The following is a 72,089-nucleotide window of genomic DNA, read 5'->3' as shown; positions in this document are numbered from 1 at the left end:
GGTCGCTGTGTGCGTCGAGGAACATAGAACCGTTGCTACAGCTGGCTTCGTGAACAGTCGCGGTCTGTGCAGGTGAGAGCGGTGGGGCTTTCGGCTGACAACCACAAGGGAAAATGAATTATTTATTTAATTTTCCCTCTTGGTCATCAGTCAAAATCCCACCCCACCCGGCCCCGCCGCCTAACCGCTCTTACCTGCTCTGGCCACGGCTGCTCTTGAAGGAAGCTTGCCTCCTGCTGCTCATGGCATGGGTGAAGGAAGCTTGCCTTCTGCGGCTCATGGTATGGGTGAAGGAAGCTTGCCTTCTGCGGCTCATGGCATGGGTGAAGGAAGCTTGCCTTCTGCGGCTCATGGTATGGGTGAAGGAAGGTATCCATTCTGTTGCTCATGGTATGGGTGAAGGAAGCTTGCCTTCTGCGGCTCATGGTATGGGTGAAGGAAGGTATCCATTCTGCTGCTCATGGTATGGGTGAAGGAAGCTTGCCTTCTGCTGCTCATGGCATGGGTGAAGGAAGCTTGCCTTCTGCGGCTCATGGTATGGGTGAAGGAAGCTTGCCTTCTGCTGCTCATGGCATGGGTGAAGGAAGCTTGCCTTCTGCGGCTCATGGTATGGGTGAAGGAAGCTTGCCGTCAGCTGCTCATGGTATGGGTGAAGGAAGCTTGCCGTCTGCTGCTCATGGTATGGGTGAAGGAAGCTTGCCTTCTGCGGCTCATGGTATGGGTGAAAGAAGCTTGCCGTCAGCTGCTCATGGTATGGGTGAAGGAAGCTTGCCGTTTGCTGCTCATGGTATGGATGAAGGAAGCTTGCCGTCTGCTGCTCATGGTATGGGTGAAGGAAGCTTGCCTCCTGCTGCTCATGGCATGGGTGAAGGAAGCTTGCCTTCTGCGGCTCATGGTATGGGTGAAGGAAGCTTGCCGTCAGCTGCTCATGGTATGGGTGAAGGAAGCTTGCCGTCTGCTGCTCATGGTATGGGTGAAGGAAGCTTGCCGTCTGCTGCTCATGGTATGGGTGAAGGAAGCTTGCCTTCTGCGGCTCATGGTATGGGTGAAGGAAGCTTGCCTCCTGCTGCTCATGGCATGGGTGAAGGAAGCTTGCCTTCTGCGGCTCATGGTATGGGTGAAGGAAGCTTGCCGTCAGCTGCTCATGGTATGGGTGAAGGAAGCTTGCCGTCTGCTGCTCATGGTATGGGTGAAGGAAGCTTGCCTTCTGCGGCTCATGGTGTGGGTGAAGGAAGCTTGCCTTCTGCGGCTCATGGTATGGGTGAAGGAAGCTTGCCGTCAGCTGCTCATGGTATGGGTGAAGGAAGCTTGCCGTCTGCTGCTCATGGTATGGGTGAAGGAAGCTTGCCGTCTGCTGCTCATGGTATGGGTGAAGGAAGCTTGCCTTCTGCGGCTCATGGTATGGGTGAAGGAAGCTTGCCTCCTGCTGCTCATGGCATGGGTGAAGGAAGCTTGCCTTCTGCGGCTCATGGTATGGGTGAAGGAAGCTTGCCGTCAGCTGCTCATGGTATGGGTGAAGGAAGCTTGCCGTCTGCTGCTCATGGTATGGGTGAAGGAAGCTTGCCATCTGCTGCTCATGGTATGGGTGAAGGAAACTTGCCTTCTGCGGCTCATGGTATGGGTGAAGGAAGGTATCCATTCTGTTGCTCATGGTATGGGTGAAGGAAGCTTGCCTTCTGCAGCTCATGGTATGGGTGAAGGAAGGTATCCATTCTGCTGCTCATGTTATGGGTGAAGGAAGCTTGCCTTCTGCGGCTCATGGTATGGGTGAAGGAAGGTATCCATTCTGTTGCTCATGGTATGGGTGAAGGAAGCTTGCCTTCTGCGGCTCATGGTATGGGTGAAGGAAGCTTGCCTTCTGCGGCTCATGGTATGGGTGAAGGAAGCTTGCCTCCTGCTGCTCATGGCATGGGTGAAGGAAGCTTGCCTTCTGCGGCTCATGGTATGGGTGAAGGAAGCTTGCCGTCAGCTGCTCATGGTATGGGTGAAGGAAGCTTGCCGTCAGCTGCTCATGGTATGGGTGAAGGAAGCTTGCCGTCTGCGGCTCATGGTATGGGTGAAGGAAGCTTGCCGTCTGCTGCTCATGGTATGGGTGAAGGAAGGTATCCATTCTGCTGCTCATGGTATGGGTGAAGTGATCTATTCATGCTGCTACCCTTGCTGTGAAGTTAGCTTACATTTGAGGATGGGCTGATTATGCTATATGAGGAGGAGCCTGACCTGCTGCACAGATATTTTGCAAAGGCCGACCTGAAAATATCTGGTAGGGAGCTACCTCTCGCTGTCTACACCACTGACAGCAATACGCTTTTTTCATGTTTTTTTTTTCATACAAAGGGGCTTATTTACAAGCCCCTTGCGCCACTTTTACGTCATTTTTAACATGGGAACAGTGACAAAAAAGTGGCGCAAGGGTCTTGTAAATCTGTTCCAAAGTATCTAGTTGCCTTGTTTTTCAACTGTTCAAAAGTAAACAAACGAACCAATGCCCTTAGTTCATTAACCCTCTTATGGACAAAGCATGGTGGATGGAAACAAGTTGTTTGTCAGTTAAATATATAAACACGTGTGTTTAAAATGCGCGCCGTGTGTTTTATTTTCTTAAACATGCTGCTTGAGAGTTACTTTGTAACCTGTTGATCAGCAAAGGTAGCATTACGCTGGGAGGCCCCGTTTATGGAATAGTTTCACTCGCCTTCAGTGTTAACTTATTCCGTCCCTTCCACACTGCTTCCTTCTCTGTGTCTGCTCACTTATGGAAAGCCTACTAGCTGTTGTATCAGGGGCTGCAGTCGATTGCCGAGATAGAAACGTTTGGAATGTGTTCCTTTTCCAGGTCTTATCGAATTGCATGATGGACTTTGAAGTTCCAGGCACATGAGAAAATGTTCCGTAACCAAAAAATGCATGTTTTATCATTTGTCAAGTTCTGTCATTTCTTTTAACCCTCTCGTGACTGTATTAAATTTCATGATGAGGTAGGCCTCCTTTCTCATTAATAAGATTTCCGGGTCCCCACCTCTGGGGTTTGGTGTGATGGCACAAAGGACGTTCCACTGAAAGTCTTTCTCCGTGTGGTTGTTCTTCACAAAGTAGTTTACCATAGGTGCTGTGAGAATTGTATTTTTAAGTATTGAACGGTGTTGCACTCTGTTTGAATCCCTGGTTTGTTTTCCCAATGTCATTTTTCTGGCACGGGCATATTATGGTGTACACCACGTTTTTTTGTTTTACAGTTTGTAAAGCCGTTTTGTTTTTCCGCCATCTGTCTGGTCCTGTACTAATTTTGGAGTTGATTTAAGATTCTAGGAGTTTTGGGGACTGGAGTCAAGGTGGCTCATAGGGACCGTGTAATGGTCCCCATTGGACGGTGTCTGGTTGGACCCTATCATGAATCCACGCAGTGCTGTCTGTGTGTGGAAGGCGGTGCCAAAGAACAAGGGTGGATGTTGAGTTAGGGGGCATCAGTGTCCAATAAATAGATTTTGATGCACCGCTGTGCGCATCTGGCATATTAAAATTAACTTTTTCTAAATGCTTCTGATGTGTTAGCTGATGAGAGGACAAGTAAGTGCTGTTGAGGTGCGGTGTGCAAATGCCTCGTGTTTTGTTGATGTAGAGTGAGGTGTAATGGTATGTTGGTGGCTGTGCTCTCCACGCGCCTATGGTTGACAACTCGATGGTCTTGGCACCTGTTGTTTGCATGATGGAGAGCGTCTCCAATAGAGGGTAGTTGCCCTTAGAGCTTGCAGGTGAGTTACAGGTGACCCTCGAGGATACAGCTCACTTGGCTGTTGATAATGGACTAATGATGAAAGTGTAGAATGTAAAGTAGACAGCGAAAGAGTTCTTTTAAACCAACCGAAGCACCCAACATGTGTAAAAACCGGATAGTGTTTAGAGACATTTACTTACATACAAGAATAGGTCTGATTTGAAATTGGCCCTTCTTTCTCTTTCTCCTCGTTCTTCCTTTTCTAGCCCTCCCTGGCTCTTCTTTTCAGAATCCTCTTATATCTTCACCTGATCCTCTCACTGCCCCTTTGTCCTTTATCTCTTCACTTCCTTCCTGCCTTTTTCTCTCAATATCATTCCCTTTTGCCAGCCCTCCATCTTTTGTTTCCCTCTTCCTGTAGCGCTGCTTTCTTTCATTCTTTCTCATATATTTCTTCCTCTCCTTTCTGTTTTTACCCTCATATTCCCCTCGCTTTTTCATTTTTCTTTACTCTGCTTTCTTTCTGTCCTTCCCCCTTTCTCCTACTTTCCCTCCCACTCTAATGTCCCCCCTTCACTCTTTCCATAATTTTTACCCGTAGGTCTTTCATTTTCTTTCCTCTCCTCCTTGCCTCACTGACATTTTCTTCTTTTTTCGCTTCTTCCTTTCCTTTCCCTCTCTACCCCTCTCTTTATTACCTCTAGCTTTTTCTCTCTTGCTCCTCTATGCTCACTTTCCTTCAACAGTATACTCCCACTTCCAGTATTTTACTTTCTGTTTCCTTCTGTCTCTCTCTCCCTCTCTCTCTCTAATTTTCTCTTCTTCCTCTACCGCTCATTTGCTCACACCCCTCTCTTATATTTAGGTCGCCCTCCCTTATAATTAGGTCCCCCCTTGTTCTTTCTCCCGTCACCGTTTTCTGCATTTCAATCTTTCTCTCCCACACTGCCTTCTTTCTCTCTCTGTCTGGATCTTTTTCTTTCTTTTCCTTCACCTTTATTTCTACCCCCCCCTCCCCCCGCCTCCATTCCTCGTCTCTCTGCCTCTTTTCATGTAATCTACCATTTCCCGGTTTCTGCCGAGGCTAGTCTGCACCAGCATGACCCTATGCAACGTGCACTAGCCCTCATCAGGAGCAGCGCATGCGGACGTTGTTGCAAAGTGAACGTCGCCACATTATAGTACAGAAAGTGGCAAATTCAGGGCAACTGGGCTGGTATTTTGCAAGCACTGGCCATTTCTTTACTGAGAAAAAAAACTCTTACCAAGTTTCTACCATGCACCATCAACCTCCAGTGGGGTAACTTCTTTATGCAACTCAGTAATATTCTTTATATACTTTTGTATATTCTGACTTTTATCAGGAATGTAAGTGCAACAATGTTGTACCTTCAGCATTCCACAGACTCCTCCCTCTTTTGCCAAAAGAATATTAAGGGCAAGTTGATTTTGCATAACCATAGCTCTCATGGCAACCATCTCGGTATTTACCATCAAAAACCCTCCAGCAGTATTCGTTGATAAACGATCTACTATTGTTGACAATTTCCGAATCTGATATGCATTAAAAGATATACCCACTGCTGGTATCAATGCTCCAACAATGTCACCTATTATCTCAGAGAAACTTTCCCTTCTTCTACGTGTTAGTGGTTTACCTATTTCGTGAGTTCCTTTAGTTCCCCTATCTACATGAAATATCTTTGTAAAGACCAGGCCTAGATAACATGTTCCGTACCAATTGTCCGGTAACCTATAATAAGCTTTGTTCCCACAAATAAAATAGATCCCTGGGAATACTGGATCTTTCCCTCCTTTGAATCCCCATCCTCCTATAATTCAGTATGTATCCCGGCATTCACTAGCACCCACGAAATAGTTATCATACATAGTGTTATCTCTACGAATGCACAATTTCCCTTGTTGAGGCAGATCTAATCCTATTGCTACATTAGTTTCACTCTTATCATAACTTCCTTCCTCAAAACCCCAAAGTGTTTTTTTTCATCTTTTCTCCTGTTACTTTTCTTTGAAACTTAACTCTTCTATCCTCTACCATGTCTAAAAAATCTTTGTCTTCTTTCCTTAATCTACAAGTAAGGTTGTATCTAAATGTGAATTCTAATGTTAATTCTTTTGTTTCTAAGAAAAATTCTCCAAAAACTTTACCAGGCTTCACCTTGTTTAGTTCAGAAACTACAGAAACTTTAGCAAAAACATCATCCATATCAGTATAGTAATATTGTAGTGTGCCTGTCTTATAAAATAAACTAGCCAACACACTGCAAGTTTCCATACGTCAAAGGAAGGTGATGATATGTTACACCCTCTGACACAGACGCAGGTAACTGCATACAGACATAACAATCCCTAACATCCATTATCGCTACATATTCATATAAAACCTTTGTAAAAACATTCTTAGAAAATCATTTATTGACCTGTCTCTCTGAAACTCAGTATTATCTATCAGTGTTGCAGTATCCTTTGTGTTATGTGTCTTCTCACTATTTGTTTTATTGTTCATCCCAGCGCTCTGTTTGGTCCTTCAAATTTTCTTTAAGTTCATCAGTTTGTCTTTATTCTGGTTTCTTCAGTCTCTTCAGGATGGGCACAGTTCACTTTCACCCTCCTGTTTACAATTTTCCTTTGAATTCTCTTGACTGGTAATCACCTCTTCAATGTCAGGCAGTGCTATGTAAGTCCATTCAGGTGATTTGCATTTCAAATTAGGTATTTTTACTCTTTCGGTCTCTGCAATTGTCCTTTATTCAAATGTATTTGATTCCTTTGACTTGGTATTTTATTCACTTGTTCTTCTTTGTCTTTGTTCAAATTGATTATTTTATATCTCAGTCTTTTACATTTGTTGGGCCAATTGTCTCCTTTTCTTGGCCTTTGTAGTCCAGTCTCTGTTTCTTCTCGTTCCACTTTCTTGGTCCTCTCCTTTGTCTTAATTCTTCTTCACTTTCTTCCGATTCTGTTTCAGATCTCACTTCACTTTCTTTAACTTTGAACTTTATGATCTCTGATTCTTCATCTGATTTTAGATATTCTTCTGTTGTTTCAATTACTTCCAAAGGAATTTCCGCAGAACTTGGTTGTTCACATTACTGTGAATTATTTCTGTCTCTCCTGTTTCAATATCAATTGCCTGATTTTCAAAGTCCTTTGTTTGCTTTTCAATGTCTTCAGTTTGGTTTTCACCAGATTCAGATTGTTCTGCTTCAGATGACGAACTAGTATCTAATATTTCCAGATGTTGACTTACAGGTCGATCTTCAGGATCTGGAACTCTGACTGCTTCAGTTTCTGTCTCGGATGCTGAACTGGTGTCTGATATTTCCAGATGTCGACTTACAGGTCGATCTTCAGGATCTGGAACTTTGATTGTATGACCTGCATGAATCCAATTTTTCACACCTGCACACTTAACTGCTATGGTAGTCACTAAGATCACTTGCCGTGGTCTGTCCCAGCGAGGAACCAGGCAATTTCTTCTTCGGTAGACTTTTATGCGAACCCAGTCTCCCGGACTCAGATCATAAGCTGGGTTTCTTTCAAGAGTGATCACATCCAGTCCAACCTGATGAAACACAGAATGCACCACATCAACCAATCCTTTGCAATAGTCCAGAATAAGATCATCAGTTATAGTCAGCAGTTTGTTGACAGGTACGAATGCTTGTCTTATTACTCGTCCCATTATTATTTCATGCGGACTCAAACCAGTTTTTCTGTCTGGTACGCTCCTCATGCTCATGAGCACAAGAGGTAGGGCATCTGGCCATTTGAGTTCTGTGGCTAGACACATTTCCCTAGCCTATTCTTGACGGTGACATTTACTTGCTCAACAACCCCAGAAGCCTCTGGTCTGTAGGCACAATACAGTTTTTGTTGAATGTCTAATGCTTCACATATCAGCTGGATAACTTGATTTTGGAAATTACTTTCCCTATCTGTTTCTATTGTGACTGGAAAACCATATCTAATGAATTCACTGAGCAGGAGTTTGGCTACAGTAGCTCCATCATTCAAACAAACAGACAACCACCAAGACATACCTCAGTCTGTTACTCGGGGGCATTTCAATGAAATCTAGTTGCATTCTGATAAAAGAACCTCATTCTCATCCTATTGTTCCCAGACTCACTACTGTTTTCCTTCCTGGATTCAATTGTTGACATTTAAGACATCTTTGACAAAGGCTTTCAGCTTTAACCCTAAATTTTGGGGTGTCCCAAGTCTGTTTAAAAAGTCTGATCATTGCATCTCTACCTATGTGTGCCTGTCCATGGTATATCCGTGCCATGTTAGAGATCATGCTATCAGGCATAACTGGTCTTTCATCCCTGTAAACCCAAACTCCATCTTCCTCCCTTTGTCTGCAGCCTGATTTTATCCATATCTCTTTTTCCTCATCACTTGCTTCTTCCTGCAATTGTCTCACTTCTTCCTACGTTTCATCTGTGTTAGTAAACATCAAAGGACATGAAACATGTTCTTTTTCCCTCCTCCGATTCATTGAGGTCATATGTCTGGCACAATATTGAGCTATTTCGTCAGCAAACCTATTGCCCTCTGTAATGTAGTCATCAGCATTCTTGTGTGCAGCGCATTTCACCACTGCAATCTGTTTAGGCAGCTGTATCGCCTCAAGCAACATTTTCACAAACTCACCATTCCTAATTAGAGATCCTGAAGAAGTCATAGAATCCCCTCTGGGACCAGATCTGTCCAAAATCATGTACCACTCCAAAGACATATTGGCTATCCGTGATCACAATGATTTGGAAATTTCTTCCCAGTTTACAAGCTCAAATCAGAGCAATCAGCTCAGCAACTTGGGCTGAACGTATTCCTCTCAAACAAGATGCTTCCATTATGTCTGCCACCATACATACAGCATATGCAGCACTTAAAATTCCTTCTTTCGTTCTCAAGCATGATCCATCCACAAACATCACATAATCTGATTCTTCTAGAGGATCATCCCTGATGTCAGCGCAGGGCTTTGTGCAGAATTCAAGTACATCCAAGCAATTGTGATCAACGTCATCTTTGACCTCTGCATTTACTGCATCAGGCAATAAAGTGGAAGGATTCACACTTCTGCATCTCACAATCGTTACATTGTCTGCACCCAGACTCACCTCTTCATATCTGGTTAATCGACTATGTGTCATGAATTGGGTCTTTGTTCTGGTCAGAAGGATTTCAACTGAATTTGGGACATATACCTTGAACGGATATCCCATCACAATGCCTTCACTCTGTTCCAGACTCACACAGGTAGCTGCTACCGCTTTTAGACATCCAGGCAATGCTTTTGCTACTGGGTCCAAAACAGCACATCCGTCTCTTTCACTACAGTACAACTCAAATTCTTTCTCATAATCTGGCATTCCCAACGCTGGGACTTCACACAACCTGTTTCTCAGTTGCTCGAAAGCTTCCATCTCTTGTTCATTCAACACAATTGGATCTTTTACATCACTTTTTGTCAATCGTTGTAAAGGTTTTGCAATCAATGAAAATCCATTTATCCACTGTCGGCAATAACCAACCATTTCAAGAAACATTCTCACCTCTCTCTGTGTCATTGGGGCTCTCATTCCTTTGATAATCCTGATTCTTTCTGTTGTCACTTTTCTCATTCTTTTTTCAATCTTATGACCTAAATATTGTACTTCTTGTTGACAGAATTGCAGTTTAGATGGGGACACCTCATGTCCTCCTTCTGCCAAATGATTTAATAATTCAATCGTGTCAATAATACATGCCTCTTTAGTCCTTGATGCCACCAATAGGTCATCAATATACTGGACCATAACAGATTTCTCAGGCATTTTCAAACTTTCTAGAGATTTCTTCAGAATCTGATTAAAAATGGAAGGACTTTCAGTAAAGCCTTGAGGAATTCGGCACCATGCCAAAATACGCTCGCAAAACCGCAAGACAAATAATGGCTGGCTATCAGGGTATAATGGAATCGAAAAGAATGCATGGCACAAATCAATAACAGTGTACCATTCTGCATCATGTGGAAATTGATACAGTATTACAGCAGGGTTTGGTACAATTGGACAACAGGGAACAACAATTTTATTTACCTTTCTCAGGTCCTGCACTATCCTATACGTTCCATTCGGCTTTTTCAATCCCATTATAGGTAAATTACATGGGCTACTCATTATTTCTCTCAGAATCCCTTGTTCAATCATCTTATCAATCACTGGTGTTATTCCTTCAATAATTTCTGGCGTTAATCTGTACTGTGAAGTATTCGGGAAAATTGTTTCTTCTTTTACAGTAATTTTTACAGGGTAAATTCCTTTCATTAGACCTATATCTTCATCCGTAAAATCCCATACATCAGTCTTCACTGTTCCTTTCAATTCAGTAGGGATTTTCTCTGCAGCAAACACAGGAAAAGTATCACAATTTTCTGGTTCAAGTGCTGTCATAGTCATTTTAAACAGAACATCATCATCTGATGTCTGGAAAGCAATACCATCTGGGGTACAGTAGATGGTGCAGTTCATTTTACAAAGGATATCGCGTCCAAGTAAATTTACGGGACTGCAATCACACACTACAAAACGGTGTATGTCTTTAAAGGGACCAATTTCCACCTCTGCTAGTTTAGTAAGAGGGGCTTTAATTTGTCTGTTGGAGACACCTACGACTTGGATGAATTCACCTGAGAGAGGAAGGTTTGGAATTTCAACTGATCTTACAGTAGAACGGGTAGCACCAGTGTCCACAAGGAAAGTAAAATTTACACCATTCACCTTTCCATCCACAAATGGACCTGACTGATCTGCCTCTAGAGTTGAGCCAAGCACGTGCTCCTCTTCCTCTCCTAGGCACCGTCATAAGCTTTTATCCGATTCATTTCCATCCGGTCGTAGCCAATACTGTGAAACAGCAGCTGCGCGCGGCAATTTCGTTACCTGCTCTCCACCGTAGAATCCTGTCTCTGCACTGTATCTTTAAAGATTTACACTCTTTGGGAGAGGTGGCTGCGGCACCTGACTTTGTTGAGTAACTACCTGTTGCTGTGAAGGTTGTTGATAATCCACCTCATTCTGCACCTGTGGATTTAATGATTTATTTTAGGTATTAACTTTTGGAGGTAATTTACACTCGTTTTTCAAATGCCCTAATTTTCCTTAATTATGACACGGCCATTTCTTTTTAGCTTCTTCTATATTGATCTGATATTTTCCTTTATCAATGTTTGGTTTAATTTTTGTCTGCCCTGCTTCATTATTCTGGATAATTATCTGAGTTTCTTGCTGTTCAGCAACCTTCACCTGTGCCCACATTGCCTTTTCTTTGAGCTTACGTTGTCTGGGCCTCAATGTCATCACTACAATATTTTGCGTACCTTAGAACCTCATACACTGTACTAGACTGCCAAGTCTCAAACCATACACAAGTGATATACAAAGTGACTCATGTCTTTTTCACTCAAACTCTCATATCCACTGTACTGTTTAAAAACTAGAAGCAACCTTTCATAATAAGCATGCACAGACTCCTTTGCTTCCTGAGTTGTTCTATCGATCTTCGCCCAATCTGTTTCTCTTGGAGGAATCTTATTTTTCAGAAATGTGATTACTTGCTCATATTTTTTCATTACTTCTGGACCTGGCGCTCCTGTTTTGGCATCTCTAGGATATTCTTCCTTTGGCCAATCAATAGTGATTTTACATTCTGTCCATAAATCGGCAGGTACAATAATCTCAAACAATCCATCCAAATCTTCCATCAATACCTTTGAAACTTTTACAAACCTTTCCACTTGTCTGTACCATTCTACAGGTTTTTCTCTCAATCTTGGAAAATCATTTGTAAATGACAATATATCCTGTCTGGACCATGGGACATGTACATAACCTCCTCCTGGAATTTCTCTCATTGGACATTCTACTACTATTGGTTCCTTTTCTTTTACTGGGAAAGCTAAAGTTGCTTTATCAGCTGTATCTTCTTTTCTCTTTGTCCATCTACTTCTCCATCTGTCTACATCTCCCCAATTTCACAGTAACACAATTAGTTCTTTTATCTGAGTTAACCGTCTTGAAGTGTTCAAATTCTCTATATCTTTCTCACTAAAATCTACTCTGTAAGGTTTCTGTAATCCTCTAACTTTTGCAAAATCTACTCCCAATCCAATTTCTGTTTCTTCCAATTTTTCATGCAAATTCTTAGCTCTCTAAGTAATACTTTTACACATAAACATCAATTCACCATCCTGATATGTTTTTAACCGATCTGTACGAATAGTTCCTAGAATCAGTTCTTCCATGTCTATTTTAATCTAACTACATCCAAAGGTTGTGGTTCTGTATCTTTCTTCTGCAAACTCTTGACCCATTAATTTAATTCTTCCACCGTTGGACCCACAGGGGTCGTATTTAAATCTACTCTATTCACACTTTTCTCTGGTGTTTCAGTTGCTGACTTAGCTCTGATAGGTATTTTATTTATTGAACTCTGATTTATTGTCAAATCCATAGGTGAAGTTAATCTGACCAAATCTTTTGTCTTCCTAATTTCAGAATAAATCTTTTCTCGTACTTTTTGCATGCTAGAATTTAAGGGAATCGTTAAGGAATGTTTATCTATCTTTTGATTTTCAAATACGGGTACCACTGGACCTATAGTTACTGGTACAGTTACAGCTTCTACATTCTTTGTCAATTCTTTTATCTTTTCAGCCAATTCTTTTGTTCTTGCTAGTTCAGATGCATTATGATTATCAGGTTCTACAGTCTGTGGTAATTTCTGTCTATTAAATGGACCATTTATTTCAGAAGATCGTTCCAGGTTTTGATTCATTACAGTTTCCATTGGCGGTGCATTTGGTGTCACCACCGCAGAAACCTGTTGATACGGAGGGGGTCTTTTATTTAATATGTCTTCCAGCAACTCATCATCAGTATCACTGACTCCATATCCACACCTTTCTGGTACTGTATGCTTCTTTTTCTCTATACACTTTTTCCCTGTTCCCTCCTCAACTGTTCTAGCAGAAAACATACCATCCGTCATATTAGAGTACCTCCATCGTCTCATCCTGTCTTCATGACTCCAACCCCAAACTCTTCCAGAAACAAAACCATCATCCCTTGCACCTCTATGCCTCTCTCTTTCATACATATCATCTTCCCATTCGCCTAGGGCTTCAAACTGTGTCGGTCTAGGTCTCGGTACCAGTTTCATCATTTTATTTCTCAAATTTCGTAGTATAGCTGTACTAAAGGAACCAGTTTCTGGAAACACCAATACTCCATGATTTTGAGTATATTTTGCTCAATTTTCCAACCAAATACAAGTATGATAACCATATTTCGTCATCATGTAAGATGCTGGTGTTTTCGGTGGAGGAAGCACTTCTCCCTCTCCCCTTACAATCTTTTTATCTTTCTTAAAAAGGTTCTTGAATTTTGTTAACCATGAAGGTTTCTCTATCTCTCGTCCATCATAATAAGCCATATTTCACAATTATTTGCCGAAGCAAATTCACACAACTCTCTTTTGATCTGCTTGACTATTTTGTCCTATCCCAGCACGAGTCACACTAACACACCAATCAGAAAGCTTTACGTCACTCTCACACTGACCTATTCCAGTGCAAATCACACTAGCGCACCAATCAGAAAGCTCCTCGTACTTCCGCAACTGACCAATCTCAGTGCGTCTCACACCAACGTACCAATCAGAAAGCTCTTCGTATTTCCGCAACTGACCAGTCCCAGCGCGGTTCTTGTTGACGTCAGCTCTACTCCTGCTTCTGCTGACCCCTCCTTTACAAAAATTATCGCCACTGTTTTATAACTCGTTGATTTGACAAAATAGGTTAATTCCAACATAAAACACATTACCATTGTCCGTTTCGCTAAACAAAAGAGATAGTTTATTCAAACATTGAAGAATACTGTTTCGTTCGATAAGTGTACCCTTTTCTCAAGCAAGAGATAAACCCGTTTCTCTGGGGCTAAAACACATGTGGAGACTATACTGCTCCTGAGAATTAAGGCCAGAGTTTCACAAGAAAACCTGTTGCTATTCCACTCAACACAATTCACACATGAATTTCCCTAACATAAGACAGTCCTGTGTTATCACCAAATTGAAATCAGACAATGCACAATTCCATGTGACTTCTCTTGTCACACACATCCACTTCCTACTTCCCGGAAGCTTCAAAAATTCCGACTACGTATAACGTGACAAAAACTCAACATGGATTGTTAGACATAAAACTAATAATCAATAATCAATAATCCCTTAAACTGACCTATAGAAACCATAACTCTGCTACCATGAAAACTGATGCAGCTATAACAAAACCTTTACAAATGACACAATCCAGAAAAACCCTTACACCACTTGTTCATCGGTGAGGCCCATAACACCGAAACAAACATTCACTCAGTTTTCTGGATCAGTGATAAACTGACGAGCTGCAAGACAGATGGGGTACCTTGTTACTATTTTTACCTAAATAATAACTATATGCATTATATACATTTGACTCTGGAATTGTTGGTTCTAAACATCAAGGTACTCCGCTATTTGGGTCGATAGCCCAGCTAGTAGGAATCAATTGATGGTGATTAAGTCCAGCTCAATCACAATTAAAACCTTTAACATTTATAGATCATAACCTTAATTCTAATAACCACAGACTCAGTTTGAGTTTGCATGAAATTGTATCTAGATTCATTGAATAAATTGAATAAGTAAAGGTTTATTAGACAACATTCTAATCATTAATTTCATAAGCATTCAAGTAAAGATTGGAATAGAAATGGAAAATACTCATTACCCTTAGCCTTGGGGCGATGACGAGAATGGTTCACCAGAACATGAACCGCAGGTCACAGGATAGGTTCCCAAACTGACCGACTGTCCCTCTAACCTCCTCAGACGTATTCCCTCCCAGGATAGAATCCGGCGACGGTCTTGTTCCTTTTCCCCATCAATGTTCGAAGTTCAAAATGGTCAAAGTCTTTTCAGCATCAGGAAGAAAAATCGTCTCAAAAGACAGAGCGTTGTGTTGAATAGATCGATGTAGAATAAGCAAATGCGACCACGTCATTTTAAGCACAACTCTTTTATACCCTTTCACTAACTAGCTATACCCAAGAATAGAAACCTTTTTTAGGGGCTACATTCATTCTGATTGGTCCATTGGAGGGGTGGTGATGGTAACCTCATTGTCCTCCTTGCCTAAACCGGTTCTGTAAATAATACATTCATGCACAGCTCTCGTGACTTATCAAGTCCCAATATTTTACCTTTGTTAATGTATTTGCAACAATTTCCATCAGTTATGAATTGGATCATCTTCGGCAGTTCGAGTCTCTCATCCGTTCCCAAGCATTCATGCAGGGATTTTTGGCACAACCCTTGTCTTAGGTCACTCTGTCCTTGACATCTCTCACTCCGGGCATGGACCACGCACTCGTGACTGGAACTTCCATTCTGCTCATGCGCGGGGGCCAGCTTTATTGCACATAATCACATCTCTCTGCAGCGGCCATTTTCCCAGCGAGGCCTAGCAGGCCTGAACGGAACTAATATGAAAACAACATAGCAGAAATTAGACATAGAAAATAACCCATTCTGTTTACCACCCACCAATCTAATGGCCCGTGTTAGGTGTTACCTAGCATAAGCGACATTTAAAGCCATATTACTTACCATCTGCATTCTTTGCCACAATATATTTTACTACAAATAAAATACATGCAATTTACTTCTATATTCTACACAAATCATAAACCTATGTTAATTTAATTTCACTTTTGTAAATAAATTAGATTTTAGCAAATTCCAGTTAGTTTCCCGCGTGTAGTGTCTAATTAAAGGGGCATTTATTGATTACTTCATGCATTCAAACAGTTAGGGGTCTATTATGATGTAGGGTGTATCGCCACCGCCATGCAGGCGGTGGCGATCCACCCTACATCATTCCCCGCCCGCCACCCATTTCCCCCCCGGCATATTAGTATGGCGGGGGGACCCCGGCCGACGGAAAGACCGTCCGCCGGTTTTCCGCCGGTCACACAGGTGACCGGGCGGAAAAGGGGGCTAGACACCGCCATTCACATTAGGATGGCAGCGGGAAGCAGCATTCCTAGGCATGCGGTTGCCTTCGTTGGGTACCTGTTGCGGGCCCCCAGGATGTTGGGTGGATGAGGGGCACATGGGGGGTACCTATGGTACCCCCCAGCATTTGCATGGACGACGTGGCAGCCACCGTGCGGTGCCTGCCATGTTGTGCATGCAAATTAACCCTGGGCGTAGTTTGCGAAGTAGCACTTTGCGAAGCTACGCAAAGTGCACTTCGCACTACGCGAGCTATGCGTAGCACTTCGCGAACTGCGTAGTACCGTGTTCGCACTGTGCCAGATGTCGTTTTCAATGATTGCACAGTGCGGACAAGCAACCGGCACTGTGCAATCATTGAAAATGGCATCTTGCACAGTGCGAGCTGTAGTTTTCTGCTGCTCGAGTAGATTTTTACTCGAGCGGCAGCTTTCTCAACGCGAACTGGTAGTTTCTCATCGCGAGCGGTCGCTAGCATACGCGACCACTCGCAATGAGAAACCTGACCTCCTCGCGTTGGGAATCTCGCCGGGAGGTTTATTTTCCATGCTCGCGATCGCCAACTTGATGTTGCTGATCACGAACAAGGAAAAAGTCTCGCCGGGATGTCATTTTGCTTGCTCGCGGTCGCCAACTTGACGTTGAGGACCGCGAGCAAGCTAAAACTTACCGCAGCACTACGCAACACTACGCTACGCGTGTTCGCACTGTGCTACGTGCAAATCGCATAGTGCGAAGTAGCGCGAACTTCGCAAACTATGCAAGCGTAGCGTAGTGCTTTGCCCAGGCTTAATGCAAATGCACAAAAGCCTTTTGTGTATTGTGGCGGGAGCTGCTGACAGCACTGCCCGCCGCAATACAAAAAATGTGGGACGCGCCCGACAGTGTGGCAGACCTATCCTAATTGCCCATGCGGGACGGCCGCATCATTAGCGGGCGGTCCCATTTCCAAGGGCGATGACGGACGGACAAAGTCCACCTGCCATAATAAAAGACCCCTTAGTATTTTAAGGTTATGAGGTCATTAAAAGCCTGACGCTGATCCCTCCTCCCCCTCCAACTACCGTCCCATTTCCCTACTGCCTTATCTAGCAAAAATTTTGGAAACTCACGTCACAACCACCTTAAGTACTCATGTTGAAACCAATCACTGTCTTTCCCCCCGTCAAGCAGGCTTTCGCCCATTGCACTCCACTGAGAAAGTGGTGATCTCGGTTATGGACGTGCTACGTGAAGGCATTGACACCAACCTTCCGCAAGCCTTGATTTTATTAGATCTGTCCGCCGCCTTTGACACGGTGGATCATTCCATTCTTCTTAGCCGTGTCAGGGCGGCGGGCATAGAAGGCTCTGCCTTCTCGTGGATTGAGTCCTTCCTCACAGGGAGGGCCCAAGCCGTCCATTTGGCCAACTTCACTGCTGACCCTCGCAAAGTGGAGTGCGGAGTTCCCCAAGGCTCATCACTTTCCCCACTTTTATTTAATTTGTACATTTACCCCCTCATTTTTTCGTTACAGCAGATGGAGGTCACGGTGTTTAACTACGCTGATGATCTCCAGCTAATCTTTAATCTCTCCAACTCCCCCTCATCTGCCTCCAATGTTCAGACCGTAATGACCTTCATTCAAGACTGGATGAACTGCAACCACCTCAAACTCAATCCGGACAAGACTGAGTTAGTCCTGACCGGAGGTGGTTGCAGTCCATGGACCTCTGCTCACTGGCCCTTGTCACTTGGTGCTCCCCCTCTTCCTGTCTCTAAGGTCAAAACTCTTGGGATTTTTCTTAACACACAACTTTCTATTCACTCACAGGTGGGTTCAGTGGTCTCTGCTTGTTTCTTTTCTTTAAGATTAATTAGGAAAGTATCCCGTTTTTTCTCCCTTCCTGCTTTAAAAATCATTGTGCTGGCCATGGTACTGTCGAGAGTTGACTATGGTAACCTCATTTACAATGGAGCTCCAGCATATGCGGTCCATCGTTTGCAGCTCATTCAGAATCAAGCGGCTCGCTTGATTTATGGCCTACCCAAATACCATTGTGCCACTCCCCTGCTTAAAGCTTTGCATTGGCTCCCGGTGAGGGAGCGTGCCCTTTTTAAGCTGGGTTGCCTTACCTTTCAGGCTAGAGCAGGTACAGCCCCTGAATTCATTTGCGCCGCCATAAAACCGTACCTCCCAGGCCGTGAACTTCGCTCTGCCCATAGGGCCTTTCTCAACATTCCTCGCTTTAAGAAAAAGAAATCTGGTGGAGCGAAATTTGCTGTTCTGGCTCCGTTTTTTTGGAATTCTCTCCCTCCTGCTCTCCGATCTTCTCCGTCATACACACAGTTTCGGAAAGACCTTAAAACCCTGTTATTTGAGCAAGCTTACACTGTTTAGCCCTTCCGCCGACCGCTACTGCATCACTTAAAGCGCCATGAAACCGCATGGTAAACGTGCGCTCAATAAATGTTTTTAAATTCAAAAATTTTAAATTCAAATTTAACTTCGAAGAGGGTACAAACAATTTTGTATTTCCCCTGCTCCATCATATGCAATTATTTTTTATGAGCATAAATGATTGATCAATAGAACCCAATGTCAGAAGGGAACATTTCTGTTCAATTTACATTTACATAGTGCCTTATGTGTTTTATGTTATAAATGGCTAAATGTTCTAAGAAAGTAAAGCAAACCAATTCTAAAATGAACTTTCTAATTTGATGCTCGTTACTTTTTTTAACTTTTAATTTGGAGGGACCAATCCTCTTCAGATTGTTTCTGCCACATCCCTCTCTCTGAATTACAACTGCTGATGGACATTGTATTGTCTGTCTTTTGTCAAGAGATACCCTGATATTTGTCTGTGGATACCGGTGGGGTGAGACAGCAGCAGCCTTTATCCCTTCTGCTCTCTCCCCAGACTCTTTAAGTAGCCCATTTAATTGCCACCCTTTTTGCAGTTGAAACAGCGAGTGCAACAATTAGGACCACTGCCTGCTCTTAAAAAATGTTGGCGCCCACATCCACAGATGGGGGACCCCTTCCCATTTGCAAATGGGTTACAAAATGTGAATGTTTTGCAACCACATTCCCTGTCGCCAACCATTCATACATACCAGTGCTATTCGGTATTAGTAAGAGACGCTCTAAACACACCCCTTCCTAATACCGTATCGTAAAAGCAAAATGCAATTCAGTAACAAGTTACATAGTCACATTTTGCCTTCTGTACATGGCAAAAGGCATTTTGGTAAAATACTTCGTACAGCTGGCCCCATGAGCAGCAAAGATGTGCATTAGCATAGTCAACATTTTTTTTTTCTGACTGAAAATAATTTTCCTATTGACAAACATCTTCCTCCATACACCCATGAAAAGTGAGAGTGATGTATACTCCTTTATACTCTAAAAAACTACTTTTAATTATATGTGTTTTTATGGAGTAGTGTTCGCCATACAAGATGTTTGTGAGTCTTACTAAGGGACTGATTTAGATCTCAGCGGACGGTTTACTCCATAATAACGGTGACGCATAACGCATCCACCACAATATGAATCACATTATATTCTATGGGATTTATATTTCGTCGGACAAGATATCCATCACCTTTGTGACGGAGTTACCCGTCTGCCAAGATCTAAATCAGGCCCTAAGGTCTGGCTTTACAGATGTTCCCGATATTTGCACTGACTTGCCCCATTGTCTTCCCACCCTTATCCGTCAGCATACAGCAGCACAAAAAACACCATGTTTACTCAGGTTCCGAAGCCAGAATTGGGATGAAGTAGTGAAAAACTGGAGCAAAGTACGAGATCCATCCCCAGATGTATCTGGAATCTGGAAGTGGAAAGTTCAACAAATTCAGATCCTCTGAAGCACGATTTGAGCTTTGCATCACAATTTCAACTATATGTCCATCTAAAACAAAAGAGGAGGACAACACTTGCTTTTTAGCCATGTTCGCCTAACCCTGGTGCCAAAGGTGCGTGTAACATGTTCTTTTGATTTAGAGTGATGTATAATATAATATTCAATGTGAGTGTGCTGTTGGAGTAGAAATGCTTAACCAGCTACATGTGATTGGGACTGTGCTGTTTTCAAAAGTGTGTGGCAGAAAATAGAACTTGAACAAGGAGTTGATGGTTGCCTTCGGGGATATTTTCCAAAAAAGAGTGCAAAATAGTATACACAGAATTGAAAGCAAAGTTGGATAGAGTCAATGAGTTAATAACCATAAGAAACAATTTTATTTATTTATTAATTATGTAAAGACTAGCTTGTAACAAATTGCCACTTGATAGCGCTGAGAAAAGATCGAGCAGCCCTCCTTTCGGAGTGTTAAATGTTTAGTCTTGATCTTTGGAGTACTGAAACTGGAGGTGAGTCCTCTGCTAAGATGGAGGAGCATTGCCCCACTGCTATTTGAGCAGTGCAAAAATAAAAATAAAATGAAACCAACAAGACATTATTATCATTTTATTTTTCTGTGCGGAACTGTAGCCATTGTGGGACGGGGCGAGGCTGAGCAAAGTGAGGAGTGGCTTGCACTCCTTAAGTGCATATGATTGTTTGGCCGACCCGAACATTCATGCGCACTTGCCATGTTCCCCACCTGGTTGGTGTGCACAGCCTGATGGAGAACATGCCGAGGCTCCCAGGCACTGTCTCAGCGGCCAAACAGGCCACTCAGACAAATCACGATGTGTCATGATTTGCTAGGAGTGTCTGCTTCCTGTGCTGCCAGTGCAGACAATAAGGACGAAGGAGAGGTGTGCAGCGGCAGCTGCGGGATGAAAAGGTAAGTTTTTTTTTTTAATCTAGTCCCCCTTTTCCCCACTACTTCTGTTTCGAGGCAGCCTCTAACGGTTAAACTAGAGGTGGGTGAGCCAACAGATTTACAGGGAGCGCCGAGCCAGAGCCGAGCCGAGGGTCTGGCTAGGATCTTAGAGCTCGTGCTCAAGACGAGCCCTCGAAATGTTTGCTATGTAAATCACACTACAAACATCACATAAAATATGACAGAGCTACTACAGAACTAAAGAAAGTGTATTACCTTAACATGTGAAGCATAGACATTAATAAATCACATTGTAGCACTTCACTGACAAGTTCTTATTAAAAGTGATAGTTTTAAAATATGAACCATTAGTGCACTGTTTGGCACATGCATCAATATTGGCTGTTGCGATTCCTTAATTGCTTTTTTAAGGAATCGCAATTAAGGAATCGCAAATGCCTATGCATGTAGAAATTGCTTGAAAAATAGCGATTTCTAAACATTCCTTAATTGCGACTCACAAATTGCGAGTCGCAATTCAGGAATACCTCCCCATTCATTCCTATGGGCCAAGAGGCCCATAGGAATCAATGGGAAGACATTCTCAATTTGCGATTCTCAATTAGAGAATCGCAAACTGAGAATGCAATTTCAAGGGTGCAAGGGTGTCAAAACGACACCCCGTTGCACCCCTGAAATCGATCTGTGCACAAATGTTGCGCACACACATGTCCAAAGGACATGTGTGTGTGTAACCTACGACTTTGAAAAATACACTTTAGTGCATTTTTCAAAGTTTTCGCTATTTACCATGTGGTATGATTCCACGGTAAATAACGGGCCCAAATAGTGAAATCGCTATTTTTAAAGGCATCTTGCATTGCAGTTAAAGAATCACAATTTTCGATTCCTTAAATGCAATCGCAATTTAAGAAATCACAAAATTTACGATTTCTTAAATTGCGAGTGGCAAGTTGTTTCATGCATCGCAAAAGCTATTTTTGCAATCGCAAACGGCCGAATTTTGCGAATCGCACCGTTTGCGATCGCAAAAAGCTTTGATGCATGTGCCTGTAAGAGGCAAGACAGTTGTCATGTTAACAGTTTACGTGACCCAGATTATTATAGAGCAACATCACAGTCTATTAAATACAGCACAATAGGTTTTTGTACAAATATGCTGAACTCACATAGTTGAAAGGGCAGGTATGTATAATGATGAAGAAAAAAGAGTTTTCATGAAATAAAATCTTTGGCTAAAATCACACAATGTGAGCATGGGACTCGCCTTTTATCCAGGTTTTCTGGTTTCACTATGTACAAATCAGCCAGGCTTTACTTTTACCTCTTTGTGCATTTTTCTGCAGTTTTTATATAGCAAGAACTCGACCCAAAGGTATTGAAGAGCTTTACTTGAGCATTAGTTACAGTACGCAAGGACACATTCATTGTTTATAGGCAGGGGGGATTAAGTGATTTGGCCAGAAACACAGGAAGCAAGTTGAGCCGACACCAAGACTCGAACGTGGTCGTCAGCTCTGGTTATAATGGCGCATCCTGGGTAGAGGGAGGCAGGCAGAAACCACATGAAAGCTCTGCTAGTTATGGGCTCGAGATTCCGACAGTACCTAGAGTTGAACCAGAGTCAGGCTTCAAGCTCGAGCCTGGCTTGAGTTTTCAGTGTCTTATCCACCTCTAAGTTAAACTGTGAACTGGGAAGCGGTGTTGTCTGCTCATCAAGGGGGTTGTCCTTCACAGTTAATGGGAGCTCTTCTTTCCAGATATTCATTGAATGCTGAGATTTGAGGTCAAGGTGTTTCAGAACTGAGCTCCTCCATCATGGATTGATTGCCCGCCTTGAGACATTTGGTAGCATCTAGCCTGGACAAGTAGATTTTCATTGCTGGACCTCAGGTAGAGGAGAGTGTAGCTTGATAACAATAATTTAAGATATTTAAGCCTGTTTTCCCCTGAGCTTGAGGACATTGCACAGAATTTGGAATGTTATTCTCTCTGTGACTGGCAGCCAGTGCAGTTCTTTGAGGGTCATTGTAAAGAGAGTTGATTCATTTAGATTCATCTTCATCTGCTTGGTTTTGCATCCTATGCGGTTTCAATCTTTCTTTTGCTGATCCTCTTCCATAAGCCACAATCAAGTACATCGGTCCATAAACCTTGCTTTTTAACTATTTTCAGACAAGAGTCAGCATAGCTCCAAACTCCTCTGGCCCAGCGAAGGGCAGGTTTTCAGGAGAGGTATCTCCTGGCTCTGAAGATTTATGTTTTTCACCAGTTCATTCAGAGATAGCTCTGGTTCATCCACTGGGAAATGTTTTTTCAGGCCGGTAGTAATGCAACTGCAAAGTTTATTGTGACGGCCCCCCAGGATGTGTAGGTTGAGGTTGTAGTGTACATTTGGAACTGTTGATAATACTGTGAGATCAAGAGGGTCAACATTCTCATACATATATTGAATAGCACTTAAATGAAGGGGATCCTTTTGGAACCCCAAATATGATGAGGTTCACCATGTGTGATGAGGAGCCAAGTCTGACATGTTGGCTGTGGTTGGAGAGGAAGGAGTGGCACCACGAGATAGCTGTTCCAGGAACCACAGTCCATTCCTCGAAGCCCTCCAATAAGGTTTTGTGGTCCATGGCATCTTAGGTCATGGACAGGTCAATATGCATTAACGATTCGGATGAGCCCAAGTCCAAAGATGATAGCAGATTTTCCCCATTGTCAGCAGTCTTAGTTTCTGTCTATCTCCTCAGTCTGTTATGTTATGTTAGGAGCTTTTATATGGCGCACAGCTGCCCCAGCTAAGGGGCGTCCTGGCGCATGACCGGTAAAACACAACTAACACTGAAATTGGAAGTAAAAGAGGGGTCCGCAAAAAAGAGGGAACAAAGTTTAAAACAAGAGGGTTTTTATAGCTTTCCGAAACAGAAGAAGGTCTTCTATCGCGCGAATCTCAAACGGAAGCGAGTTCCAGAGCACTGCTGCTTTTACCCGAAAAGCTCGACCGCCAACTCGACTGAGCTTAAACCTCGGAACTACAGCAAGCGCTTGGCCCATTGATCTTAAAGAACGGGTCGGAATGTAGCAGGTCAAAAGACTCGAAAGGATCTGGGGAGCTAATCCCCTCATAATCTTGAAAGCCAGGCATAAGACTTTAAAATGAATTCTAGCCTTAACCGGCAGCCAGTGTAACGATCGGAGAGTACTTGAAACAGAGCAAGACCTAGGCAAACCAACTACGGCTCTAGCTGCAGCATTTTGAACACGCTGAAGGCAGATGATTTCTGCCTGGTTTGTCCCTATCAGGAGCACGCTGGCATAGTCCAGACGAGATATGACTGTTGCCTGAACCACCAGCTGCCTGGTAGGGGGGTCAAAAAACTTCAGGATAGGTCTTAGGCCCCGAAGGACCCCAAAACAGCAAGCTGCAGTTTTCTTGGTGTGCCCAACAAAGCTCAGAGAGGAGTCCATCCACACTCCCAAATTTCTCAACTCCGTAACCGGAGTTGGAGACGGGCCAAGTTCCGGAGGCCACCATCTATCCCCCCAGAGTTCCTTACCCCTCCCCACCACCATAACCTCAGTCTTCTTAGCGTTGAGCTGGAGAGAGTTGGCATTCAACCAGCTTGCCACCGCTCTCAGGCCATTCTGGAACCTAGGGGCATCCAATTCAGCATCCCCGCTGATAGTAACCGCCAGCTGAGTGTCGTCCGCATATGAGACCATATACATGCCCCACTGCTTGGCGACATCAGCCAGCGGTCTCACGTAGAGATTGAATAACGTGGGACTCAGTGAGGAACCCTGCGGCACCCCCAGGTCCAGGGGATGGAATTTGGACTGATACGGTGGTATAGCAACGCAGAAGGACCGGTCTTCAAGAAAGGAACGGAACCACTGTAGGGCTAACCCACCAATGCCAATCTCCTCCAGGCGATGTAGAAGGATGCGGTGAGAAACAGTATCGAAGGCGGCGCTCAGATCTAATAATACTAGCGCCGCCGTCTGTCCCCCATCCAGCACCGAGCGCAAATGTTCAACCATGGCGAGGAGGGCTGTCTCCGTGCTGTGCCCAGCCCGGAACCCATTCTGGGTAGCATCCAGAATGTTAGCACGGGTGAGATGGTCGGCGAGAGCCTGGTTGACGTGAGCCTCCACCAATTTTGCCGGCCAAGGAAGCAGAGAGATGGGCCGGTAGCTCTCCAACCTTAAAGGATCCAAAGATGGTTTCTTCAGGATAGGAGAGACTACTGCACGCTTCCATTTAGCTGGAACGATGCCCGTAGCCAGCGAGATGTTGATCAAAGAACAAATCGTGGAGTGACCCACAAAAGACTGATCCCTAAAAAGGGCAGATCTTACCGGGTCCAAAGGAGATCCAGATTTGACCTTCTGGGCCAGTTTATCAAAAACCTCAGGGAGGAGCAGAGAAAAACAATCCATAGTATGGGGAGCGGGAATAATATCCAAAGCCTCCGAGGGTGACCCCGTGCAACGAAAGGCCCGATAAATGCCCTGCACTTTCTCCAAGAAGAAAGATGCTAAAGCCTCACAATGAGAGATAGAAGCCATAGCCGGAGAGGAAATTCTTTTTGACAGAAGATCTTTAAGGGCCTTGAATATGGTTTTAGATGGGTTCTTGCTGTTGCGGAATTCCAGAGAGTAGAACGCCGCACGAGCTCTGCAGATGGCACGGTGATAAATCTTAATGGAGGCCAGATACACCGCTTTCTTAGCCGTATCATAAGACCTCCGCCATTCTCTCTCGGCCCGCCTACAATTCCCTTTCAAAGCACGTAAAGCGCTGTCGTACCAGGGATTCGACCTTCTGGGGCTCAATTTACTTATAGTAATTGGAATCAAAGAGTCAAGCGCCCTGGTAATCCACTGACAGAACCGGTCATAACCCGTTTCAGCGTCATCCAGGGGTCCTAGCGGATCGATAGCCAGAAGATGATGCAGGTCCTCTAACCTAAGTTTACTCCAATGCCTTCTAGGGACTGATCTGACCAGAGGAGTAGGAGGAATATCAGGCAAGGAGGCCCGAATATCCACTAGGAAATGATCAGTCCATCCTACGGGTGAGATGGAAGAGACTGTGGCTTCAGTTAGATTCGTAAAGAAGGGGTCCAGTATATGCCCCCCTATATGGGTGGATTGTGCTACTTTTTGAACCAACTGAAGGGCCTCGAGATCTGCTAGGAAAGTCAAGACAGCCGGGGAGCTCTGATTATCAAAGTGGAGATTAAGATCTCCCAGAATAGAAAAATTGGCACAACCAAATGCCAGGGAATTTACGGCGTCAGGGAAAGCTTCTCTAAACATAACATCGTTGCCTGGAGGTCGATATACCACCATCCCTGAAATCGAAAATTGTGGGCTGATCCTGATCTTAAAGGAGGCGCTTTCGCACCCAGCGATACTTAAGACATTCCAGCTGCAGGGGAAACTAGATTTAACAGCAAGGGCAATACCCCCTCCTCTAGTAGGTCGATTGAGAGTGAAGATTGAATATTCAGGGGGGAAGGCCAGATTAATAATAGCTGCATCGTCCTCCTGCAGCCAGGTTTCCGTGATGGCGAATACATCAGGGGTCTCATCCTGCAAGAGGTCCAAGATGTCTTGGTGGTGTTGCACCAAGGACCTCATATTCAGGCTGAATAATCGAAGAGCACGCACCGAACCTTTACTTCTGGCAATGAAAGATGAAGGCTTCTGACGGGTATGAGCCGGAGAGGCAAGAGCCCATCTTTTGCAGGCACACCAATATGGGCCGCTTAGAGGGTGGATATTTACCTGATCACATTTAGGAATGGCCAGTCCAATGGTCCGCAACGTCTCGTTGGTATATGCGATCATCGCGGCACAGGAACTGAAAGTGCAAATAGAGCAACCCGCTGCGCCCCGTGCGTCCTAAGCGCGGACGGGCGCAGACGGGCAGGACTCTGGCACGACTCCGGCTAAGCGACGGCGTCCCACTGCGCGATCCCGCTGCGCGGGAGAAAGCGACTTTAAGTAGGCGTCCCGCGAGGCTAACCGAGCGTAATCACGCTCAAAATGGCGCCCGACGGAGGAAGCAGTGCCCAAGCCAAGATGGCGCCCAACCCGAACAACCCCCGAGACCCGGACCCACCAAAACGGCGGTGAATTTGCTCAATTATATGCGGTGAGAGGGAGGGAGAATGCCTAACCGGATCCCAGTTAAAACCATGGAAAAATAAATAAAAACAAAAGAAAATACAGAACAGGAATATATTAAAATATTAAAGCGCTAGCAGCAACGCAAGCGTAGGTAAGCTGTGCAGGTACCTTGTCTGGCAGTCGGCGATAGAGAAATCGCCTTAAGTAGGCGTCCCGCGAGGCTAACCGAGCGTAATCACGCTCAAAATGGCGCCCGCCGGAGGAAGCAGTGCCCAAGCCAAGATGGCGCCCAACCCGAACAACCCCCGAGACCCGGACCCACCAAAACGGCGGTGAATTTGCTCAATTATATGCGGTGAGAGGGAGGGAGAATGCCTAACCGGATCCCAGTTAAAACCAGGGAAAAATAAATAGAAACAAAAGAAAATACAGAACAGGAATATATTAAACTATTAAAGCGCTAGCAGCAACGCAAGCGTAGGTAAGCTGTGCAGGTACATCGTCTGAAACCAGAATATCTTTTGGGCAGAATCAAGTTCAGATCTTAGAACCCTTGTAGTTGTCATTCACCTACCCTTCCATAATCCTGAAATTTAGAAGAGATTGCTGATGTGTCGGTTGTTTCAGGTGAATCTGGGTTGGTCGATGGTTTTGTCATCCACATAGTCTGCTGTACCCTGGACGGGCGATTCCTTCTAGAAGGGAGGCTTTTAACCTTATTTTTTAAATCTTATGCAGGCACAGATAAATGACAGTGAAGGTCTTGGATTGATTGAGGTGCCTTAAATTATTAGAAGCAAGTAGTCTTTATATTGTATCTGTAGCATTTTGTACAGAAACAAACTCACTTCAAGGAGATGCTGAACACACAATAGGAGCATTTTTCAGTAGCAGAGCATCTAGAACAAGTGTTGCTGCAGAATGCAACCGAGGCCAGACTACAGAAACCAGGAAGTGATGAGAAGAAATAGGGACATGCAATTGGGTGAGTAGTAGGGAGCACAGCACACTTGGTATATCAATGTTTTGTTATTTCAATACTCACACATACATTTACAAACACAAAGACATTTCAAAATTGAATGCTCTGCTATGGACGTACTACTGAATATCAATGCCAACAATATTGTGGTACAAGAATATCAAGGACAGAATATCGAGAGCCAAAATATCAAAAGCTACGTGGATATAGGAAAATCTAGATTTACTATTCCTAACTTCACATCTATGTACCTTGAAGACATATGTACCACGGAGGTATGAATATGTGGAGTTAGGTATAGAAAATCTAGATTTACCTACCTGTTGATATTTTATTTTGATTTTTTGTCCCTGATATTCTGTCTCTCTGATATTGTAGGTTTGATATTCAGGGTGCACATTGCTACTATCAATCCTTGTTCGCCCTGGGCACAAATAGTGTTCTTAGACAGGTTACATAGCTATGCTGAGCCTCTCATCTGATTCCGTAATGGAACTCGGGAACTCTGGCATTGGCTATGTTCACCATCACACAATATGCTGTTTTTCACAATAACCTTTTCTTTTTCTCCATGACCCTACTAGCTTTAGGAAACTTGTTGTTTATTGTTGGTTGTATGCTTTGTGCTGTACAGCGCTCTTATACCCTCGAACCATGATCGTGCTTTATAAAACTACATGACAGGCGATGTGACACCGTGTGGAGTTGGCGCTCACTCTTTACGGATGTGTCAAAACCAAGTCTATCTGGGCATGGTGCACCAAGGGAGGGGGAACTACCTGATTCCCTTCAAAACGATCCAAAGAGATCTGTCAAAATCAACAAGTTGCCCGAGCACACACAAAAGAAAGTATAACAGCCCATTGCAATCATATCATGGCACACAAATCCAAATCCATTTATATTCTACGCCTTTATTTTCTTCTGTTTGGTTGTCCAGCCAACACGTGTTTCGTCGTCTGGGCCAATCACCCACAACTTCCTCAGGGCTGTATTGCTATGTCAAAAAGTTCTGAACCTCTGTACCGGTTGTACTTCCGTCCCGGCCAGTAAAGTAGTAGAAATCAGAATACAAGTTCTACGAAAGTTTCCGATGCTGCCAAACAATTTTGTCTCCACATAGCAATAGGCCCCAAATGCGGTAAATCTCAAAACATGAACCTAGCACTGTGTATCTATAAATACTCACGATCTGAAACAGAGACCGATCTGCGTCTCGTATTCAGTAATAAGCAAAGAAAGGGCACTGAGTATCGCCCAAACAATGTAACCCTCTTATACGGACGCCTGTCCGCGTCCCGTCGGCTCAGTATCTCACACGGTGGGAGATCAAATTAGAATCAATATATATGTTTACAAAAATATTTTCTAATGGCAAGACTTCATATTTACCTGGATTCAGTTTATAACCTGAAACAGTAGCGAATGAGTTAACTTCAGTGAGAAAAGTGGGGAGGGAGGATTCAGGGTTTGAAATAAGCAAAAGAAAATCATCAGCGTAAAATGACAGTTTTAGTTGTATATCTCCATAAGGAAATCCTTGTATTTCTATATTTTGGTGGATTTTTGTGAAAAAAGGTTCAAGGGCTAGGATAAGTAAAAGACGAGAAATTGACATCCTTGTCTAACACCTCTGTGTAATTGAATGGAAGCCAATGAAGATTTGTTAATAAAGGAGATGCTTTGGGAGCTGAGTATAACAATCATATTAATTGTACACTCTAAGGGCCAAATCCAACCCATTTAGGAGAAGCAAACATAAAATTCCTGGTTCAGTATATCAAATGCTTTTTCAACATTAAGGGGCTGATTACGATGCTGTCCGGAGAAGCTCCGAACGGGATTCGGATTCGGCGAATCCAATTCGGAACCTATGTTTCCGATTGAATCGGACACATTTCCCAGCAACTGATTACAATACAAGGAAACCGTTCGGGTTGTTCGAATCGGTTCCGAACGTCATTTGGACATCCTGAGTCATTCGGAGCCGAATCATACAGCTCTTCCGAACGAGCGATTACAAAGACCAATTCGGGCAGCCGTTCCGATTCGGTCTACCTGACACAAAACGGCTATCATAATCTGATTTCACCCTGAAGTCTCCAGTTTGAGCCTGTGGGTGTACCCTAGGGACCACCCTGTTAAAGCATGCATTGTGTGGCAGGCACCATGGGGTGCCCGCCACAGGGTGCAAGCTTTTCCCCAACCACTCTTTTTTTCAATGGGAGCCTGTGTATTCTCGTTCAGAACAAAGGCTCCCTTTTAAGTCAATGCAAGTCTGACTGAACAATGTTGGGAAGCATCATAATCGATCCGTCGGACTCACAGAACCCGATTCGGTCGGAAATGATTCAGAAACCGATTCGGTCTGAAGAGTTTCCAAATAACATTGTTATCGGCCCCTAAGTGTATTAGCAGCTAAAGGGAGCTTAAAAACATATGTGTTGCTCAAAACATTAAAAAATAATCTGGTCTTATCTGAAGACAAATGTCCTTTGACAGAACCAGATTGCTCTTAACCACTTAGTTTCAATAGGAGGAGCTCTAATCCTAGAGCAATAATTTTTGCAAAAATCTTATAATCAGTGTTCACTAAGGAAATAGGTCGGCAATTTTTACAGTGTCTTTCGATTTTGACCATCTTTAGAAATGAAACAGATAAGACTATCCTTGAGAGTGCCTTTAGAAGCTTAGCAATTAGAAAAGTAGGTAAAATGTTCCAAATATTTTGCCAATAAAAGAGTTGAAAATTATACATAAAATTGTGCTTTATCTTTTTTAATCAAGTGAAGTGTCCTTTGGATTTCGTCTAATTAAATTTCTTTTTCTACGTATTGGAAATCCATATGCGGGAATTCTTTTGTAATTGAAGAGAGGTATTTGGAATTGCTTTCACATTTCTAACAAACAACAGTAGTTTCAGTTAGTTCTGAATCAATGCACATTATTGGAGGTGTAAAGGCTTTCATTTTTTATATGTCCTTGTTTTCATTTTCAAATAAGCAGCTAATAGCTTACCAGTTCTGTTTTAACTTCCGTAATAATGAGCACTAGATTTAAGTAGATATGAAGCGGCATTTTCAGTGGAAAGTTTATTTAATTTGAATTTGGCATTTGTTTTTTCTTCTTGACCTGTAGATTTTGAAGTAAAGGAAATACGAGATAAAAAATTCTTCAATGTTGTTTCAATGTATTTTTTTTGTTTTTTTATGAAAGCCAAATTGAATAATAAAATCTCTGCATGCTGCTTACAAAGAATCCCAAATTGTGTAAAATGTATCAGGCGTTGTATTTAAAGTTTTAAAAAAAATCGACAAAAGACTGGAAAAGATTGTGTAAAAGATTGATCAGAAAGAAGGGCATTTTTAAATCTCCATATTCAAAGAAGTGCAAGATCTAAATCAATACAAACAAGAGCTTGATCTGAAAAAAAAATTCCTCCAATATCACAATATGTTAGTTGTTGCAATAGTGTTCTACTCAGATTTATTTTATCAATTCTAGCCTGGGATCCATGAACTGGAGAATTAACGGTATATTCTCTTTTATTAAAATTAATAATTCTCCAGGCATCAGTAAAGGGTTGTTGAGTAATAGGAATATTATCAATTTTCAATTTAACAATTATCCATCTACCTTCAGTATCAATGTCTTGAGCTAATAAAAAAACATGTAATGTTTTTAAACAAAAAATGGCTACAGCGTTTTTCTTCTTAGAGATAGGTGAAGAGAACGCATCTCAAACCCAGCGTTCTTCATTTCATGTTCATTTAAATGGGTTTCTTGTAGAAGTGCAATATCAATTTTAAGTTTAGACAAGTGATCTCGTACTCTTTGTCTCTTAATGTGAGAGCCAAGCTACTTGATATTCCAAGAGATATTTTAAGTACCATGTACACTATGAATATGAAAACATAGGTAAATATTATGTACAAAACATTCTGAATCATGAGAACAGATAGATAATAGTTTCGGCAAAAGCCAAGTGAAAGAATAGAAAAACTATATAAGATAAGAGTGAGCAGAAGAGAGACAAAATATTAATGTCAAAATGAGAGAAAGGGGGAGGAGGAAGGGAAAAGAAAGAACAGACAACATTGACCAAGTAGGAATAAACCAAACAATATACCTATCGGGTTGGGGGATGCACAAATCGAAGACGGTGCAACTTTACTTCATGGCTGGGGGGTCCGGGAGAGGCAGAGATAAAAGACATAGAGGGGACCATATGTAGTAGGGTAGGTACCTGAAGGGAGAAGAAACAAACAATCAACATCATGAAGACAAGAAATAAAATCCCTTTGACAGCGTTGAAGGATAAATGGGAACTGGACATCGGGAAGCCCATCCCGGACCTGACGTGGCCCAGGTTGCAGAGGAGGGCCTGGAAAAGTACACGTAATGCCAGGTTTCAATTGGTGCAGTATTTCATCTTGCATAGGGCATATCTGACGCCAGCTAAATTATATCAATATTTTGGGGGTCCCACCCCGCAGTGCCCTAGATGTGGGGAGGAAGGAGCTGACTTTAAGCATATGTTTTGGTCCTGTGGTGTTCTAAGCGACTACTGGGGGGAGGTCATCGCTTGCTTGACCCAAGTGACGGGGCGGGAATTGGGGGTAGAAATGGGAGTTTGTCTTCTGCTGTGGTTTCCCCACACGCCGCGTGCGAAAGTTACGAGCAAGTTTTGTGACTTAGGCCTTGTGGTGGCTAAAAGAGAAATTACCTTGCACTGGAAATCGAGATCTGGCCCCAGCGCTGCGAGGTGGAGAACTACCTTCACCAAATGGGCGGGTAGTGAGAGTGCGCTCCGGCTACAGATAGCATTGCGGGGAAATTATGAAAAAGCATTAGCCATGGCACATGCATGGGAAGCGCTAGTGGCTGACCTCCGGGGGTGGGGTGCAGAAGCGGAGGAGGACACTGACGCGCTGGAGCGGCCTGCAGCCGTATAGCTGTGGAGAGGCGGTTGATGGGTCACGTATGAGGGCGGGAGGGCTTCCCTTCCCCTTTTTGCTCGGCGCCTGCCCGTGGGGGTGAGGAGTAGCCTGCGGCCGATTACACGGCTACTTACGAGACAGAATTATCCCGGCACCTGAGGGTCTGGCACACTGACATGTGGGTGGGGGGAGGGAGATTTGGCAGGGGGGGTGTTTGGGGTCACGGCTTTGGTAACCGGAACTGGCTTACAAGATACTACGTGCTGGTGTTGATGTTTGAGAGAAGGCCAATGATGTTTTGGTTCTTGCAGATGCCAGTTGTCTTTGAGATATGCAATAAAAGTTGTTTTTGCAACAAAAAAAAAAAATGAAGACAAGAAATAAAAAATTAAAAGAAAACTTTTCATTTTGTTTTTTAAATATATCCCGTTTTACTTTAAGGATAACTAGCTGCATTTGAAGAAAGAATTTGCTTTATTTAAAAAGCAAACACAGACATGGTGGTCTGCTGTCCCCAGCAGGCCATCATCTCTGTGACTCTGCAATCGGCCACAACTTGTGACTTGCCTCATGCATATTTATGAGGCAATTCATTTGCGACCTCATTGGGAATCGCTTAATGTGTCTGACACACATTAGTACATTCCGGTTGCGAGTCACAAATTGCAAGTTGCAAAAAATCGCAGTTTGCAACCTGCAAAATGTAATGTTCATACATCTGGCCATAAATTTCCTCAAGTAACTGATCAAAGGAAACAGAGGGGAAACATTTAATGGGAGAAGGAGGATCTTTCTTAGGTCTTTTTGTTATATTAGCATTTGAGGGCAAATCAGATTTAATAGACGAGGATGGTCTAGGAATACATAAGTGGAAGAATCATATTTAAGAGTTGAAGGGTCATCTATGATATCAAAAGCAGATGCAGATTGTATAGTTGTATTATCCTGAGGAGTAGAGAAAACAGACATAGAGGAGTTTTAGTCTCCTGGCTTTTCCCATATGAAAGACAAATACAAAGAGCAGAAACCAGATTTGTGCAAACAACTGAGCTGGGATGTTTGATTCAATAAAGTCAATGCCTATCTGCTCCACCTTAAGGACAGGGTGTGGTCTTTAGGAATTTGCTTATGGGAGCAAAATACAGTATAATAGAAAACGGACTGCTATCACTTTAAATTAAATATTATATAATAACCTCGCATGTAAAAAAAGAAATACGCAGGAATGTAAACTAAATCTTTTGAAAAGTGTTTCCCAGAAGACAATATTGCAGTGAAGGAAGTAGTGGAAAGGAGCTCTAAAATAAACACAAGCCAGTTAAAACAATTGCTTTCTTAGAACAAATGAGCCATATACATGGAGAAAAATTATTTTCAAAGCAAGACCTGTGAATTGAAGACAAACACCATATCACGATGTTTCAAATGTCAATGCTTCCAGGAAACAATATATTTCAGAAAATAAGTTAAGGTAAAAAGGTGTCAGCATAGTCATAAATAATGTTCAGAAGAAATTCTTGACATTGGATTAATTAATTTCAGACCAGTAGCTGTTTCTTTTAGGTGAATGCAAGCTTAAAAAGAATTAATCTCTTTAGAAAATACTTGAATGTCAGAAAGTGTTAGCATAGCCATAAATATTGTGTAGAAGAAACTTGTCTACATTGAATTAATTAAATTCAGACTGTGAGCTATTGCTGTATTTCTGTGGAGAACATGAAGCTCTCAGAGCAAAAAATGGTGCCCCTTCTTTGCTCTTCTGTGATTAAATGTTCCTTGCTTAAAATATAACTTGGGTGTTGCTTTTAAAATTGAAAGGCTTGCATAATTAGGGTGAGAATAGTCAGTGACCTTTAGCCATCTATTTTCATTTGTTCAGTCCAGACAGAAAAGATACCCAGACCCTGATGGAGAGTAAGGAAAGGAAGCCTTCTTCTTTGGTGCCTAGCCAAGGGCCTGCTCCATGGGTGCCATCTCTAAGGCAAAGAATTGTCTCTGGTATGACAGCATCCGCTTTTTGCCATAGGTGTCTCTTTATGTCAAGTATTTTTCTCAGCATTTCAGGGTCTTCATTTTGTCTTGGATGTCCTCCCTTATGCCAAGAACTACGTCCATAGTACGTGCGTAAGCATTTTTGCATGGTAGCCCCCATGCAGAATTTCCTCCACTATGTAAGTGCCAGCATTTTACCACAGGGTGCATGCCAAGAGTTACTTCTAGTATGTCAGTGCCTGCATTTTGCCATGGTTGCTCTTTCGTATGGAAAGAATTATCTCCAATATGTTAGCAGCAGCATGTTACCTTGTGTGATGCCATAAGCCCAGGATTATATTGAGTATGTCATGGCCAGTGGCAGATTCGCAATCATAAACACACAAACAAACACATTCTTACTCACTCACACTCACTCATACTCACTCCTTATCGCAATCACTCTCTTCCCCCTCTCACACTGTAAAGCATATTCTCTCAGTCATACTCACTCCCACTTATAGTTACTCAAACACAAATGTACTCATACACACAGGGTCTCACTCTCACTTACAAACACACAAACTCACCCGTTCACTCTCAATGACTCTGGGCCCTGGTGCACCTGAAACTACTGCACCAGTTACAGCTACACACCAAATGCCCTTCCACCCCCTCGCAATCTCCAATCACTTACTCCTTATGATGCACTTACACTTCTTCACCCATCCCTCGTATAAACTTACACCTATTTATACATACTCTCAAACTTGGATTCCCACTTACGTTCCTTCTCATTGAAACTCTCACACATTCACACACACTAACTCAATCTCAGTCACTGTCAATCACTCAGAAACACACTCACACATGCACATAGAAACATTTATTTCTTACTTATGTTGCTTCCTTAGATGGCTACTCAGAGTCTCCATGCCAGCAGAAGTGCAGGAACCAGGGACTGGGCATTTCTACCAGCAAGCCATAATTCCCAAAGAGGAGCCAGATGGAGCAGCAAGAGCAGGATTGGAAAGGAAAGACCCACCTGAATTCCTCTTCTGGGTTTTTGATAGGAGTGGAAACACAGCCTTATGAGACTCTCGGACAGACCTGGGTGTCCTACCTCTGCTGCACTGGGTGACTTTTCATTGACATCAAGGATGCACTGATGTGCTCCACGAAAACTACATTTTTGCAGATGATAGAGCGCTTACAGCACTCCAAATTATATGGGTGCACTATACCCTTGGTTCAAACGCACTCACATGTATGTTCATCGTTTACAGTGTTTTATGATTATTAAGATGCATTTAATCAATGTTATCTTCACATTGAAATGTAGGGTGCATATTCAAGTAGGATTTTACATGTATTAGAAACATTCATAATTCCTGTATATGTAATGTGCAGGATGAAATTATATTCGTGCAATGTAACCATGTTTAGTTTAAGTTGCCTAATTTGTAGGCCCAATTTGTAAAATTGTTGACAGTTTCAATTCTCCTTGGCCGCTCAAAACGTTAATTAAATGAATCTCTTTTGTTCTCGAAAATAGCGTGTTCTCATCCTTCTGCAGGTGCACAAATTCAGCCTTGTTATTCTTAGAGTTAAGGAATGACTTTGAAGAAGACTGGAAGGCGAGAAGGGAGGACTCCTTTCGTGCCTTGCCTGTCTAGGGAACCAAGGCCACTGGAAGACGAAGAAGAATTAATTAAAGCTACTGGAAAGTTACTGAAATGATACAATAGAGAAGTTTACCACATGATTCATTGGGGGCTGAACTTTGTCTGTTTTTGATATGATGCGCAGGGACAGAGACTAGAGACTTCTGCTGATTCTCGGAGGAGAAGCAGCATCTTAGAGCGAGCTCCATAGCCTTAATCTAGGAAACCCATCTGACATGAATACTTCTTAGGAAGTCAACACGTGCTGACACCTTTGGGAAATGATATAAGAGAAATAGGTAGGACCCTCATTTAGAGCAGTGTAGGGAAAGATAGTTTTCTTTGTTTTGTTTTCCTCCCAGATGAAACGAGAACTCGACTCAGCCTCTATTCTTTGCTGTGTATTGATTTTGGAGTTCATCATATTATGCCTTTTATGCCGGATGAACTATATTTGAAGAATTGGCTCTGTATTGATTTTCATGTATCTTTATACTCTTATACTCAGGTGTGTTTATATTCAATTATTTTTGGCTTTATAATAAATCCACAAAATTGGAATTCGGAGTCTGTGGTCCTTTAGAGTATGACTAAATTTAAAAGTATAACCATGACTTGTTTTACTCCCCTCTACCACTTTTAGCAAGCTAATAAAAGACCATCAGTCGTAACTTAGTAGAATAATTAGGGAAGACCAATTTGGCGTAATCACAGATATACTTACTATCGGAGGCAAGCGCAATATGTCAACTAAATAAAATGGATTGTGGCTGTGAGAGGGGACCGTAGTTGAACTTATCCCATCAGGCGTGCAATCCAGACATCCACCTACAGAACCCTCTGTAGCTGGATCATTTCTCGGTCCTCTTAGCCACTCCTAGGGACATCTTAAAGATTCTAGGGGCCCTGGAGGAAACGTATTTTGGGACCCCTGTTCAAAACAGCTTTGAATTTATGATGCAATTACAGCTCTTTCATGCATTCTGTGGTAAGGTCTCTGACAGTGTACAGGCACACTGGTCCAAATTCTAAAGGCCCGATTACGATGTCGGACGGACATGAGTCCGTCCGACATCATTTGGGAACGGGTACCGAACAACCTCCTGTCGTCGATCCCAACCCAGCAATTAGGATGCGACCGAACACTGTTCGGTCGCTTTCCTATTCTTTACAATGGGAGCATGCATTACGACCGGAATGCATGCTCTCATTGTAAACAGCTGAGGTGCAGTTCAACCCTGCACCCGGTGGCAGACACCTTGAACGGATGCAGGGATCACCAGGGGGGCACCATATGTGCCCCTAGGTCACCATACTGAAGCCTTGCACCCATGGGGGCCCTCCTGGGGGCCACCAAAGTCGGATTCCCACAGCCTTTCTCTGTCAGAAAGGCCGGCACAGAAAGGCTGTTGGAGTCTGCCATCGTAACCCCTCAGGCGGAAAGAGCCGCCTGAGAGATTACTGGAGGCTTTGTGAATGGCAGACGGGCTCTTCGGAGGCCATTCAGAAATCCAGTTTGGATTCCATTCCGACCGACCCCATCAAAATGGGTCGGTCGGAAGGGAATCCGAACAGCCGATCACAATGCCGTAGGAACGGCTCGACCGAGGGTCGGAGCCGTGTCCTACGGCATCGTAATCAGGCCCGAATGTGTTTCCATCTAATTTTCAGGGATGTAACATGCATTTTCAATAGTGTAACAGAGCAGCAGCTCACTAATATTATTACAAATAATCTCTGTGACCCCCGTACCATTTCTCATATGTTAGGTCCTCTTCATATCTGGTAGAAGCTTTATTTATGGATGTTGTATGGTGTGGCAAAACATAAATACAACATTCTTTAGCAAAATATCTGAAATAAACTCCAAAACGTTGTCCATATTATAAATACAATAAAGGAAAACGATATTTAACATAACCTATGATTAAGAATCATTCACGGGCATCAGCACAGGGCTGTCTGCAGTGATTGGGGAGGAGCTATCAGAACACGTGATAGTTTGCACCAGGGATTTATAGGTGGGTGGGACACGTTACCTTAAACTGAGCAGGATTAAGCTGGTTGGTGAAACGGAAGTTTGACACAGAGAGGAAGATTGTTATGCAGCAGATTAACATCGGTTATGAAAGTAAGCTAGATAATGTCAAATAACGATCAAATAGGGGTGTTAAAAATGATGTTTGTAACCAAAAGAGTGCGTTATGTGTTGAGGTAGAAGAATTAGAAAATTAGGTACGTTACGAGACTAGGGAGGATTAAAAATGACATTACGCAGCTTTACGGTTTAAGGTGCACAAAAATATGTTCAAAAAATACGTTTGATGGTAAATCTCTGTGATAGATTTTTTGGGGTTAATATATTAGAACACAATGAGTATAGGTGCTTCTTGGAGGGATAACAGGTTCTTTGTTGCTTGGAAGTTCTTTTAGATTAAAAGTGGGTTGTTAGTTTGAATCATGTCTAGTGCTAATTAATGTAATAAGTGACTTCCACATGAATATTTTTATATCTTAGATACCCCTGACGAAGGTTGTTACCGAAATGCATTGGGTGTGATGTTGTATGCATAATTTGGAGGACCCGAGATTCGTACAACGCTCATGTTTAGGCCTGGATTGGCAATCATGTAGCAATTAAATGCACAAGTACAAAGGAATGTTGCTGCTTTGGCGTGACAAAGAAACTTGGTTAAAACATGGAATAAAACGGAAAAACATTTGGAGTAATCTGGTTTAATGTGTATTATTGAAACACTTATGTTCATGCGGCAGTGCAACTCGTTTGATGACCTGCAAAGTGCGGGCCATCTCTCTTCATGCATTCCTACTGCCACTATGCCCATGCCTTAAAACGTCTCTGCCCCCTCCTCCTGTCATCAGGCTGACTTGGGCTCTGGCAGTGTTCATGCAAACATGAACTCATGAACACTTCTCAGTCAAATATTTAGCAGCAGAGGCAGGGGACAGAGAGTGGTGCCTCGCAGGAGGTAGAGCTGCTGTCACTACACGCCTTCTGCGTTAGGCCAGCTGTGCTCCATCCCCTGGATGTATAGGATTGCGTTGTTTTACTTATATAGTGCTAAAGCTTGACGACATCTAGGTCCAGATGTACAAAGTGTTTTTGTGATTGTTTGCGAACACAAAAAGGCCTTTTGAAATGTACAAAACCCTATTTGCGGTTTGGTAACCTATTACCAAATCGCAAATTGGGTGAGTGATTCGGAATTAGGAAGGGGCGTGTTTAGGGTTCCCCATCCTAATGCCAAATGGCAGTGGTATGTGTGAATGTTTTGCTACCTAAATGTATTCTCAAAACATTCTCATTTTGCTGCTACTTCAAGTAGGTGGTAACCCATTCGCAAATGGGAAGGGGTCCCAAATGTGCTCCTCTCCCCCCTGTGACTGTTTGTTAAAACAATTTTTAAGAACAAGCAAAGGTCCCACAGACCACTGCCTACTCTTAAAAAAATGAAAAGAAAACTTTCATTTTCTTTTTTTTTTAAGCACATTCCGTTTTGCCTTAAGTAAAACGAGCTGCATTTTTTGAATGTGCTTTTTTTTAAAAGCAATCACAGGCACGGTGGTCTGCTGATCCCAGCAGGCCACCATCTCTGTAATTTTTGTGATTCCCCATAGGTCACAAATTGAGACCTATCTAATAATATTCTGGAGGAAGGTCTATTTGCGACACAGTGGGAACCGCAAATGTGTAAGAGACACATTTGCACATTACTGTTTGCGATTACCAAATAGCGAATTGCAAAAATGTGTTATTTGGTAATCGCAAACACTGTCCTTCCTACAACTTGCCCCTAATCACTTTCTTGAAAATATGTAGAGTTCTATCGTCGGGGTCCATTTGCCTCATTGTCTTACTTTGTATGTAATGATTCATCCGCTCGTCATGTGCAGGATATGTACTGATAAAGCAGCAGATGCCAGCGCATGTCTGCAAAAACATATGGCGGACAGTCAGAAAGATTTGCACAAACGTCATGCAGGGCTCCCTGGGGTGTGACGGTAAAATATGAGGGCTCTCTGGGGCCTGTTTATGAAATAAAAAAAGACATAAGTTGTGCTTTTATACAGTAGTAACACCCTGAGCATCTCAGCGCCGTCATAACCATGCAACAATTACAAACTCAACTTACTCATTTCATCGTCTTCAGAAGGATAAAAGGCGGAGTCCCTACTGCTTTGCAACCTTCAGGTTTCGAGCGGAAGTTAAGCATTAACAGATGCTGGAGGGCAAGAAAGTGGGCGCATCACTTTTACCATCTTGGTTCATCCTGTTGTGAGTGGCGCTCAGGGTGAGGAGAGTCTACATGAATGCAGGGTGAGCGGCGTGCCTCTCTCGGTGCAGGGTGCAGCACATTAAACCCAGACCGATTGGTATTGCCAATGCTTGTTTTAATATGCATTAACCTGCGTGTCAGCGCCTTTATCACTGGCTCTGTTATTTGTTTGGTCCGTGTTATTGTTTAGTAATAAATAGATCACCACCTGAAAAATATACCACTGACAATATTTTAATAATTACTACACAAGACGTCACTTTGCCAATCACACACCAGGATCTTTAGTGACCGGCTGTCCTGGGCTCCAGGGCGGGTCTCATTGGAGACATCCTCGATCCCAATCAGCCCCGCCTCCTCCCAGAGAGGGCCTGAAGGGGCTCGTAGCAGAGGGAGATGCAATCTTCAGCACAACACATGTTCTTTATTATAAAGTCATCTACGAGGGGATGTGTTTTTTATCTCAATAGACTGTGACATCCAGAGCCCGGAGGAATTATGTCATTTGGGATAGAAATCGCTTGGACCTCAAGGTGCCATGAACAGCTTTTACTCGACTGCTCCTAATACACAACTTTCATGTTTTAATGTTCCCTCCCATGATCTATATTGAGTTTAAGAACCCTCTTTGGGTAGAAACTCACTATATTACCTGTGTGATGACATCCTACACAGTTGAACACAAAAAGTGTACTAAAATGAATTAGCGAAAAGTTAGGAAACATTTAAGTAAGGCAGAGTCAGGAAAGTATATACATCATAGTTTACATCTTAGAAGACTTTAGTCCATTCTAAGGGCCAGATGTGCGTTCCTTTGGAATAACGATTCCCAAATTGGCGATATATTCCTAATCGCTATTTGGTATTCGGTATTTAAATGTATGAAATGTTTATTTCTTTATTTACGTTTCCTAATGGGTCGCAAATCGATCTACCTCATGAATATTAATGAGGTCAGTTGCAATTTGGAACCCATTAGGAATCGCAGCCATCACAGGTATGTTGGCCTCCTGAGGTCAGCAGACACATATGTCTGTGCTTGCTTTTTAGTAAAGCAATTTTTAATTTTTTTTATTCAGCCTGTTTTCCTTATAGGAAGATGGGATGCGTGTTAAAAAGACAAAAAATAAACTTTGAAGTTTAACTTTTTAAGGGTAGTCAGTGGTTTGTGGGGCTACTGCCTGCTCTTAAAAAATATTTCTTCAACATTCTGAAAATGGGTTACCACCACTTTTAAAATGGTGGTAAAGTATTACTGTTTTGCGACTGGAATTCGCTCACCAAACAGTAATACGTGCCATACGGATTCGGCATTGAGAAGGGATGCCAAAAACATGCCCCTTCCAAATTCCGAAGTGTAAATGCAAATTGTCATTCGGTAACAAGTTACCAAATCGCATTTTACATTTTCTGAATTGAAAAAGTCTTTTTCTAGTCGCAAGTAGCCCAATTTGGGACCAGAAAAATGCTTTGCACATCTGGCCATAAATTCCTAGAAACATTAAATTACTGCCTGTCGCCTTCCTTCTATGATAGTGATTTGAACTCCCTTTCTTCTCCAATGTAAATCAGTGACATCTGATTTCAACTGAAACCTGCTGCAGGAATGATTCAGATTCTCCTCCTCCAAAAGACACTGAACTGAGTCAGATTCCAGAGGTGTTGGACGGTCATATCTTGAAGGCATCTGTAGCCAGACACAATGAGCCACCAACCAATGTCCTGTGTGATTTCCACCAAGACAAGGATCTTGCTCTCATACTTATGATATGATGGGCCCCTCCGCGAGAGAATATGTCTCGATACTAGACCCAAATGCGAGCATGCTCAGGAAACAACAGGCACTGCTGCAGCCTTGGAGAAAGGCAAGAAGAAGAGAGCTGAAAACTTGCAAGTATAATCCAAGAACCTTAATGCAAAGACAACATCGCTCCCCATAATTCCCTGCATGTAGCATTCACCTCCTTGCAGAAGCTGATTGGACAGGAGAGATGATACATGGTCCCCGCTGCAGCTTGCACAGTCTGCTGGTAACAATACTATGCCCACAAGTGTCTGGAATCTTTCTCCAATGAATAGGAGATGCTCAGGAGAAATCCTCTAGGCTTCGGCATGGTTGATTAGGAACCTTGGAGATCCCAAAATTCAGGATACTAACTCAATGTGTTGAAAGGTCTCCAATGTCGTCTTCATAGGCATAACCAGTCATCCAAGTATGGGTGGAATTGGATTAGTTGATTATGGAGAAAATCACTTTGGTTCTTTTTTCATAACTCTAAGGCTAGACCTGTCACTCCTAGGGAAAATATTTGCTTTCTACCCAAAATAAAAGAATTCATGAACTTATCATGTGTTTGTACAACCTGCCCTCACTTAGCCACACTGTTTTTAAAAATGAGCCATTATCTAATTAAGGTGGACAAGGGAACACATCTGATTAAAGCAATTAGGAAAGACCATTGGTGTCATTTCTATTCTATGGTAAATAGCCCCCAATTAAATACATATTTCATAAAATTATGTCTGTAAACACTCACCATGACTTTATAGCTTATGCAATAAAAACCTACTGTGGAGTTTTTTCCAAATCACAGAATCCTGGCTAAATCATGCTTCACAGCCCATAGGAACGTTTTTGTTCCTTCTGGTTTCTCAATAATCAGAGCAGACACAAGGTCCAAGGTGGTGCCGTTGCTTTAATTCATTGTTTCTCGTCCAGTTGCAAGAAAATAGAGACAGAGTCTTTCACCATGTTTAAGGGTCTACAAGAACCTTTGTTCATTTCTGATCAAGAAACTATCTACCTTCATATCTCATACCATCCTCAGGTCACACAGAAGTTTGCTACTGCATGTACAGAATATCTAACCAATCAGCAGACTGTCTCCGCTGAAAAACATTTCTTTCTAGGGGATTTCAATATTTACTGGAACAACATTAATAATCTCAACACTACAGAACTGTTACGGATGCTTAATGCTCACTATCTGGTTCAACTCTGTCAGTATCCTACACATAAAAAGAAAAAACCTTCGATTTAGTAATCGCAGATTGTAAAAATATCACTTGTCTTCAATTAATTGGGTTGATTGGTCTGCCCCCCATTTGATCCCTGTTGAAATCCATAAGAAGAAACTGCAGAAGCCACTGCACACTATGCACTCTCTCTCTCTCTCTGCATAAAGATCCTCTTAGAAATTAACAGATCTTAACAGTGAAGCTGATTTTAGGAAGGTGGGTGCTTCTGTTATTATCTCAAACTGTGTCAGCAGTTCCTTCACAACAGTAAATTGGTTAACAAACCAATAGATGAAATAGTACAAAATACAAAAACTCCTATCCAAAGAAACACAACGTGATTTAGAGAAGATCTCTTCGTGAAAAGGGAAGAATGTAGATAGCTTGAAAGATGCAGAACAAAATAAGACGTCAAACTGTCTTTTAAGTTAAAATCAATAAGAAAACAGTATAAGGCAGACATCATCAAAGCCAAGCTGCAATATCTAACAGAAACAACAAGTGGTTCTCTCAACAGACCTAGGGATTTTTTTTTTTTATTGAGCAGAGCTTAATATACATGAATTCAAAGAATCCAGAAATACATAATCCATTTGATAGCTTCCATTTTCAAAAACACAAGAAAGAGAAGTATTCAGTAGCAGCAGCAAATTATCATCATCATCCAATATTAATTTTGTGCAAATCATTTCAGATAAAGCACAATAAACAATACAAGACCTGGGGAATTGTTTCACATCTTCAAAGTTCACATGACAACGGGGACGTTTTCATAAACTGCGAAAACATAGAACACTGGTACAGGTAATTTCTGGGTTCTCCCATATTAGATTTTGTGTGCCCCAAAAGTAAGAATAGACATCCTTTGTCCAACAGTCTAATCCTGCAATCAGAAGTCACTGAAGCCTCAGAGTCATCTTTATGGACATGAAATGCATAATATGAAGTCGAGGAAACAGGAGCCCAAAATATTATGTTTCCACCTTTCTCCTTTGCCATCAGCTTTGCAAACGCCTCAGCCATTACAGTCTTACAGCGAGAGTCAGAGAGAAGAGTCTCTTAGTTTGGCAGAGTGTTTCCCCTCCATCAAAAACAAAGACAGCTAATAAACAGGATAATCAGAATAGTAGAACCTGTAAAGGTCAAAACTCCTACTTGATACCTTGAGTCCTTATTAATAATTGGCGACCCCACATACTTCAGCACGAGTCGTGCAGAGACCTCACAATGCCATGAAAAACATAGGAAGAAAACAGTCTACCCAATTCAAGATGGCCACTGCCAGTGCTCATCTTGGCCATAAGTGATGTCCTACCCCTTGTAAACATCCCACAACAGGGGTGAACCTCGGAAAAACACTGAACAAAACTCACCTCAAAACCTGGCGAAAGAACCTGCACTTCTAAACTGTACCCACCATGCATCATGGAGCTTAAAACATGAATGTTGAGTTGTGCTCAGAAGTCTGCACAGGAAGACAAAAGCAATAAAAACTGAAGGAATTGTTGGAAGGGAAAAACTGTGGATGGCGTTTTGGTTGGCTGAGGTGAGGTCCTAGCCAGGCAGGAGGTACTACACCTGTCAGAGGCGAGTGAATACACTCACTGTATAACCTGCGCTCGCCCTCGGGCAGCTTGGCACTGAGCAGTCAGGCTTATCACAGAGGCATTGTGTAAAGCGTTGGCACAGCACTCTCCCACAATAAATACACTGAGGTCCACAAAGGGAGACTTCAAATGTGGTGAATGTTAATTAAGTTTGGATTCAACACACACGTTAACTAACACAACATGAACATCATGTATTTCTGGGCATAATTCACATTCAGAACTATCACTAGCAGTATTAGGCCCAACCGTGTTAAAATGACATCAGCAGTATGCACGCTTGGGAAAGATTCTATTTTACCCCCAGCACCCTTATTCTGTGGGAAACGCCAGAACAAGGCCCACCCTATAAATTATTATCATTCAATACTACACAGTTATAGGGTGTACCCCAGATCACAACGATATCAGAAATGTGTACACACCAACAATTACAACACTTTTAAACAGTACCAAGAGCCAAGGCCGCATGGGTAGAAACCAATGTCAAATGTAGTATTCGTTTGGTAAGGAATCAACGTGGAAAGCAACAACGTTGTGATGTGAAATTAATAATAAGCAGTCACTCCCACACACTCACTCAGCACTGATACGCGGCACCACGGATATCAGGCATGTCTGCATGGAGCGCACTCACACGCACACAGCACCGTAAGGCGGTGCAACTGATATCCAGCAGGTCAGTTGATAACGCACTTGCAGACCACATGGCCCAAGCCTTCCTCCACCATTCAGATAATCCCGACTACCCTACACCCACGGCTGGAGATAAAGAAATCCTTCCCCCTGATTCTAGTCCGATCGCGGCTAGAGTCACACTTAGTCAGGGTCCCAGGGAAGAAGGTGGGACTAATTAGGCGGCTGTCGATAAATGGAGGTTTGGCCACTACTCAGGAAGTTCACTAACTGTTTGGGGAGCAGAAGCAGGCTGAGGGCAATAGTCGTTCAATCAGAGGATTCCACACTGTGCCTTCCAGCACCAGCCCAGTGCTGCAAAGCACTGGGGGGATCACGCAGTTTCTTGCAGGGCAGCACGGTCTTTAGGGAGAGCGGGCATGTCCCCACTTATATTTGCTCCCTGGCCCTCAATTACATGCAAGTAGTTAGTATTAATTGACAGTCAGTGAGAATACGAATACTTTTTGTAAACTTAACTCCAGCCATGGCAGTGGGTAGAAGCGGCCTGAGGGGGCAGGGCTTATATTCAGACATACTCCCCGGCCAGCGTGACATGTGCACTAGAGGCGCCTCTACCTACCCATTAGTGAGCCTGGGGGGGAGACTCAAAGACGCATCACCTGAGAGGAGGAGCCTAGCGCGCATCCAAGATGGTCGCGTGAGCACAGGGCTCCCCGGACCCTCGCTGCTCCTCGGAATTTATCCTGATAATATCCTGATGTGGTTTATGGAATCTGGGAGGTGAAGACCGGCTGAGCACGTATCTCTTTTCAGAACTTGAATCGGACCTGGGAATCCTGAGTTATCGTTGTTAGAACTTTTGGGACCCACCCGACGGAGGTGCCCGGGGCGAAGGTGAACCGTGGAGCCGTGTCGCAATTGAACAACAGCGGCTGCGGCGCGGTGCCAGGGGCCGCTCGACCACTTTCGGTTTCACTTTCGGATTAGGGGGCTGGCCGGTGGAGCGCTTGAGGTGGCGGGGTGTATCCTTGGCCTCTCCACAAGGCTTTGTCTCCACCTGCCACTAGAGTGCCTATCGCCTTGGGTCCCCCCGCACCGCCATATTGTGGTCTCGGATGAGGCGCTAGTCTCCGGTGCCGGTGCCTCTGCTCCTTTGATCGGCGGTCCCCCTCGGTGTCCGTGACCACATGGGGGGCAAGGGGGGCCCCGAGGGGCGTAAGACTAAGGCCTCCCTCCGTGGGGGATCGGTCCAGACCAACAACATGGACCGCTACACTCAGGGCAGAGGCTCCCCTGGAGCGGCCGGTCCCCCCCCGGACGCCACCGGTGGTGGCACGTCCGTCTCTTCGGAACTTTCCCTACAGGATATCATGGGCGCCATTGATGGCATCAGGGAAACCATCTCCACGCAATACGAGGCCCTGGCCCGTAAAATCGACACGGTGGCAATTGATGTCACCTTAATACGGGCGGATCTCTCCAAAACAAACGGGAGGGTTCAGGCTCTCGATGCGCGGACCTCTACTCTTGGGGCGGATGTGTCGGGCCTGCAGGCCGCGCTTGGTGACATCAAGGTGGTCAACGATCAGATGGCCCGGCGGCTGGAGGACTTCGAAGGACGGGCCCGACGCAACAACATCCGTGTCATAGGCGTACCGGAGTCCTCCGACGACCGCCCGGTTGACCTCCTGGTCGAGGAGCTCATCCTCCAACAGTTGACCCCTGCTGGCTTGAGTAAGTTCTTTGCCGTGGAGCGGGCCCATCGAGTTCCGGGCGGTCGACCACGGCCGGGGCCCCCCCCGAGGCCTATCGTGGCCAAGCTGTTTTACTACAGAGACCGGGATGCGATTCTGCAGGCCTCACGTGTCCATGGCCCGGTTCGACATGAGAACTCATCCATTAACTTTTATCCGGACTTTACCCAACTTGTCCAGAAACAGCGGATGGGATTCCAGGGGGTGAAACGTCGTCTTCGTGAACTGGGCCTAAAGTACTCTATGCTCTACCCTGCAAAACTTCGAGTGGAACATGAGGATCGGACTGCCTTTTTTGACTCTCCTGTGGCCGTGAGTGACTGGCTGGACTCGCTGCCGGACAGAGGTGGCCGTCCCGGGCCCTCTGCAGGTGCCAACGGTGACGGGTCCCCTTTGGAGTGACTTTTGGTCCTTGATTTTGCCATTTTGCACTGTTCAGCTGGGTTGTACTTCTTTGGTTCATTGTGTCTTGCTAGGACCTGTGTGGGGGGCGGGCGGGGTCGGGTCCCTTTCCTCCTCCGGGGTCTTTTCGTAGAATGGGGTTAGTTGGGCGACAGGCACACTGCAAGTTGGGGGGGTTTTTGGCCCGCAGGGGTGCAGGGTGGGGGGAGTTGGACGTTGGGGGGGGTGGGGGGGAAGGAGGGGTTGTTTTGTTGTGTGTTTTTTGTTTGCAGGGCGAGGTATTGATTTTTGTCCACCATCGGGAACTGTGCTGCTTACTGGGGCCCTTTGATTTATTGGAGGGGATGGGGGGGGACGGGTTGAAGCTGATGTCATGGAACGTCAATGGGTTGGGGGACCGTATCAAACGGGGTGTAGTACTGCAGTATTTGCGTCGTCTGACTCCTGATGTGGTGTTTATCCAGGAGACGCATCTGGTTGGCAATGTCTGCCATGCAATGAATAGGGGGGGATACCGCCTCGTGGCTCATTCTGGTTTCACAACTGGCTCCAGGGGGGTGGGCATTCTCCTGCGATCCTCACTTCCGTTGGAGATCACCAGGGTAGTCTCAGATGACAGAGGGCGTTATGTGTGTCTGACTGGGAGGTGGGAGGGGCATTCCCTTGCCCTGGTCTCAGTTTACGTCCCCCCGGGCCTCCAGAACTCCACCTTCGCGGACTTGGGTCGAATGTTGCTTGAACTTCCGGACAGTCTCTTGCTTATGGGCGGGGACTTTAATTCGGTGGTCTCGGGTGACCTGGATCGTCACCCACCCAGGGCCCTCCCCGCTGCCCAGGCATGGCTAGGTGGTCTGTTGGAGACCTTCGGCCTGGTGGATAGTTGGCGATTAATGCATCCGACCCAATGTCAGTACACCTTTCACTCTGGGGCACATGGGAGTCTTTCTAGGTTAGACTATTTCCTTATGCCCGCGGCGCAGACTGGTCGAATTCGAGAGGTCAGGCACCTGGCTAGGGGTATCTCCGATCATTCCCCGTTGTGGCTGCTCTTTGACACCGAGTCGCGGTCTGCAGGGCGGATCGCCCCCATTAACCCGTGGTACCTGCGAGACCCTACGACTCGCGATAGCCTGGTTAAGGCTATGGACCAATACTTCCTTGAAAACGAGGGGTCGGTGTTGTCTGCAATGTCCCTGTGGGAAGCCTTTAAAACCGTAATCCGCGGACACGCCCTCTCCCAGATAGTGGTGGCTAAGAAGCTCAATAGTGAGGCAGTGGTGAAGCTGGAGACTGACATTTCGGGGCTGGAGTCGGCCTTGGAGGAGGGTGTCACTCCGGACGGGCTCCATGCCCTCAGCCTGAAACAGTTTGAATACAGGTCTCTTGTCACTGCCGCTGCCAAAACTATGTATAGGGAGCAGCAGGGTCGATTGTATGATGCCGGGGACAAGGCGGGTAAGTTGATTGCGTGGCTGGACAAGAAGGAGAGAGTGAATCGTGTGGTCCCGGAGCTGCGTGTCTCGGATGGAGTGTGTGTGACTGAGCCTGGTGAGATTGTGAAATGTTTCGCCGACCACCTCCGGGCCGTGTACTCCCCGGTGACTGATAGGGATGAGGAAGACTCTTGCCTTCTACTGAGGGATATTGCTTTGCCCGGCCTGTCCGTCGAGGACCGTGAGCAGCTGGACGCCCCCTTGTCGGTAGATGAGATAGCAACTGCGATTCGATCCCTTCGCTCGGGCAAGGCTATGGGTCCCAACGGTCTACCTATCGAATTATATAAGTTGCGCCCGGATAAACTAGCGCCCTTCCTCCGTCGTATGTTTCAGGAGTCCCTTGAGGCAGGTTCCCTTCCTGTCGACCAGCGACTGGCCACGATAGTCGTGATCCCCAAGGAAGGTAAGCCGCGGGACCGCTGTGCCTCCTACAGGCCTATCTCACTGCTAAACGCAGAGCCCAAAATCCTGGCTAAAGTCCTCGCCAATCGTTTGTTGAGCGTCATCTGCGATCTGATTCATCCTGATCAATGCGGCTTCATCCCGCATCGCAACACCGCCCTCAACTTGCGGCGTCTTCAGGGCGCCCTCGCCAGGGCGGAGTACCTCTCCGAACCGGCCGTGCTGGTTTCTTTAGACGCCACGATGGCCTTCGACACCATCGAGTGGCCGTTCCTCTGGGCTGTCTTGACCAAATTCGGCTTTGGGGAGGGATTTCTTGGCTGGGTGAAGCTTCTCTACACGGGACCCATGGCTCAGGTGGTGGTTAATGGGCGGGTCTCTCGGCCCTTCGCGCTCGGTCGGGGTACGAGGCAGGGGTGCCCGTTGTCCCCTCTGCTCTTTGCTCTCGCCCTGGAGCCACTCGCTGCTTGGCTCCGCTGGGAGCCCTCGATCAGGGGGATCCGGTGGGCCCCGGGCTTCGAGGATCGGGTCTCGTTATATGCTGACGATATTCTCCTGTATCTTACCTCGCCGCGGCAGTCGCTTAACGTTCTCTTTGATGTTCTGACTTCCTATGGGAGAAATTCGGGTCTCACGATTAACTGGTCTAAATCCTGTGTCTATCCTATCTCTGGTGGCCCTCCTCTCTTGCCGCCTCGGCTTCCGATCCAAGTATCTCAGGCCGGCTTTAAATACCTGGGGATATACGTCTCGTTGGACCCGGTGGCTCGCTATGAGCAAAATCTCCTGCTTCCACTTCGGCGTTTGAGGGAAGACACGGCTCGGTGGTGTAGGCTGCCCTTGTCCCCGCTGGGTCGGGCAGCACTGTTTAAAATGATGTCCCTTCCCAGATTCCTCTATGCACTTCAGAACTCCTTCGATGTCATTCCAGTGGCCTACTTTCGGGAGGTGGAGAGCCTGCAGAGGAGACTGGTGTGGGACGGACGGGCGCGTATCGCCCTGGCCAAGCTTACTCTCCCCTGGTACGATGGGGGCATCGCGCTTCCCGACATTCGCAGGTATTATTGGGCCTCGCAGTTATCGGCCATTAACCATGCCACGTATGCGCCTGGCTTGAATCCGGCGTATGAGATGGATAAATTCTTGCTTCCCGGCGGGAATTATAACAGGGCGCTTTACTCTCGCTCGGCTGGACGGACCCTGACGAGCCCTACTAAGATTGCGGTGCGGATCTGGAAGGCGGCCAATGTAGCCATGGGCTGGAGTGAGCGACTAACATGTGCTACTCCTTTATTTGCCTCCGACCGACTGGGAAGCCTCTGGACGACGAAAGGGTTTGACCGTTGGGACACGATTGGTATTAGTAGAGTGGGAGACCTATGGAGGAAGGGCGCGGTTAAGACCTTCGCGGCGCTCCAGAGCGAATACGAACTCACGGACAGGGAGTTCTTCCGATATGCCCAGGTCCGGCACGCCCTGCTCTCCGTCTTTGGGGAGGGGACTAAGATCCCCGCCTCTTCGCCCCTCGAGGACCGCATACTCGATGGTCATGTCCCCGACAGTACTATCTCTTTAATCTATAAAAAACTTATTAATAATCGGGCTGACCTATTGGTGCGCCTTCGGGAGGCGTGGACGGGGGATGGGGTGGAATTAGACGACGAGGACTGGCAGTCCGCACTGTCGTCCCCTAAGGAAGTAGCCATTCCAGCCCGTCTCCGCCTGGTCCAGTTAAAGATTCTCCACCGGGTGTATGTGACGGGTCCCCGTTTGGTCTCGATGGGATTCTCGGAAGATGGGCTCTGTAAGCGGGGATGTGGGCTCAGTGCCACCTTTCTCCATATCCTTTGGGAGTGCCGCGAGGTGGCGGAATACTGGCGTCGGGTTCATGGGGTCATGGGACAAGTCACCGGAGTTGCGCTGCTGCCGGAGGTGCGTCGCTGTGTCCTGAATGTGTGGGAGCCCAATGATTATAACGCGGCTCAGACTCGGTGGGCGGCCCTGGGGAACATGATTGCCAAGAGGGATATAGCGCAGCTTTGGGGCTCCCAGCGGCCTCCCACCGTGTCATTATGGAAGGAGAACATGGATTGGTGTATGTTCAGGGAGAAGACTGTGTATGTGGCCCGTGGTAAACCCGGGGCATGGGGTAGAATTTGGGGGCAATGGAACGCGTATCGTGGGGGTATCTGTACTCCCCCCCTTGTAGACACGGATATTGCCTTGTCCCCCTGACCCTTGATAGTTCCTTGCAACTTGTTGTAATAATCGAATATAGATGTTCCTCTCCCGTTACCCCCCCCCGATCTTTCAGTACTCCTTCCTCTTGATAGCTAATTGAAGGTCCGAAGTAGAGTCCCCTGGATGTAGCCTGACCCACGTTTTTTGCCCTTATGCCTCGCCTTTTGTTTTTTTTAGTTGTTATTTATGTTAAATTTATGTCTCCTGCCTCCTTCGAACTATCCGGAGCCATGTACGGGGCTGGACCCCAGGAGTCGCCTACTGCCTTAACTAATGTACGATCCTTTCTGCATCTAGCGGCCGGCCCTGGTGGTTGTAGGCCCATGATTGTAACTGATTTATTGTTCAATAAAAATTTAAAAAAAAAAAAAAAAAAAAAAAAAAGACGCATCACCTGGTCTCAGAAGAGGTCCCCAGCTCCAGCCAATCCTGGCACTGCTCTAACAGCAGGAGCAGCACCAGGATTGGTTAAGCTTAGAGAGTGAGATAGTGGGGATGAGAGGAGGGAGTCAACAGAGGTAATAGCGAGTCGGCTGGGTTCTAAGGAGCAAAGAGGGTGAAGGAGACAGCTTAGGGTGTGGCCTTGAATAACACGTGGTTGCTCTCAAATGATTCTGCTGAGCAGTAAGCACTCCCCGCGCACAAGAAATCCCGAAGATGGGGGGGCCGATCTAGAAGTCTCTCAGGCCTCTGACATCACTGCAGTCGTAGCTCTCTCGCCCTAGCCCTTCCCTCAGGGGCTGTTTACAGCACACATCGTCCTGGACCAGTGTGTTGAGTTCAGCCTTCGGGGAGATCGGTGGCCTTCTCTTGGATTTCTTGGCTCGTCGGTGCTGGCCAACTGGTGGGGGGCACATGATTACAGAAAGTAGCAGGTAGAGGCATCTGGCAAAGATACACACAGCTGTACACATTGATATTGTAAAAAGAGATGTTTATAGACTCTCTCAAAGCTGTCCAAACAAGGCAGATGCATTTGTGTTGGATTGTATCTGCACCTGCCCATCATCCCTTAGAGCTTGGGGTCCTCATGGGTTCTTTCTCATTAGACAGCTGTTGTTTATTTCTCGGCATTTATGATTATTTTGTTTTTAAATTCATGTTGACTATATGTTTTTAGTTTTCCTTAGAGCCTGGGGGCCTCATGGGTTCTTTCTCATTTGATAATTATTGTTTATTCCTCTGCATTTATAAATATGTTGGTATTATACACATGTTGATAGTGTGTTTTTAGTTTTCGCATTCAAATACTTGTCCATGTTTTTGTATCAGAGAGGTTGTATGTGTGAAATCGTAAAAGAAGGTTCCTGCATGTTCCCTCACCCTATGTCACAAATGACCAGAATACTTTTGAATATTCACATGATGATGTTGAAAAGGACCCTAAAAGCAGCATTTTCGGTCCTTTGTTTGGAAAGAGGTCTGACAAGGTGGCTGTGAAGGCACTGAGTAGCTGAGAAGGGGGCGGGGCAGCTTTGGTGCAAGGGGACAGCATACCAAAAGACAGAAAAACGTTAGGATGTAAAGGGGGGGCTGCTCGGCCCTCCCGCCCACATGGCGGTTCGGCGCCCCCCCTCCCCCGGCCTCTCGGTGGTGGGGGTGCGTTGCGGGTCTATGACGCGCGCGGCGCGCCCCCACCACCGATAGGCTGATGCCTCCCCCGTGACCCGGAGGCAGCTGTGCTGCTTCCGGGGCAGGGGGGCGGGTTGGCCGGGGGGCGGGCCGGCGACCCCCTGGGGGCACAGTCCCATAAGAGGCCCGGGGTGCGAGCTGGGAGCCCTCTTGCCCCTGGCTCGCTCCCCGCATACCTCGTGTGCCCCCACGCTCGGGGCGTTTAATTTTCTTTCAGCTTTTGTTTTTTAGGTCGATGATCGTTTGGAGGTCGACGAGTCGAGCCTTTTCAGGAGGGATTGCGGCAGAAACCTGATCAGGAGGCAGAGGTTGGAGGTGTCGAGTCATTTGAAGGAACCAGGCTGCAGGCATTCGGTTCATCCAAGGAGTGAAGCGGAGAAGTACAGCGAAGCCGGTTTTGGTGCGCTCGAGCCGGATAATCTTAACGGAGCGCTTGAGGCAGCGTGTGTCCCTGCATTCAGGTCCGGGGAGAGCGTTGAGTGCTTACGAGCGATCGGTAAGGTGTGGGAGCTGGTGCCGGTCGAGCGGCGAGATAGGCTGCAGGGGTTTTGTCCGTTTCACGCGTTGGGCCAGGTTGCTTTTCCCTGGTGGGGGGCGAAGCCGGATTCAGCAGGGCAGCCACTGGAGGGGAGACCACATAGAATAATGCTTAATTTTAAATTGTTTGAAGCCGTTTTTTTCAATTGATTTCTCCCGATCATTTCTGGTTTCAGGTTTGCTTGGTGTTTGTATGCGGGGGAAATTGTGCATTAAGATTACTGTGATTATATCCATACTGTTGAAGCAGGGAGCCCTAATTGAATAGTAGGGCTTGTGGCTCTGGGGTCACAGATTCTGTCCAAGACAAGCATTTCCGGTTACCAAGCAGGGTTGGTTGATCACACAAAGTCTATTGCAAGCTATTAATATTTTGTTTTTTCCAGGAAGCTTGACTGTGGGGTTTTTCCAGTCGCAGACATCAAAACACGGGCACAGAGTACAGCAACGAGCTGCGGACTCATCGGTGGTAAGGGGAGTGAGGCGGGCCTGCATTTCATTGCTTCTGGGGGGCTGCGGGGCTTGAGACCTTCCCACACGCTAAGACTAGCTTGGTGTGTTTTGCGGTCACAGTTGCATGGTGCTTATGGCCATCTTCACATCCTCCATCTGAAAGAAGGTACAATCGCCGGTGCTTGGCTAGGATTAGTTTGCATTACGATTGGGGAATATGCCGGGGGCACGAGTTAATAAGAGTTCCCGCATGGAGCAAATGATGCAGGCTATGATGCGCAGGATGACGGCGATTGATAGGCGCTTAGGTAAGGTTGATGAGTTGGGTAGGAATGTGGCAGAGATTAATCAGAGGTTGGACAGGCCCCCTGGTCCACAAGGCAGGCCAAAAAGGATCGTCAACCCACCAAAGCCTAGAGGTGATTTTGTCACCCCTCCTAAGAGGGGCAAATCCAGGAAAACTGCACGCACAGCGCCCAAGAATACAGCTGAGGGGGAGGGTATGCCAGAGGGAGTGCCTAAGAATGCTCCCGTTATGCCCCCATTGGCACCGGCGGGGCCAGCTCCTCTTATACCAGTCATTCTCCCTCCCACCCCTGTGAACATTGCCCCCGTCGGGGTCCTAACCCACCTGATTAATGTTGTCCCGGTGGAATTGGCATCACAGATAGCCGCTGTTTTACCCTGGTTACAGTTGGGGGGGGGGGGGGGTATTGCCATCCTCGCAGGATCATTCAGCAGAAGCCTTGAAACTGGTTGAGATGATCAAGTTGGCCAGGGCGGGGGCAGGGGCACCATTGGCACCAATTACTCCCCCAACAGGTTCCGCCAGCGAGCAGACGGCAAAGAAGGATGGGGCGACGTCGCAAGGCATTGACAGTGGTAAGGAGGTGGCTTTGCCTTTACTTAAAGATGGTGCTATGCCCTCAAGGAAGGAGAATTTGAGGCAACATGTGTCGCAGGCTGTGAAAGAGATGATCTGGGCGGGCAAATATATCAACATTTTCTCCTTGCTGCTCGATAATAGGGAACTTGAATACGCCAAGTCACAAAAGGAATGGATGTTGTCCAGTGAATGGAGAACAGAGTTGGTTAAGTTCAGAGTTGGGAAGACATTTGTTAACTGGATGAGGGCCTTTTCCGTGTTTAGTGCCATTACAGCTGAAAGGTCGCCCAATTTACAAGCTGAAATGGCCTGCTACCAGAGCAGGATTGCCATGTGGAGCGAGACACAAGTGGGGAATGGGTGGAAGGAATATGACATTTCATTCAGGAAAGCTAAGGAATTCAATCCCTCTCTAGCATGGGATGTGGTGGATTCCTTGTCATGGTACAATCAGATATCTGGGGAGGCAGCAGTGATGGGGGCAACCGGTTCACAGAAAATATACCCGGCCAAGCCGCAGCAGCCCTTTCGGCATGTGCAAGGAAGTGAGGTACCAGGAAAGGGTAAGGGTTGGGGGGATAAAAAGGGCGTATGTTGGGATTTCAACAAACGGTCCTGCACTAGGGCAGCGGGCACATGTAAGTTCAAACACGCCTGTTCCTTGTGTGGGCACCCCTCACACCCCGAGACCTCCTGCAGATTTAAGGGTGGCAACCAGGGCTCCAGGGAGAGAAGGAAACCTGAATAGACCAGAGGAGGGTTTAGTATCGCACACTCCCATTGATGTCATGGCAATGATTCCCTGGCTGAACAGATACCCAGATCACGCCGCGGCTAAATTACTTCAGGAGGGATTTTCTTGGGGTTTCAGGATACCGGCAGGAGGGTACACAGGTAAGACTGAGTGCAGGAACCAACTGTCTGTAAAGCATAACCCAGGGGTAGTGGCTGCAAAAATTGAAAAATAATTACGCCTGGGTAGGTTGGCAGGACCTTTTGACGAGGTGCCAGTGCCCAACTTTGTTTGTTCCCCACTTGGTGTTGTCCCTAAAAAAGAGAAAGGCGAATATAGACTCATTCATAATCTCTCAGCCCCAAGGGGGGCATCCTTGAATGATGCTATAGATGAGAATGTCTGCAGTGTAAAATATGCCTCTTTTGACCAAGCGGTGGTGTTGCTTAGGGGCCTGGGTCCAGGGGCATTGATGGCCAAGTCTGACATAGAGTCTGCATTTCGTCTTCTCCCCGTGCATCAGGGGGATCACCACCTTTTGGGGTTCAAGTTTGATGGGAAGTATTACATGGACAAATGCATGCCCATGGGTTGTTCGATCTTGTGTGCCTATTTCGAGACGTTCAGTTCCTTCTTGGAATGGGTAATGAGGCAGGCAACCGGGCATCAGCAGGTCATGCACTACCTGGATGACTTTCTCTTCCTAGGCGCGGCTGGGTCCCAGAAGTGTGCACGGGCATTGCAGGAATTTTGCGTGCTCATGCGGGCTTTTGGGGTCCCGCTGGCGCCGGGGAGGACAGTGGGGCCAGCTTAGAATTTCTGGGCATTGAAATAGACTCTGTGGAGGGTTGTTTCAGGCTCCCAAAGGAGAAGGTGTCTAAATTCAAGGCGGCACTACGCGCGTGCCTGGCCAAAGAGAAGGTCTCGTTACAACAGCTTCAGGAAACAGTGGGCCAGTTGAATTTCGCGTTGAGGGTGATACCAATGGCTCGCCCCTTTTCTCGCTCAATTGCGCAGGCTATGAAGGGCCTGCGAGAAAAACACCACCGCACTAGACTGTCGCTTGAGGTACGCCAGGACATGCAGATATGGATGGCATTCCTGGAGGACTTCAACGGCAGGGTTGTGTGGTCCTCACTACATCAGCAGAGTTAGGTTTATGGACTGACGCTGCTGGGTGTGTTGGGTTTGGTGCCATCCTTGGAAACAAGTGGGTCACCCACAGGTGGCCGGACGAATGGGTGTACAGTGAGTTGACAACCAACATTGGTTTTCTGGAGCTGTTCCCCATTTGGGTTGCATTAATGGTCTGGCCAGAACTTCTGCGTAACAAATCAGTGATATTCTGGTCAGACAACATGACGGTGGTGGAGTGCATCAATCAGCAAGCGGCACGCTGTGGGTTCATACTCCGCCTCTTGAAGGAGATTGTGTTGAGATGCTTGCAATTGAATGTTGTATTCAGGGCAAAACATGTACCAGGTGTCCTTAATAATGCAGTAGTAGTATAAGCTTTATTCGATATAAAAATATCATAAAAGCAGTACGATTCCAGGCAAACACATTATTAATAATGCAGCTGATGCACTCTCTCGCCAAAAAATGCAGGTATTCAGGGAACATCTTCCATCAGCAGAGCCTACACCGACACACTTCCCGTCAGCGCTCTGGCAGATTGGTGCCCCAAATTACAGGACCTCGTGGCTGCTAGCTTAGCCCCCAAGACAAGGACAGCGTATGAAGGGGCATTTGGTTCATATTGCACTTTCTTGGGGCGTGACTGGGAATCCAAATGGGCTCTAGAGAATAGCTTTACAGATTATCTGGGTAGATTGCATCAGGAGGGTCGCTCAGTGGCCACAGCTAACAGGCATAGGGCAGCTGTCTCCTTCTACGCACAGGCAAAGGGAGTAAGAGATCCAACTAACAGCTTTGCGGTGCGGAAGGGTCTGAGGGGTTGGCGCCGCTTACAGGGCAGCACGGCTGACACTAGGAAACCAATAGGCTTGGGGAGGCTGACGGCATTACTGCCTGCATTGCATGACGTCTGTAGCTCAGGCTGGGAGATACAATTGTTTAAAGCAGCTTTCACATTAGCCTTTGATGGAGCGTTGAGGCTGAGCGAGTTGGTGGCAGCCTCCAAGGCAGATAGGCAAGGGGGTATCCAATTCCTGAACACAACAATACAGGGAGACACATTGTGGGTGACAATTTTGAGATCAAAAACTGATCAGGAGTCGCGGGGGGAGACTGTGGTACTGCACAGGGCGAGGGAAAATCCTTGCTGCCCGGTACACCGTGTGGAGACTTTCATCAGGCAGCGAGGGGGACTGTTGGGTGGGTCGCTCCTACTACACGCTGACGGCACCCCTTTAACCAAATACCAGTTCAGAAGAGTCATGGAGTTGACTATTGCCAAGGTGGGCCTTGACCCGAAGGAATTTGGCACACACTCCTTTAGGATAGGCGCAGCCACTGAGGCAATCACAAGGGGTTTGCATGTGAACAGTGTTAGAAGAATTGGGAGATGGTCACCCAATTCCAATTGCTACAAACGGTATGTGCGGGTACACATGTTGTAAAGTACCTAGAGTTTTGCTGACATTGGGTTGTTTTTTCTGGTTTTGCAGTTCCTTCGCTCTGTGACGCAGGCGGAGAGCTTACTTCGGGTCATCATCAGGATTCATCGGCGACTCATCATGGCGTGAACAGTCAGGAACACAGGACGCGGTCAGGCAGGGTTTGGATTATTGGTCTTTCGTATGTTAATCGTGCTAAAAATGTCTTTTTTACAGGCAAGGGTAGAAGGGAGCTAGAGCACAAAGGTTGGTCCATCTCCTTCTTTGGGAGGGGGGGTCTCTGCCTCAGTCAGTTTCGGGGATTCTTTGCGGAGTTGGTCGCCCAACATGCAGCACCACCGGCAGTGGTGATTCTTCATCTGGGGGGAATGACCTTGCTAGACTGGGTAGGAGGGTCCTCCTGGAAGAGATCATCTCAGCAGTGGGGTGGGTAAGGAGGGTGTGCCCTGACTGCACTGTAGTCTGGTCCCAGCTGATACCGTGGCTGCAGTGGCGTGGGGGTGATTCCGTCAGGGCATTGAATCACTTGGTAAAGAGGATCAATACCAAGTTAGAAAAACTTTTCCGAACCACGCACTTACAGACCATCCCACACAGGACTATTTGGGGGGATGCATTGTACTTACAGGATGGGGTCCATTTGACTGAGGCAGGGAATACAATATGGTGTGATAATATCCTAGCTTGGTTGAAGGGCTTTGTGAGGTAGGGATGACCTTCAGGCAGGAATTGTGGGGGGGCCAGATCGTCGGGAAACAATGCTGGCCTGTGGCGGTAAGGTCATGATCTGTGAGCAGGAATTTAAGGTCCTAGGGGGGGCGTCACCATCCATGGAGGGGGCGGCCCGGGGGAGGGGCCACTGGTCCCTCCTAGAACTTCAGGGGCAGGAAAATCCGCTAGCTGTTAAAGATGCCGGGGAGGGAGTCACGCTTTCCTTAGGCTGGTAGCCACCCCGCACATACATCATGACGTCAGCAAATGACGCAGAGTGTAAGGGCCCTCCTTGTTGGTTAAATGGAGTTCATGATGCCGACGGGGTAGGCGGTCCCCTGTCGCGCATGCGCACCTGTAGGTAAGGGCGTGGCTAGTAGGACTTGACACCGGTTAGCGACCTTGCCGTCAGGCCAGAAATGTTAGAATGCAAAATTCAGGCAGGATGTTAGATTCGGATAGGAAACACGCTGTATTAGACTTTTGTTAAGGTTAGCCTCTGATATTTGTCTTCAATGCTGTAGATCTAATGTGATGAATTTTGCGTTTCTTAATATATTGATGTAATGTTGATATTTCTTACTTTATTGTTTTTTGTATAACAAATACGGCCGGGGGGTCCCTGACCCCCCGCCTTCCAAAGACATCCTGCTGATGTCATTCCTTCAAGGTGTGGTGTGGGTAGCTGGGAGGGGAGGGAAGCCAGTCACGGACCATGTGTAAAGGGGGGGGGCGCTCGGCCCTCCCGCCCACATGGCGGTGCGGCGCCCCCCCCTCCCCCGGCCTCTCGGTGGTGGGGGTGCGTCGCGGGTCTATGACGCGCGCGGCACGCCCCCACCACCGATAGGCTGATGCCTCCCCCGTGACCCGGAGGCAGCTGTACTGCTTCCGGGGCAGGGGGGCGGGTTGGCCGGGGGGGGGCCGGCTGGGCCGGCGACCCCCTGGGGGCACAGTCCCATAAGAGGCCCGGGGAGCGAGCTGGGTGCCCTCTTGCCCCTGGCTCGCTCCCCGCATACCTCGTGTGCCCCCACGCTCGGGGCGTTTCATTTTCCCCACCCACCAGCCCTAAAAACAAGGTACTAAACAATGCTAGTCGGTGGTACTATGTAAGTTTGACTTAGGCCTTTTTCCCTGTTACATGTGTAGGAGGTCGACATGATTGTATGGTTGTACATAGGCCCCCCTTTTTTTTTTCTCTGTGGTCAGATCTGAATTTAGGCCCTTTTTTCCGTTTTAGCGCTGATTGGTTGTGATCAAATATAGATGTTGTGTGTACTTAGGCCTTTTTCCCGTTATAGCTGTGATTATGTCATCATTAAAAGTGTAATATTGTGTGTATTTATGCCTTTTTCCCATTAGTACAGCATGCTTTGTATTACTATGGTCTGGTTTTAGTTTAGTGTAGTTGTCCTGTAGCGAGTTCTTTTCCCTTTTTTCCTTAGGTTCATCGTCGTATTTATTAGGGTTGGTCAGGCGGTAAGGTCATGATCGGTGAGCAGCAATTTAAGGTCCTAGGGGGGGGCGTCACCATCCACGGAGGGGGCGGCCCAGGGGGAGGGGCCACTGGTCCCTCCTAGAACTTCAGGGGCAGGAAAATCCGCTAGCTGCTAAAGATGCGGGGGAGGGAGTCACGCTTTCCTTAGGCTGGTAGCCACCCCGCACATACATCATGACGTCAGCAAATGACGCAGAGTGTAAGGGCCCTCCTTGTTGGTTAAATGGAGTTCACGATGCCGACGGGGTAGGCGGTCCCCTGTCGCGCATGCTCACCTGTAGGTAAGGGCGTGGCTAGTAGGACTTGACAACGGTTAGCGACCTTGCCGTCGGGCCAGAAATGTTAGAATGCAAAATTCAGGCAGGATGTTAGATTCGGATAGGAAACACGCTGTATTAGACTTTTGTTAAGGTTAGCCTCTGATATTTGTCTTCAATACTGTAGATCTAATGTGATGAATTTTGCGTTTCTTAACATATTGATGTAATGTTGATATTTCTTACTTTATTGTTTTTTGTATAATAAATACGGCCGGGGGGTCCCTGACCCCCCGCCTTCCAAAGACAACCTGCTGATGTCAATCCTTCAAGGTTTGGTGTGGGTAGCTGGGAGGGGAGGGTAGCCAGTCACGGACCATGTTGCGCTTTTCTCAACAAGAGTCTGACGGGCTCCTCTTTCAGACACTCCCCTCCTGGGACGAGATTGAAACCAGGGCAGAATCATCTTAGCACAAGGATTACTTTCAAAGGAAGGGACACGTTGCTTCCACGAAAAGATGTTCTCATAAGATGGATGTCATCTATATTGTATGAGCGGGAAAGAAGCAGCCATTTCTTCCACTTGAGGGAACACGCGTGCATCCTGAAAGCAAAACATGCTTCTTTATGTGCAATGGCACTGTGTGCATGTGGATGGAATTAAAGGTGCACACTTTTTTAACAAAGAATTACATTTTAAAATTGCCCATAATCCCTGCTCATTAGGTAAGCATCTACCTATGTTATTGTCATATGAGATCTCTTTATTGATGTCATATCTACTCTTTCACAAATGCCTTATTAATTTTATTGCTTCCTTAAGTTTACTTGAAAATGCACCATTTGCACACTCTTTTAAAAAAAAAATGTTTAGGGTTTTTGGGCTCGCTGGCTATGCTTGCACAGGGCACTCATACAGACCCTTTACCCCCCCCCCCCCCACTTTCAAGTGTCACCAGCTGTCACTGGTCTCTTGCCCCACTTCCGATCGTTCCCAAAAGCTTTCTTTTGCCCAATTAATCACTCTCACCACCCAGGCCTGGTCCGGGTAATGCAACCTGGCAACACAACGTTGTTGGGCCGGTGAGGAGAGGGCAGTTGGTCCACTGCACAAAGGGCACAAAAGGAACAATCGATGAATGGGGGATGAACCAGGGGAACCTCTTGGAATCTTGGAAGAAGGAGGCACCCTGTCAGACACACATCGATCAAAGTAGCACCCTGGCAATCTGGGCACCACGGAAAATGAATCTTCTCCTTTGCACCTCCCTGGATATGAGACGCAACGTCTGGCGTGCATTGTTACTAGATGCACCAAACAGTTCCGGTCGCACACAACGAAGCGTTGCAGGAGAACTGGAAAAACCACCAACTTTGATGCCAGCTTATCGGCTGTGATTCGATGGTTGAGGGATAATGCCCTAGAGTTCAACCCTGACAAAACAGAGGTTCTACTATTTGGAAACAATCCCCTGTCAGGCTGGTCCAACGTCTGGACCGCCCACTGTACTTCCTCTGCCCCTCCTACTGAGACAGCCAGGAACCTGGGAGTTCTTATAGAAACTAAACTATCCCTCATGCCCCAGATCTTAGCAGTAATTAAACACTCTTGCTGGATTCTCAGGATGTTAAAGAAATGATTTTATTTTCTGTCCTGGGATGCCTGGAAACTCATGGTCCATGCTCTGATTCTGTCGAGACTTGACAATGCTAATGTCTTGTACCTTGAGCTACCGGATAACCTGTTACAAAAGCTCCAAAAGGTATAGAACATGGCCACACGTCTCCTGTGTAACCTGCCTAAAAGCACCACATTATCTCACTACCGCGACCAGTTACACCGGCTGCCAGTGAAGAAGAGGGTAATCCTGAAAGGACTGACAGTAACACATGTAGCCTTCTGCAGGACTGGCCGTGAATATATTCAGGATAGACTGATCCCCTGCTGGCCCAATAGATCTCATAGATCTCAGTCATTCCCTTCTGCTGTGTATTCCTCCCACCAGGCACAAACAATGTGGCAGTTCGGGCTGCACAGTACTAGCGGGCAGACATTAGAAGGCTCTCCCTGTATCCCTGAGAAGCATCCAGGATCTTAAAACCTTTCGCGAACATCTGAAAGCCCACCTGCTCAAGGATTAAGCTGGTCCGCCTGCCTTTGGGTCTAGCGCCGGGACACTCTTGTAGTAGCTCCTCTCATTATAAGTCCCTATATTCATTCCTTCAGTACCTGGCAAGCGTCCAACAATCACTGGAGATGTGAGATGGCTGCTCCTTGCCAGTGAAATGGAATTCCCAGCATGGGCTAGAGGACATGCTTAATATGGTGGGCATTCTGATAGAGGGCTCTTTAGATGTGTGAGCAATGCCTTAGGGGTTGTATGTCAGAATGTTGTATTAAATAACATCGATCTGTATATATCCCAACTCCACAGTATTGATTATCACTAAATCAGCAAATTGAGCAAGTATACGGAGGTATCGATTTATTATTAGAATGACACTGTTACTCAACTTGTCTATATAGTGCAAGATGAAAAGTAAAACGTTGATATGGCGTCTCCTCATCTCTATACAGTAGGAACATGTATAACCATCACCCAGCAGGGATGTGGAAATTATGCTAATACATATCATGTCTGCATGGATGATTACTGATGCCACACAGCAGAGTGCATTCAAAAACGATTCCCTAATGGGCGGAGCACAAATTAAACCATGCAGAATTGTGCAGCCATCACAAAGTGCCCCCGAGTTGCATTTACAAAAGGAAATTGTGCATTTTGCTGGACTTGGTACAGTTGTTTTGCACATGTTTAACAAGGAAATATCTCAGCAGCGGATAGAGAGTCTGGTTGGAGACCAGCAAAAGAAAGCAGTCCTAGTTTTATACAGAATTCAAATGCTCATTTTGTTTGAGGATTCAAATGCGCATTGTATTCACATAGAAATTGACTGTAAAGGGCTGTCCTTTATTCATCGCAGCATTATCTTAAAAGGGCAAAGTGTACAAAGAAAAAGAGAAATCTTTTGCCTAGTTGTCTCACTATGTTACACTAGAATGGTAGGATGTGGGACCGGAGTGTTTCCTAACAGGGTCTTCCGGAAGGGGCGTAACGATAATTGAGGGCGCCCCCTGGAAGGTACGTGGAGGGGCCCCCTCTGGACTCTATCAGGAGCTCCCTGGCCGAAGTGCAGTGCTGAGGGGGCCCCCTGGAGCTTGGGGGCCCCCCGCACTGCGGAGGATGTGGGGGCCTGTGTTACGCCCCTGTCTTCCGGTCGATACCCCTTTGTGGCTTCAGCGGACTCCCTCAATAGTCACTCATGGCACAGATATAAAGTTGTTTCTAGTCCCTGGTGTAATAGTGTGACTCAGGGGGTCTACACTGGACCGCGCTAGCCAGATCTAGCCGGGTTTAGATAAATTTACAATGAATCTATTTTGGGATCATTTACATAATGAATGATTATCCTGAGGATCCAGCTTGACTGGGCGCCCCTGAACCATTGCTAAACCTAACAGATGCCCTGTTATACATAGCGGTGCAGGGGTACAACAGGCTTTTGTGCCTGCTTTTTGCCACCTGAGCACTATGCTATTATGTATGCGGCTGATGACACTTCTGTAATACTGATTGCCCCAGCGCACATCTTGCATCAGCACGATCACATGAGGGAACCCTGCAGTGGCGGCTCCTACTTTATGATAGAGGAGCGTCGCCCCACCGCCTCAGCCAGCAGATAAAAACATGTTAAATAAAATGACGGTAAAGCAGTTTTATTATCATTTTATTTTTAATGACGGAGCTGAGCCTTAGGGCGGGGCCATCCTCTGACACCAGCTTGGAGGATTAGTGGTGGGCACGGCAAGTGAGCATGACAGTCTGGCCGGCTGTCTTCGAATGGCCAAACCGTCTTGCACACTTAGATATCTCCAGGCTATTGCATGGAGAACAGCAGGCACAGGCTCCCAGTCCCTCTGGGAGCGTTAAACCAGCCCGCTCCACACAATCCCAGCGCTTCTCTCATGCTGGGTAATACTATTACCAGCATGAGAGCAGCTTCTGGATTGGCGCAGGAGAGTCTGGGAGCCTGTGGTCAGGAGCAGAAGACCACTGAGGCGGCAGGTAAGTTTTTATTTTAATCTATTTACTATTATCCCTACACTGCCTCACCACTTTTCCCTACTGGCAGCCACCACTGCCTTTGTGCCTTTGCCATATTACAAGCATGTAAATGTCTATCAAAGATAGAGTAAACCAAGAATCAAGAGGAACCTGGGTATGTAAACTGCAAAACAACTATGATCTCTCCCGGAAAACACATGACATATTAAAAAACATTGAAAGAAACAAACTAGAAAGATGCATATTTATATTTAAAGTAAAAAAAAAATATGCAATGCTCATAGCAAAGAAAAAGTTCTGTGCTAACATAATTCATATACCAGAGAGTGATCAATAATTAATAGCCGATAAACAATGCAGGAGCATAGTCTCAAGAACGTGTGATAACCATCGCAAAAGTTACTTAACGCAACCCTCAACATCGCAGTCCATCGTGGGAAATTTACGCCGTGTCAACCAGGTATTCACAACACGGCGGTACCATGCGACAGTCACCAAACAACGCATCAAATGGGCGCATTAAAATCAACACCACGCCGCAAAAATGCAAAAAACAAACACAAAAAAAGCTGCGATGAGGCCAATCGCGATACAAAAATCAGTGAAAACCAGCCACATCACATTCTGCAGGCCCGGAGGGGACATGATGCCGTCCGCCCCACGATACCCAATCATAGAGGGTCCATGACTGGGGGGCACAGACTTGGTGGCACCGGATAGACTGCAGCCGGCACAGGCACACTGCCATGGGACGGTGACTTTCAGTGCACTGAGGTAGGGGCACCTTAAGTGCTGAGCGGGTGTGCAGCCTGCGATGATGCCCTGTCCTGGCGGTCCGGACGGCTCAGGTTATGTGTGCCCTGCTGGACCACAGTGTAGGCCTGAGCCAGCGGGCAGCGCGGGCCTCCCGCCACGTAGAGTCGCCGCCTGGATCACAGAGTTAGTGGCACCTATGAGGCTGAGCGGGTGGGCAGCCTGCGATGAGGCGGGGTGCATTGGTATGTCCTCTGCCATGGAGTAATCAAGACCCAGCACCAAATGTGAGACCTGGTGGACTGCGGAGCGGGGCTGCATGATGTGGAGGGTGCCATGTCTGCGGGCCCCGGGCTTGTGGCTTGCAGCCGCACGTGGTGGGCCCTCTTTTCTACACACCGGTGTCAGAAGGTGAGCAGTGAGGCCTGGGTGCGCAGGGGTGGGCAGGCACCGCTGGGTGGCGGGAGGGGCTGGGGTGCAGCTGCCTGGGTGCGCAGGGGCGGTCAGGCAATGATGTCTTGTGCAATTGTATGTACTTTGCCATTCATGTTTCCGTCCTAATCTAAGTACGGAGACGGCACTTCTGGAAGTGTCTGAGATCATCAGGGAGACACTGGATTCTGGAGGAAGGGCCATGCTTGTCATGCTGGATCTGTCGGCGGCCTTTGACACCGTCCCCCATGAGGTGCTCCTCTCCAGACTTTCTGACATCGGCCTGAGGGGGACGGTGTTCAATTGGTTTACATCTTTTCTTGAGGGCCGCCAACAAACGGTCTGGGTCTCTCCGAGCTCCGCCGAGATGCCGCCATTGGGAGTCGGTGTTCCACAGGGTTCTGTGTTGAGCCCGACTCTGTTTAACATCTTTATGACACCTCTGGCGGCACTGGTGGAGTCCTCTGGGGCCCAGATCGTATCCTACGCGGATGACACCCAACTGCTTTTTACGTGTGGGAAAGACCAGGATTTTGATGGAGAGAACATCCGGAGTTGCCTGGAGAGGGTCTTTAGCTGGCTCCAGCGTAACAGCCTTAAAGCTAACTCCAATAAATCGGAGGTGCTGTTCTTCGGCTGTTCTCTGGACCCCGATTGGCAGGCCTGGTGGCCATTAGGTATGTGTCCCCCCGCCCAGGCATCGCTTGTGGCCAAAAATCTGGGAGTGAAGGTGGATAATAATCTGTCGCTGAGATCACATATTTCTGGTCTGGTGGGCACCTGCTTTGGCATACTCACGATGCTCCGGAAGTTCCTGCCTTTGCTTACAGAAGAGCATAGAAAGATCACTGTGCAAGCCTTAATTGGCTCTAGATTGGACTATGCGAACGTCCTCTTTGTAGGTCTTCCAGAGTATCTTGTTCAGCGGCTGCAGGTTGTGCAGAACTCCGCGGCCCGTGCTATTTTTGGTCTCCATAGGCAAGTGAGCGCTTCGGGTCTGGTGCGATCGCTTCATTGGTTGCCCATCCGGAAGCGGATTATGTTTAAGGCACTGACCTTGGCGTATAAAGCGCTATTTGGCGCTGAAGCAAAGTACCTACAACGGAGACTGGCCTTCTACCGTCCAGCTAGATCTCTGCGGTCGGAATCCTTGTTCCTGGCCGTGGTCCCTCGAGTGAGGAAGGCTCGCACTGGGGGTCGCTCTTTTAGTTTGAGGGCCCCTCAGCTGTGGAACTCCTTGCCTTTGGACCTACGGTCCTCTTCTACTCTCCTTCAGTTTAGGAAGAGCCTTAAGACGTGGCTTTTTAACCTCTAGGACGTTTCTTTTCTTTTGTTTGTTGTCTGTTTTATGATGTTATGTGTTATTGAGCTGCCCCGATAAAGCGCCGGGACACTCCTCTGGAGTAGCCGTGCGCTATAGAAATAAAGTTTTAACATAACATAACATAACATAACATGTATCTGGACTCTGTTTCAGATGTCGGGTCTGTCTGAGATGTGGGACCTGGTGAACTGCACTGCATACTGGCACGTGGTTGGAGACACACCGGTGGCAGCAGGTGGGCAATGTGGCCTGGGTGCGTAGTGTCGGCACTCTCTCTCCCTGTCCCTCTCTTCTTTTCTCTAGCTCTCTCTCCCCCTATCTGTTTGTATATCCCTCTCTGTCCGTCTATCTCTCTCTCCCCCTCTCTGTCCGTCTATCTCTCTCTCCCCCTCTCTGTCCGTCTTTCTCTCAATCCCCCTCTCTGTCCGTCTTGCTCTCGCTCCCTCTCCTTTGCTCTTTCTCTCCTTCGCTCACTCTCTCCTTCGCTCTCTCTGTCCTTTAATGTGCGCAGGACACACCTTCTCATCATGATTTTTGTCTTGCAGGCTGTGACCTACGGATTGTCCCGAGGGGAGCCGGCATGTGTCTTCATTTCTGTTCTGTGTTTATTTTAATACATTTTTGTTTGTTGCTTCGAAAGTGAATGTCTGATGCTCATTTATGTGATGACACATGCATGTCACCAGATGTGATTGTGCGACATCATGCGAGTCATTTGGTCTGTTTCCTTGTGGTTGATGTGACATATCTTTGTCAGGGGGTGGGTGGGGGGTGCCCGGAGTGGCGTGATGAGGGCGTGAGTTATAGTTTCTTCAGTTAACGATGACTGGTGAATTTCAGCATTCTTTTAGTTTATAATGCTACATTGTAACTGATATTTTCACCTAAATATAATGTCACTTTAACCTTTGTTTTTTTTCAGTAAATTTCTAAGGTTTTTTTTATGTAAAGTCAGATATTATTACCTGGCCTAACTATAACATCACTTGCGCCCATAGGTTGCAAGTCCTCTGATGCGTCAGGTACTTTTTCAAAAAACGTCTTGATCCCTTGGGACTTCTGCAAGAGTCGTTCAGGAGCAAGCATTTTTGCCTGTACCCAGTGATCCAGCAAAACTTTTTCAGGAGCACAGGGGGCTGTCCTGGCTCTCGAAACTTCAGCAGGATTGCAGCACCCTAAAAAACATATTTTGATTTTTTTTATCCCAGGTGGTCCTTCATGGATCTCTCTTAAAGGGCTAGGGGGTCAGGGTATCCCTACCATGCCCCCTTATGCCTTAATTATGTTCAGGACACAAGGTCAGAGGGCTTGAGTCCAGTAATGGTGCCAACAACATTTCTGTTTGTGTTGCGCCCAGCCAATCAGAGTGAAGGCTCTCACTGTAGTTATGGGAGCCTCTTGCTCCCAAGCGAGTGAGATTGTCTACCATAAAAAAGACCGTCGCAGCCAATCAGATCATTCAATTCGTTTTATATATATAATCTTTATTGCTTGAGTAATAAAAATCATTACAATCAAAGCATCTTCACATCACATAATATTTAAAACTGTACCACATATACTATTTAAAAATTTGACAATACAATCATAATAATATCCCCCAAAAAAGACACAAATCAAATCAACATACATCATAAATTACAACAATATAATATTGCACATTTTACAGTTTAAAGGGACAGCGTGCACGACATACTAATTCCCTGTATCTAACGACAAGAATAAGATACATTAAAAATATACTTCATTAGTTTCGACTGCAGAATATTACACATGTCGCATTTTAAAGTGCTGATGTGCAGCAATTGCAACGTCCATCATATTAAAACAATGATAAAGTGCATTAAAAGTTACTGTAACGGTGAAACTTCTATTGTTACATTTCTAATTATCACCCTTGCAGCATAATCACTAAAATATATACAGGATATAAACGATATGTAAACTATTAGGTTCCAGCGCCATTAAAATGATGAAGCTCAAACTTATTATATCAGACATTTTTCAGCTGCACTTAAAAATGTTACCAATTGACATAATAACAGAATCGATTCTCCAGGTAATGACATAATTAAAGCCTGACGAGCTGATCTAACCCTGCTCCTCAAGAAATGTGGTTTCAGAACAGTACGTCAACACACACACACTATATGTACTAATGTTTCTTGTGGCCATCCACATTGTCTACAATTAGAGTAATTCCATTAGTTGAAGTCCGTGGGAATCTCACAAGACTCTCACATGCCTAACCGCCTTGATAGCTATACATTTTGAACCTTAATTTTTTCAAAAACTACTGAATATTTTTACCCCAAATCACAAAAAAACATGCTTTCTGGGCAAAGATCTAGTTTTGTGTCACATTTGGTAGAAGTTAGTTCAGCTGTTTTGCCTGTCTAAAATTTGCTATAGAAATTGCATGGGGAAATAATATTGAGGGTCCCCTCTTTTTCTTGGTCACTGCTTGATGGATCATCCAAAACTTTCCGGGAATGAGCTTAGGTAGATGAATTATTTTGGGAAAGTTTCTTCAAGATTCGTCAAACACTGCCAAAGTTAATAGCAAAACAAGAGGCTGCCTATCAATCAGATCACCTGGCCATGCCGAGCTATCTATACATTTTTAACCTTAATTTCTCGAACACTACTGAACAGATTTAAATCAAATCACAAAAAACATGTTTTTTGAGTGAAAATCTAGCTTTCTGCCAAATTTGGTGTAAATCCATTCCGCTGTTTTTTCTAGATTGCTGTTCAATTTTCCAATTGCACAGGGAAAATGGGTTTTTCTCGGGCCCCCATCTGACAGATGGCCTCAAATCTCTCTAGGAAGGAGCAGAGGGGGATAAGAGGTTTTTTTGGGAAACATTTGATGACAATTCATCAAACTGCTCAAAAGTAATTAGCAAACCAAATAATCAATTTTCTATGGAAATATTGTCCTAACTATAGCTACCTAGTGGTACCCCCCCCCCCCCCCGGGGTAATTAAATAAAGATAGATAGATAGATAGATAGATAGATAGATAGATAGATAGATAGATAGATAGATAGATAGATAGATAGATAGATAGATAGATAGATAGATAGATAGATAGATAGATAGACCAAATAGTCCAGTTTAATTGTGAATTACGATGTGTGTTTTCTTTTATCAATTAAAATATTTGATTCAATATTAGTGATTTATTTCACCTTTCCCACAATTATTTCATGATTGTATAGTTGAAAGGAGACAAATGTATTTCTGGCAACTGAACAATTATCCACTATTTATCAATATCAAGGTTTTAAAAATAGTTGTGTTCCAAGGACTGAAAATAAAAGTTTACATCGATCATCAAAATCTTGCCCAGAACCATTCCTTATTAATATTTCCTGATGCTTTTGGGAAAATCTGATAACAAAGAAAACAGAGCCTCTTGAAAACCCAATGAATAGCGAGGAGCCTAGTTTGTGCAATGGAAAGGCACGTAAAAAGACATTTATGATGGGATGTGCATGCCAGGAAGGATTTATCTAGCCACAGAGATGTATGCTGCTGCAGATCGACTGCCTTTATAAGCACACAGAACTCTGAGGTGACATCTAATAACCATATTATATACAGTTCGGGGTATTGCATACCTTATAGTTCATACTACTGCACATGTTTGCTGTGTGTAACTGTTGGGTTTGTATTGTCACATTTTCAAAAATGTTTGGTGCTCTGCTGCTATATCTAGTTTCACTCCAGAATGTCTGAAGGCATCAACGGATTTCATAGAGACATAGCTATCAACTAGGCCTGGGCGGTAAATTCCGTTCCGTTCGCGGAATTTGCGGAATTTGCGGAATTTGCGGAATTTCGCGTTCCGCGGAGAACGCGAAATTGCCCAAAAATCTGCGTTCCGCGACTTCGCGAAATTTTTTGCTTGTTCGCGTTCTCAATATGCGTGTTCGCGAGATATTTCACCCCGAGCACGCAAACAGCGATCGCGAACAGGAAA

The 72,089-nt window shown here is 45.6% G+C and overlaps 1 long non-coding RNA gene across 1 annotated transcript; it reads right to left on the bottom strand.

Annotated features, from left to right (window-relative positions):
- Window positions 1-15,233: 15,233 nt before the first annotated feature.
- Window positions 15,234-45,098, bottom strand: LOC146829556 (uncharacterized). The gene is made up of 3 exons (XR_014962007.1): window positions 45,015-45,098; window positions 31,880-31,996; window positions 15,234-15,309 (listed from the first exon to the last, which is right to left on the bottom strand). It is a non-coding gene; the product is annotated as an uncharacterized LOC146829556 (long non-coding RNA).
- Between the last annotated feature and the right edge of the window lie 26,991 nt (window positions 45,099-72,089).

Source organism: Triturus cristatus, chromosome 5_2 (assembly GCF_964204655.1).
Source record: "Triturus cristatus chromosome 5_2, aTriCri1.1, whole genome shotgun sequence".
NCBI lineage: Eukaryota > Metazoa > Chordata > Amphibia > Caudata > Salamandridae > Triturus > Triturus cristatus.
Note: the sequence above shows the minus strand (reverse complement) of the source record. Positions and strands in the feature narration are given on the sequence as shown.